General features: G+C 38.4%; 2 long non-coding RNA genes across 2 annotated transcripts; one reads left to right on the forward strand and one right to left on the reverse strand.

Moving 5' to 3' along the window:
- The first annotated feature begins 19,158 nt into the window (after positions 1-19,158).
- LOC134484351 (uncharacterized) lies at positions 19,159-30,482 on the forward strand. The gene is made up of 7 exons (XR_015647421.1): positions 19,159-19,256; positions 21,360-21,526; positions 23,330-23,439; positions 24,271-24,362; positions 27,589-27,680; positions 28,315-28,563; positions 29,753-30,482. It is a non-coding gene; the product is annotated as an uncharacterized LOC134484351 (long non-coding RNA).
- LOC134484352 (uncharacterized) lies at positions 29,080-41,494 on the reverse strand. The gene is made up of 2 exons (XR_015647422.1): positions 41,386-41,494; positions 29,080-30,980 (listed from the first exon to the last, which is right to left on the reverse strand). It is a non-coding gene; the product is annotated as an uncharacterized LOC134484352 (long non-coding RNA).
- Between the last annotated feature and the right edge of the window lie 30,595 nt (positions 41,495-72,089).

Genomic DNA, 72,089 nt, shown 5'->3' on the forward strand with positions numbered 1-72,089 from the left:
TATACAAAATATCATTCCACATATCCAGTCCTACAAAGGATAATAAATGGCAAAGCCCAACACACAGAGGCAAATAATAGCATAGAAAAAGAAAGAAATTAAAATTTTCACAACAACACAGAGAAGAGAAGCACACAAACACAAACTAACCTCAAATTATAATAATAACAGAAAGCAACCATCACTATTCCTAAATATCACTAAACATCAAAGAACATAATTTCCCACTAAAAAGAAACAAATTAACAAACTGGATATGGAATGAGGACCCAGCATTTTCCACTACAGGGAACAGAGCTCAGAGAAAAAGACAGATATTATCGCAGAATGAAAGGCTGGAAAACAACTTTCCAAGAAAATCATCTGAAGAAGCAAAGTGAAATATTCTTTCTAATATCAGGTAAAATCGACTTTCAGTCCAAAGTCATCTAAAAAGAAAAGGAAGGGCATCTCATATTCATCAAAGGAAAAATTCACCAAGATGAACTCTAAATCATAAATATCTATGCTCTAAATAAAAGGGCATTTACATACATAAAAGAAACCTTTCTAAATCTCAAAGCACACATTGCAACTGACACAATAAGAGTAGGAGATTTCAACTCCCCACTCTCATCAATGGACAGGTCATGGAAACAGAAATTAAACATAGACAAACTAAGAGGAGTCATGAACCAAATGAACTTAACAGATAATTATAGAAGATTCTACCCAAAAGCAAAAGGATATACATTCTTCTCACCACCTCATGGCACTTTCTCCAAAATTGACCATAATTGGTCATAAAACAGGCCTCAAAAGATACTGAAAGATAGAAATAATCTCATGTATCATATCACACCACCATGGGCTAAAGCTGGTCTTCAATGACAATAAGGAAAGAGCGCACACATATACGTGGAATTTAAACAATATTCTACTCAATGATAACTTGGCCAAGCAAGAAATGAAGAAAGAAATTAAACACTTTTTAGAATTTAATGAAAATGAAGATACAACATACCCAACTTATAGGACACATGAAACCTGTGCTAAGAGGAAAACACATAGCTCTGAGTGCCTGCTGAAAGAGACAGGAGAGAGCATATATCAGCATCTTCATAGCACACCTAAAAGGTCTAGAACAAAAAGAAGGAAATACACCCAGGAAGAGTAAAAGGCAAGAAATAATCAAACTCAGAGCTGAAATCAGCCAAGTAGAATCAAAGACGACCATAGAAAGAATCAACAGAACCAAAAGTTGGTTCTTTGAAAAATCAACAAGATAGATAAACACTTGGCCAGACTAACGAGAGGAGACAGAGAGTGTGTCCAAATTAACAAAGTCAGAAATTAAAAGGGAGACATAACTACAGATTCAGAGAAAATTCAAAAAAACTATCAAATCCTACTACAAAAGCCTACATTCAACAAAACTTAAAAATCTGCAGGAAATGGACAATTTCCTAGACAGATACTAGGTGCCAAAGTTAAATCAGAAACAGATAAACCATTTAAACAACCCCATAACTCCTAAAGAAATAGAAGCAGTCATTAAAGGGCTCCCAACCAAAAAGAGTCCAGATCAAGATGTGTTTAGTGCAGAATTCCTTATTTGTAATAGCCAGAAGCTGGAAAGAACCCAAATGCCCTTCAACATAGGAGTGGATGCAGAAAATGTGGTACATCTACACAATGGAATATTACTCAGCTATCAAAAACAATGACTTTATGAAGTTCATAAGCAAATGGATGGACTGGAAAATATCATGAGTGAGGTAAACCAATCACAGAAAAAACACACATGGTATGCACTCATTGGTAAGTGGCTATTAGCGGAAATGCTTGAATTACCCTAGATGCATAGAACACATGAAACTCAAGACGGATGATCAAAATGTGAATGCTTCACCCCTTCTTTAAATGGGGTACAAGATTACCCTTGGCAGGGAACAGAGAGGCAAAGATTAAAACAGTGAGAGAAGGAACACCCCTTCAGTGTCTGCCTCACATGTGGCCCATACATATTCAGGCACTAAACTAGGTAAGATGGACGAAGCAAAGAGGTGCAGGCCAACAGGAACCGGATGTAGATCTCTCCTGAGAGACACAGCCAGAGTGCAATACATACATAGGCGAATGCCAGCAGCAAACCACTGAAGGAATCAGAGAAAGTACTGTAAGGGGCTCTGGACCCCATATGAACAATAACATCAACCAACCAGAGCTTCCAGGGACTAAGCCACTACCCAAAGATTATACATGTACTTACCCTGGGCTCCAACCTCATAGGTAGCAAGGAATATGCTAGTAAGAGCACCAGTGGAAGGGGAAGTCCTTGGTCCTGCAAAGGCTGAACCCCTAATCAACGTGATGGTTGGGGGGAGGGCAGTAATTGGGGAAGAATGGGGAGCGGAACACCCATATAGAAGGAGAAGGGGAGTGGTTAGAGAGATGTTGTTCTGGAAACCGGGAAAGGGAATAACATTCGAAATATAAATAAGAAATACTCAAGTTAATAAAGATAAATAAACGAATGTGAACAGATAAACACATACCAGTTTTCACTTCTTCATAATTTCAAGAAGAACCTGAAAGAGAATATACAATGTTCCAGAGACAAATACGGGAATTTAAATTATCCAACATAAATATGTTATTAAAATTTTCTGCCTTCTGTTATTTAATAATTCTGACTATTCCTGCTATGAATGAAAAGACGGTTGTGTAATGTCTACCAATCCCGAAAGACTGAAACATTTTCAAAACTGTATTTCTCCCTAATGTGGGTCTTTGGTAACCATCCATTTCATTGCTCATCCAAATTCTTTGTATCTCAAGTAGATCAGAGGACTGACTGAGTGTGTCACTCTCATGTAGAAAACCAAGGACCTTTCAGCCCTTGAATGTATTTGCTCTTGTGAGGATGTAAATAAAACTTTCAGTTCCAAGAACAAATCATGACTGCCCAATGGACCCCCCGTGAACCAAAATTTTTCTTTCTGCCATCAGTGAACTTTAGCACACTGGTAACAACGCAACAATAATAAAAAGGAATAATATAATAATAATATTATTAGTAATAATAGTAATAATAATAATAATAATAATAATAATAATAATAATGGAATAATGCCCTCGAGGGATCACAGACTAAGGAAAGTACATGTTGAGCCCTGTTTTTCAAGGGATATTGTATCCATGAAATCAAATTACCTCACACACAAAAATCACTCACCCTGTCACGGCTTCACAGAGAGAGTTGAGAACCGGAGTGGTCTTTTCTTAGGAGAAGAGAAAGATACATCAACCTTCCAAAAAGAAAAGAAATCCAGACAGTCTGTGTAAGGATGGTTAGCTTATGTGTGACTAACACACACACATACACCACACATGCACACACATGCACACACATACATGCACAAACACACACAGACCAAACACATCTCTGATGTCTGCTTCTTAGAGTGTCCAGGTGCACACCAGTCGGTCAGCAGAATCTTGGTCTGCCTACAAGTGAGTCCGGGGTTCCTCCAAGGAATTGTGTCACAGCTCTTTTAGAAGGTAATCGGGGATGGCTGTGTGCATATATTTTACTCAGGGTGAACAAGGGCTACACAAACCTTTGAGAGCAGGAAGGGGTTTTCGCGTGCATTTACATTGATGGAGACCTCTTTTGGTTGAGTTTCTTTAATCTCTGTCCCAGCCTCGGAATGTTGTTCAGGGATCTCCATTTGACCTCCTCAGAAACCGACTCCACTGAAAGTGCCCCATCCCCACCCCTGAGTTCTTGCTTGCTCGATTTCAAATGATTGCAGGTTCGGACTCTGCATTCTCCATCAGATTAAATCCTTAGGAAGGTCGCCCTCTAGATGCCATGAATTAACCAGTGCATCGAGTTTGTACATTAACCTGTATGTCCCCTAATTCTGGCCGGTTCTCTTTGCACCGTGCTATCCCTCCATCTTCCCCACCGACCCTCTGCTCCTGTCCTCAGTCGCCCTCATTCACCCACAGAATCTGTTCCAGTTTTCCTTTCAGAGAGGTCGATTCTTTCCCCCTCACGGGCCTTCTCCTTTCCTGTGTCCTCTCTATATTTGTAGATTGTAGATAGAATATGATTTGACTCAAAGCTGATACCATGCATAAATAAACGCCCGCCATGTTTGCGTCTCTAGGTCTCAGTTCCCTCTCGGGCGTTTTTTTTTTTTCTAGTTTCATCTATTTTGTCTTAAGCTTCATGATGTCATGCCCCACCCAATGATGTCATACACCGCCCCCATGTTGTGATATCCCCACCCCCATGATGTTATGCCCCAGCCCATGATGTCATGCCTCACCCCAATGATGTCACCCCCGTCCCGTGATGTCATGTCCCCGGCCCCGGCCTTGCCAGAATGGTTGTTATCTATTCACCATTTAACATTCTGAATGCTGCCCTGGCACCACACTCCTCCAGGCAACCACCATTTACAGTCCCTCTTTCTATCCAGTCCCCTTCTTCTCTGAGAGAGTGGAGTACCCTCTCCCCTGGTACATCAAGTCTCTGCAGAACTAGATTCATTATGTCCCACCAGGTCCTGAAAACGCAGCCCGGGTAAGAGAACAAAATCCACAGACAGGTGTCAGGTTTAGTGCCCTACGTGAAGCTCATTGTGCTCCTCTGCTTCTCCAGCCCTTCCCTCAGCTCTTCAGTGGGACTCACTGGACTCCATCCAATGTTTGGCCGTGCGTCTGTGCAGCTGTGTCAGTCGGCTGCTCCGTTGCGCCTTCCAGAGGAAAATAATGCTACACTCCGGTCTGCAAACAGAAAAAAGGACCATTAATAATGTAAGGGTTTGCCATCTGCCCATAGCGTAAGTCTCACATCCGGTCACTTATCCTTTGGCCATTTCCTCATTTCCTCTTCCATCTCTCCCTGTGTGTCTCTTATAGAGGGGGCAATTTCTGGGACAAAATTTTGGGGGTGGTTTGTGTCCTTAACCTTCCACCTTAGGTCCACCGTGGCTATGGAAAGTGACCATTTCAGTATCTGTATCCCCACTGCTACTAGTCTCAGCGAAAGTAACCCTAATCGACGCCAGGGTAGCCTCACCCATCCCAGATTGCAGGCAAATCATAGAGATAGCACCCACCCTGGACCGTCAATGATTTCAGTTTATTCTCTTAGCCCTCTGTCCCTCTTGCACGTATCTCCCAAGAAATGATTATCCAACCCCATTTCCCTTCCCATCCCCTCAGCCACCCAATCCTTTCCTTCCATCTGCCTCCTCTCATTATTTAATTCTTCCTTCTGAGTGAAATTCAAGCATGTTTCTTGGGTCTTTCTTCATGTTTAGCCTCATTGGTTCTGTAGATCGCACTGTGTGAATTCTCTACTTTATGGATAATACCCTCTTTTAAATGAGTATGTACATGTTATTTTGGATCTCAGTTACCTCATTCAGAACAATACTTTCCCATTCTATCTACTTGACCGCATATTCACAATGTCCTTATTTTTCTTAGTTGCACAGTATTCCATAGTGTAAATGAACCACATTTTCTGTAGCCATTCTTTGGTTGAGGGGCATCTCGGTTATTTCTATTTTCTACTCATTATGAAGAACAAAGCTAGGAACATAATGGAGCACATGTCTTTGCAGTATTGCAAATTTCTTTTCAGATACAAGGCCAGGAGTAGTATAGCTAGGTCTATAGGAAGAATATTCCTCGTTTTCTCAGAATCCACTGGATAGATATTCAAAGTCATTATTCGGATTTGATCTTCCCCCAGCATATGGTATTTGTATCCTGATATTTACCTGCTTCCTCAAAGTAGGTTGCCCCTAACTAGACCTCTATCATGGATTAAGGAGATCGCATATGATCCTTCTGTCCATGTTTACTGTTCAGTAAATGCTAGAGTCTATGACAGGGAGCCAGAGAGGAATTTGATAATGGAGGGTTGAGGGTGGGGTTAGGTAGAGAGTCAGAAGCGGGTAAGAGAGGTATAGTACTATTACTATATAATAATTTAATATACTAACATCATATATAAATATTAATTATATTGTATCATGATACTAATATTTTATAATTTAATATATTATTATAATATAGCTATATTTATTATTTATTATAATATAATTCAATATATTAATATAGTATAGTAGTATTATTATATATTATCATAATGTATATATAACAATTTCATATGTTAATATACTATATTAATATTACTTATATTATTATAATGTTGGTATATAATAATTTAATATATTAATTTATTATATAATATTTATATATGTATATACACACACACACACATGTAAATATACTGCATGGTATCCATCATCCACAAAGTTAACTCCCAGTGGAGCTCGCATGTTAATGGGAAATGCTGAGGGTAGAATATTTTTTTTTCATTTCAGTTAGCTTATATGGTGGATCACTTTGATGGGTTTTCATAGATTGATCCACTCCTGCAACCTCAGGAGGAAGCCTGCATGATGGCACTGAATGACGGTTTTGATATGCCCTTGGATATTATTTTCGAACATATTACCTAGTATTTTTTCCGCCAATGTTCGTAAGGGAAATTGGTCTGAAATTCTTCCTTTGTTGAGTCGTTTCTGATTTAGGTATCAGGGCGACAGTGGTGTCATGGTATCAGTTTGGCGATTTTCTTCCTGTTTCTGTTTTTTGGAGTAAGTTGAGAATTCTTTGAAAATCTGGTAAGAGTCTGTGGTCAAACAATCTGGCCCTGGGGCTCTTTCAGTGGGGAAACTTAATTAGTGTTTGTGTCTCTTTAGGTGTTGTAGAGCTATTTACATAGTGTATCCTACCTGAATTTACCTGTGGTCAGTGTAATCAGTCTACACAATCATTCACTTTGTTCAGAGCTTCTAATTTTTGAGACAGCAGGTATTTGAAGTGAGACCTAACAATTCTGTTACTTTCAACAGTATGGCTCCCTGGTTAATTTCTGATTTTGTTATTTGGATGCTGTCTCTCCACCTATTACATTATCTGTCTGAGGGTTTGTCTGTCTGGTTAATGTTCCCAAAGAACCAACTCATTAAATTCCAGGAACCCTTTTTGATTTTCATGTCTACTCTGAATTGGTGGTTTTTCAGTTGTGGGCTATTGAATTTCAATGAGTTCATACACTTTTTCTTATTGTTGAAGTCCAGTTTTAATCCATGGTGATCTGAAAAGGTCCAATGGTTAGTGCAGTCTTTCTGTATCTGTTGTGACTTGTTTAGAGTGGGAGAACATGGTCAGTTTAGGATAAGGTTCCATGAGGTACTGAAAAGAAGGAGTGTACTTTTGTGTTCGTGTAAACCATTCTGTTTATATCATTGAGGTCAATTTAATTGAACCCCATGTTAGTTACATCATTTATTTTTATTTTAGTTTATGTCACAATGACCTGCCCTTGGTGAGAGTGGGACATTGATGTTCCAAACTATTAATATTTGAGGTTTGATGTGATATTGAAGCTTCAGCAATATTTCTCTCACCAATGTTGCTGCTTTTGTCTTTGACATATAGACATCCATAATTGAGATGCCATTTTGGTTGATATTTCCTCTGATTCTTCCACGTCTCTTTGATTACTTTGGTAGAAAGTCTGATTTGCTGGATGTTAGAAAGGCTACACCATATTGTTTCTTGTGTCCATTTGCTTGGAAAAATTTTCCAACCCCTTGATCTGAGGTTGTGTCTATCTCGGTTGCTGGATTGTGCTTCTTGAGTGCAACAACAGGATGGATCCTGTTTTTAAATCCATTGTGTTATCATGTGTCCTTTTACTGTTGAGTAGAGGCCAGTAATGCTTAAAGGTATTAATGAGATGTTGCTGGAGCAGGGTTTTTTTGCTTGCATATTTTTTGGTTTTTGTTTTTTCCATTGGGATGTTTGAGTATGTATGTGAGTATTATATCTGTTCAGTAGGGTTCATGATTTTTTGTTTGTTTGTTTTTATTTTTATGTTATTTTGGGGGGAACTGTTAGAGTATGCATTTGAATGGGAGATCATTTCTGTAGGTTATGCTGTGTAATTATTAATTTCTAGTGGGAGGCAGGGATGGTTCAATTTCTGAAAATCCATTAATATAATCCACTATATAATGAAACTGAAAGAGAAAAATCACATGATAATCTCATTAGATGCTGAATAAGCTTGCAAAAATATTTCAACCCCCCTTTATGTTAAAAACATGAGAGCAATCAGGGATACCAGTCCTATGCAGAAACATAATAGAGGCAATGGACAGCAAGCCAGTACCCAACATCAACCTAAATGGAAAGAAATGTAAAGCAATTCCATTAAAGTAAAGTACAATGTAAGGCTGTCTTCTCTCCCTATACATTATAGTATTTGAAGTTCTATCCAGGGTAAAAGCATGGTTCAAATTTGGTTCTGACATGGAGTATGGCCAAGGCCTGTGAAGGAGGAATGGCACAGAGCTTTAGAACTCCTGGGGTATGGCCCAGTCTTCAGCACAGTCTCGTTGTACCTTGGTGATTCATGAACCCCACAAGGACTTCATGCAGAGTGTCGCTCGGTTATTGCACTCATATCTCTCTTAATCTAAGAAATGCATGAAAATTCTCATGGAGCTTCCCACCACTCAGAGGGCAGCACCGTTGGCATTTGCAGTAAGAGTGATTGAGGTCTTTTAGGGATTGCTTCTGGGGCAGATCAGTGCTTCCATCATTTCCTGAGAAAGGGTGAATGGTCAGTGATGACCCCCACCCTTAAAAAGCATTTGGAAAAATAAGATTGTTCGTGAAGCTGGCTAAGATATTTTCACTACTGAATCTGATGTAAAAAACATTTATGGAACAATTTGAAGTTCAGACAGGCTGGAACCTTTTAAGGTCAGGGATCAAGAATAATGGCATCACAGGCTAATGGTGTGACTGTCACAAAGGTTGGACTGTTGGTGACTGATTTATGACCAAGTTTTACCCTCAGTTTCCTGATAGGATTTAATAAGGATTGCCAATCACAGATGTTCATTCTGATCATAAAGCAGATACGACATTTTTATACAGATGTTTAGATTTCTGTTTTTTTAAAGATTCTTATGAGGGTACTTTTAAAGATAAATAATACAATACTTAACCATTGCTCTGTAAATTCATATTGCTGCCTACAGTGAAGGGAAACCAACTGAAATAAGTACTTTAGTTACTATTTGTTACTCTATAACAAATTGCTTACTTATGAAGTTACATTTACCTTGGGAGTAATTTGTTTTCTCTATGTATATTATGTAATATTTGTTCTCATACAGTATTGGGTATCACTGTTTCCAGCATCAAGCAAGTGAAGAAAACTAGTACATGATCACATTTGCAATTTTTCATGGCTTGAAAGATTTCACTAGGATATCAAAGCTACTTGTTGTGATTTGCCCTGAATTTATCCTTATTTTGATGCTAATTCCACTGACCCAAGGACAGCTGCCTAGTCCTGTACTCAAAACTCAGGTGCCTTCACCAGAACCAACTCCTCATTGAGTTTGTAAAGTAGAGTTGAGGGGCATGAACAGGATAGAAGGAAACCAGTCATTAGAGGAGAAGGAAGGATGGGCATGAGAGATGTTTGAAGGGAGAGGACGAGACTAGAGGAAAAAGGAGAGACAGGAAGAGGAGAGGGTGCGAAGCCATGGAAGGTGAAGTCAAGATTCTGCTCTGTGTATTTACAGGTTGTTATTAATGTTCAGAAGGGATGAATGGTAAAGTGTTTGTATGCTTAAGTGAGCAATTATATCTTATCAATTGGGTCAAAATTATTGTGTTGTGTGTTCTTTACTTAGGGTTTGAGGATAGGAATGTGGGTGGCAGCAGGAGACACTGGGCAGCCAAGGAGTGGGGATGTGTTTTCGCAAAGATATCTTCCAGATATCATGGGACAATATGGTGCCAGTGCTAGCAGGGTAAAAGACATCTTTACTTTTTTCTTTTCTCTTTTTACAACAGATGGTGAACCAAGGTGATGATCAAGAATCTACTAGCAATCCTAACAGTTGAGTGAAAGTTTTATTTTCTAAGAAAGAGAACAACAGCGCCTTGTTAAGGCATGTGGTAACTTAAGGGCAGAAAATCATACAAAGAAATGGAGAAACAGCCTGGGCTGACAGGCTGTCAGTCCCCTGCTGTGTGATAAGTAAGAGCAGCTCAGAGAGTTAAGGGATTAAAGCTGCTTTTTAAAGAAAGTTGTTTAGGAAGTCTTTCAGGATACTCATATTCTTTTTAACATGGGCTCCAAGTGAATTTTGGGTTGAAATACTAGCTACACAAGTACTTCTTTATTGCAGGTATTATTAAAAAGAGATAAAAGTTGGTTTTAGAAAGAAGAGTGTAGAGACATTTCCTGAATCAGGAGGGGATATTCATCCACTGTTTGAAACTTAGATAAGGAAAAATTAGTCACTACCTCCAAGTTGAGAGTTGTGATAAATGTCTGTAACACCAGGAAGAGTGATTGCAGGAATATATTGTAGAAGTGATTAAGGTTAAAGAAAAATCTGTGGCTCCAGGTAGAGAGCTTAACAGATGGTTGTATTCTGGGCTGAAGCCTTGAGTTTTAAATTGCATTTTGATTTTAGAATTTATAGAAGGCGTTTAAGTTTGTTTTAAGGAGAGTAAGAGACTACCTGAATCACGTGGTGATTTTCATCTATGATTTGAAACTTAGATAGGGAAAAATTGGTCACTAGCTTCAAGTAGCGAGTTGTGGTAAATGTCTGTAACACTGGGAAGTGAATGCAGACATATATTGTAGAAGTTATTAAGGGTAAAGAAAAATCTGTAACTCCAGGTAGAATGCTTAAACAGAGTGAGATATTTTCGGCAAATTTCTTATTAGATGTGTTTCTTATTGAAAATAGAATTGATAGAAGGTATTTAGTTTGTTTTATGAATTACCCCATTAAAGGCCATATGGCTCGTTGATTCCAGCTAGCTAGGTTTTGTGGTTACTATTGTTATTTACAACAATAGGAAGCTCATATTCTCTTAATGTTGGCTCCACGGGAACTTTGGGTTAATTTCCTGATATCACAGAGTACAAAAGCCTTTATGGCTCATTGTTTAACTTACTTACTTTTTTTTTCTTTTTTCTTTTTTTCGGAGCTGGGGACCGAACCCAGGACCTTCCGCTTGCTAGGCAAGCGCTCTACCACTGAGCTAAATCCCCAACCACCTTACTTACTTTTTTAAATATTATTTCATCTTCATGATGGGTGTGACTTTGAGTTCTTTGATTATTTTATTACTTTGGAAGAGAGTGCAAGATACAAGCTTTTCTGGTTTCAGACTAAGGAACACAGTATTTTGGGAGAAATATTTTGTCTTTGTCTTCATAAAAATTGTGATTAGGCTCTGGACACCTCACAGAGTCATACTGATCTGATTTGATAGAAGTAGACTGCATGAAAAATTTATTCTGGAGAATCAATAAAAAAGATATCTTTATTCTAAACCTTTGTTTTGAGAGTTGTATTTTGCAGACTGTGCCTACTTGGAATCCTGGTCTGAAGGACTTTTAGCTGGGTCCAGTCAGGACTCATCAGCTACAGCATTTGCTTCATTCTTCTTACCCCCTACCCCCAAGGATATATCAATGCCCATGTCCAGCGTAAAGAACTTATGGAGGAGTCAGCCTCCCAATTCCCTGGACATTGGAAGGTCTAAAAGTGGTTATTCTAAAGTTGTTTTCTTTAGGAATTTAGAAATGGTTATAATTTAACAGGGAGGAATTAGCTAGAATGAATTGTGAAGTCATAAACTCATTTGGTTACTAAGATTAAATCATTGTTTTGGTATAGAATTTATTTGTCAAAAATGTTTAAGAGTATAAGGTTTAGAGCCAGTCCTTCTGTTGTTGTCATTACAAATTTCTAAGTTGATTACAACTGTGAGTTAAGGGTCAAATAAAGCCATGGCTCTGAGTTTGTAAGAGTATTTTCAAGAAAAAATGTAGGAAATAGAGACAAAGTACAGATTGTCCTATATAGATAGATTGGGTTCGAAAATATCAGAAATCCACAAAATTTGAGAATTAAAGTTAAATATCTTTCGTTGAGACATATATGCTCCTAACAGTTCCCCTTGATGGATTTAATAAAGAATTTGAACATCTCTACCTCCAGATGAGGCAATGCTTTGTGGCTTGGAAGTCTCTGGCCAAAACTGCCTGTTTCATCTGCAGACTAAGACTGTCCAGGAAAGGACAAATTGTGCAGAATAGTTGACTGATAATCCCTGACAAGACAGGGTGATCAGCCCTGCAATATCTGCATTTCTATAGTCTCTAAATTGATTTTGGGCCAGAAGGCTGAAGACTTGCACTCACATGTTGCAAACAGGGGACTGTGCTAGTGGAAATTTGTCTCCACAACCTGTCAGTTCTAGATGCCCTTTTAGGCTTCTTATGTATATAGATATATTATTGTTCTGAGATTTCTGATGGGGTTGAAGACTTAGCTTCATACATAGTCTCATAGCTTACCTGGCTGTATAACTCTGAATATACATATTTTATTGTATAGTTATCAGATGGTAAACAAGCTAGCCTAGATATAATGTAGATTTTAAGCCTTTCTTAAGCAATAATGAAGAACTATATGTTCTGTCTAAATGATATGGTGATGGACTTGGTTTTGAGTATATCATATGCTTTATAAATTGGAGAATGGTAATAATTGCACTCAATTTATGTATAAGTGATAAGGCTTTTTAACTGGACAAAAGTGGGAAATGTTGTGGTTTGCCATGAAGTTATCTGTATTTTGGTGCTAATTCCACTGCCCCAAGGACAGCTGCCTAGTCATATACTCAGTACACAGGTGACTTTACCAGGACCAACTACTCTCTGAATTTGTAATGTAAAGATGAGGGACAGGTACAGGATAGATGGAGGCCTATCATTGGAGGAGAAGGGAGGATGGCAGGAGAGAAGTTTGAAGGAAGAGGAGGAGTTAGAGGAAAAAGTAGAGACAGGAAGAGGAGAGGGTGAGAACCCATGGCAGGTGACCTTGAGATTCTGCTCTTTGTATTTACAGGTTGTTATTAATTTTCATAAGGGATGGATGATACCGGGCTTTGTATGTTTAAGTGGGCAATTATATCTTATCAATTTGTTCAAATATTAATGTGTTGTGTGTTCTATTATGAGGGGGTTTGAGTGTAGGAATGGGTGTGAAAGAAAGAGAAACTGGGCTGCTGAGGAGTGGGGATGGGTATCACCCAAGTTATCTAGCATATAATGTGACACACCATGTTGCCAGAGCTAGCAGCTAAAAAGCAACTTTACTTTATCATTTTTATATTTTTACAAAAACACATTCACTTCTATATTTGACATGTTGTAGCTGTGTCTCTCAAGAAAGATCTATGTCCTGTTCCTGGCAATATACACTTCTTAGCTTCATCAATCTTATGTCGTTTTGGTGGCTGTGATATCTATATCTATATCTGTATCTGTATCTGTATCTGTATCTGTATCATCTATATCTATATCTTTCTATATACATACATACATATATATGTATATATATGTGTGTGTGTGTGTGTGTGTGTGTGTGTGTGTGTCTCCTACATATATGAGTTTATGTGGAATTTTAACATGGATTCTGTTCAACGAGGTCAAGAATGTAGAATCCACAAATGACAATGCCAAATAGACTTCCTCCTGTTCTTATAAAACTATTGAAGTTGAGGTTTCCCTGGACCTCAAGTCATTCCTCTCAATGCACATCCTCTTGAATTTTATGTTTTCCTGAAGAAAGAATTACTACAAAACATCCAAAACCCACAACTCTGGACCTGGGAACACAGAAATTTTGATATTAGAGGTCTGATATATTATGCGACTACAGAACCACATTTTATATTCCATGTTGTCATTTGCTTTACTGATGTCTGGTAATAGTTCGATTAAATGAGGATTTGGGGGTTTATCATATGAAGTGCATACACAATATTTACACTGTTATACTCATTCTATAGTTTGGCCCACTTTGTCGCCAAAATCATTTCAAAAAATTAAATGGAAAACAGACTTTTGCATATACATTCAGGAATATATATATATATATATATATATATATATATATATATATATATATATTCTCCTATTAAGGAATGTACAATAAGAAAATATAATAAAATATTCACTCAATTAAAGGTCTGTAGGGAGAATGCTACTGGTTTTTGGGAAACAGAGAACAGCTAGATAATTCAACTGAGTGTCACAGGAGTGGTTCAGGGAATAAAATTATTAACCAGAATAATTTCCTCAACTCCATGTTACTAGATGTTTTCTCCCCATGCCAAGCCTCTGAATAACTTTTTCCATTCAGATCATGTAAACACTAATGAAGCCAAGAGAATCCTGTAGCTTTAGAGAGATGTAGCATGTAAAGGTTTCCACTGTGTCACAGGAGACACTCTTAGAAATGGCACCCTTGAATCTGGTCAATGTAAGGAAAGCTGTTCAGCAGGTAGGCCATGGCAGGTCTCAGTGACATCATCATTAGACCCTCCCTGAAAAATATCTTGTAACCTGGAGATCCCTATCTTCTTCTGTGATGTCACAAGTGGTATGCTGACAGCAACTGATTCTTGGATATTCCTTCAGTGCCTCTAGGGTTTACTAATGGGACTTCAATTCAGAATAAAGAGGAATTAGGGAGGGAGAAAAAAGAGGATGAAGAGATTAGAGATGGGGAGAAGGAAATTGGCCTTCTGTCTTGATTTAAAAAAAGGGAAGTAATACTTGGTCCCCGGGAAAGCTCCATGATTCCTGGGTAGGGTTTGGGTGGGTTCGTTGAAGAAATAGCCTTGATCTGGGCCTTCCACATATGGGTATCAGGAGCTGGGAGCCTCTCAGAAGTATCTGGATTCCTGCTTGCTATGGTTCCTAGAAGTCAGAGAGTCTATATCATTAATTTCTTTATCCCAAACCCAAGTTTTGGGAAGGACACAGTTGTTTTCCTGAGAGCTCATGGCTTTTATTCTTTTTTCCCAGAAAAAAAAAGGTCTCAGCAGAGAAGGGTAAACCAAGTACTTTGTCAGACTCCTCAATGCTTTGGATTCTTAAAATGCAGTTTGTGTCTGAAACTGATATCTGGCAGATAGAATTGCTTCTAGTTTAGAGTTCATCATCACAGTCTTTTCACTAGTAGTAATCTGAGTACCATTCCCTGACAGTGACCCTTTAGATTTCTGAGTCAATAGGTGTGATTAGGTGGCAGGTTTCTTTTCATTAATTTCTTTTTTTTTTATTTTTTAGCAAATTTTATTCCTTTTTTCAATTGGATATTGCTATATTTACAATTCAAATCTTAGTTCCTTTCCCAATATCCTGCCCATAAGATCACTAACCTGTCCCTCTCCCCATTTCTACAACATCTCTTACTGCTCCTTGACATTCCCTTGAAATGGGAGTCAAACCCAGGGAGGATGAAGGGTTTCTCCTTCCGTTGATGCACAATAAGACCATCCTTTGCTACTTATGCATTTGAGCCCTAGGTCTGTCCATTTACACTCTTTGAATATTGGTTTAGACCCAGAAAGCTATGATTCATTGGCATTTTTGTTCTTATGATGTTGAAAACCCCTTCAGCTCATGCAAACCTTTCTCAAAATATACAAACAAGAGGTCTGTTTTCAGTTCACTGGTTTGCCGGTAGTGTTCACTTCTCTACTTGGCAGATTCTTCCTGTGTCTTTCAGGGAAGATCTATATCACCTTCCTCGCAGAATGCACTGCTTCACTTTATCAACCTTATCTAGTTTTTGTGGCTGCTAAGTATAAATTTGGTGGCTCGTACAGCTGGTTAGGTGCAATAATTACATGAATTCTGCACAACTAGGTTAAGTTTGTAGAATCCACAAATGACAATGCCCAATAGACTCCCCCCTGTTAATATGAACCTATTGGTTTTGATGTTTTACTGGACGTGAAGCCATTCCACTCAGGGCCCATCCTCCTAAATCTTATGTTTGGCCTAAAGAAATAATCATGGTAGAACATCAAAAACCTCAAGTCAGGGACTGGGAACACAGGAAGGTAAATATTTGAGAATTGATAACTAATGGGCCTACAGAACCGCATTCTATACTCCATGGTGTCCTTTGCATTACTGATGTCTGGTAATTTGATGGTAAAATAAGGATTAGGGAGTTTATCCTTTGAAGTGGTACATAATATTTAAACTATTATACACTAAAGCTGAGCCCGCTTTGTTGCAAAAATCATTTCAAAAATTGGAATTGGAAAACAGAAGTTTTGAGTACACATTCAGGAATATATAAAGTCCCCTAGCAAGGAATGTAAAATAAGAAATTGTAATATGAAATTCATTCAATTTAAGGTCTGTAGGGAAAATACTGGCCTGTGGAAAACAGAGAAAACCTAAGAAATTGAACTGTAAGTTAGAGAAATGGAATTGGTAATAAAATGATTATCCAGAAGAATCTCCTTCACCCCGTGTTCCTAGATCTTTTCTCTGTATGCCAAGTGCCTGAGTTTCTACATTTATAGCATGTATACACTAATGAAGCAAGAAGTAGTCTCTACATTTAGGGAGATGTAGTACGTAAAAGTGTCCATTGTATAACCAATTCTATATGGGTGATTCCCTTCCCATCTTCTCGCCCCCCAATAATCACTTTCACTAGGGATTCAATCTTAGCAGGACCAAGGGCTTCCCCTTTCACTGGTGCACTTATTAGGCTATTCATTGCTAACTATGCGGTTGGAGCCCAGGGTCAGTCCATGTATAGTCTTTGGGTAGTGGCTTAGTCCTTGGAAGCATTGGTTGGTTGGATTTGTTATACATATGGGGTCTCGAGCCCCTTCAATCTTTTCCAATCCTTTTTCTGATTCTTACAATGCAGGTCCCATTCTTAGATCAGTTGTTTCCTGGTGGCATTCGCCTATGTATTTGCTGTATTCTGACTTTGCCTCTCAGTAGATATTTACATATTTTAACTGTCAGCCTGTGCTTCTTTGCTTCATCGATCTTTTCTAATTGGATGGCTGTATATGTAGGGGCCCCATTTGGGGCAGCCTCTGAATGGGTGTTCATTATGCTTCTCATTTCATCTTTCCCTCCCTATTCCCTGCAAAGGGTATTCTTGTTCCCCTTTTAAAGAAGGAGTGAAGCATTCACATTTTGATCATCCTTCTTGAGATTCATGTATTCTGTGCATCTAGGATAATTCAAGCATTTGAGTTAATAGCCAAATATCAGTGAGTGCATACCATGTATGTTTTTCTGTGATTGAGTTATCTCTCTCAGGATGATATTTTCCAGTTCGATCAATTAACCTATGAATTTCGTAAAGTCATTGTTTTTGATAGCTGAGTAATATTCCATTGTGTAGATGTACCACAATTTTTGTATCTATTCCTCTGTTAAAGGATATCTGGGTTGTTTCCAGCTTCTGGCAAGTATAAATAAGACCACTATGAACATAGTAGAACACTTGTCTTTTTTATGTGTTTGGGCATCTTTTGAGTATATGCCCATGAGAGGTATAGCTGGTTCCTCAGGTAGTTCAGTGTTCATTTTTCTGAGGAACCTCCAGACTGATTTTCAGAATGGTTGTACCAGTCTGCAATCCCACCAACAATGGAAGAGTTTTCCTCTTTCTCCACATCCTTGTCAACATTGCCGTCACCTGAGATTTTTATCTTACCCATTCTCACTGGTGTGAGGTGAAATCTCAGGGTTGTTTTGATTTGCATTTCCCTTATGTCTAAAGATGTTGAACATTTCTTTAAGTGTTTTTCAGCCATTCGGCATTCTTCAGCTGTAAATTCTTTGTTTGGCTCTGAACCTGATTTTATAATAGGGCTATTTGTCTCCCTGCAGTCTAACTTCTTGAATTCTTTGTATATTTTGGATATAAGGCCTCTATTTGTTGTAGGATTGGTAAAGATCTTTTCCCAATCTGTTGGTTTTGTTTTGTCCTAACCACAGTATCCTTTGCCTTACAGAAGCTTTTCAGTTTTATGAGCTCCCATGTTAGAGGAATTTTTCTCCAGTGCCCTTGTTTTCCAGAGAGCATGCACTTCTTAGCATCAATCTTATCTAGTTTAGGTGTCTGAAATATATATAGAAAATGTATACACACACATTTTGGTGGCTCCTACAGCTGAGATGTTAAGTGGAATTTTAACATGGTTTCTGGGAAACTGGGTCAAGAATGTAGAATCCACAAATGACAATGCCAAATAGAATACCACCTGTTATAATGAAACTATTGAAGTTGAGGTTTATGTTGCTCTCAAGTGATTTCTCTCCCTGCCCATCCTCCTAAATCTTATGTTTAGCCTGAAGAAAGAATCAGGATAATATATTTAAAACCTCAAGTCTGTCCCTGGGAACTCAGGAATTTAGATATTAGAGTACTGATATCTAATGGGACTACAGGAAACATAATCTGTAGTTCATGTTGTCCTTTGCTTTAATGATGTCTGGCATTTTTGGGATAAAATAAGGATTTGGGAGTTTATCATTTGAAGTAGGTGCACAATATTTAAAGGCTTAGATTTACTGTATAGCTGGGACCTCTTTGTTGCAAAAATCAGTTCAAAAAATGAATTGGAAAATAAAATTTTATAAAATATATATACAAAGGAATATATACAAAGTCCCCTATAAAAGAAAGTACAATAAGAAAATGTAATACAATATTCAGTCAAAGTTCTATAGGGCAAATTCTGTCCTTTAGGAAACAGAGAAAACCTAGGAAGTACATTGTATGTCACAGGAATTGAACTGGGAGTAAAATTACTATCCAGAAGTATCTCCTATACTCTATGTGTCTAGATCATTTCTACCCCTGCCAAGTCCCTGTCTAACTTTCTCCATTCAGAGCATGTAACCACTAATGAAAAAAAGAGAAGTCTCTAGGTTTAGAGAGATGTAGTAAGTGAAGGATTCCACTGTGTCACAGGGGAAGATCCTGTAAATCGCACCTTGTATCTGGTAAATGTAAGGAAAGCTGTTCAGCAGGTAGGCCATGGCAGTTCTCAGTGACATCATCAGTAGGCCCTCCCTGAAAAATCTCTTGTATCCTCGAGGGCCCTAGCGTCTTCTGTGATGTCACAAGTGTTGTCTTGACTGCAACTGCCTCTCAGATATTACTTCAGTACCTCTAGGGTTTGCAAATGGGACCCTAATTCAGAGTAAACACACATTTGAGGTAGAACAAAGAAGATGAAGAGATCAGAGATGGGGAAAAAGAAGCTGGCCTTCTGTCTTGGTATAAAAAAAAGGGAGAAATACATGATCCTTGGTTAATCTAAATGAGTGGTTGGTAGTGGTTGAGTGTGATCTCTGAAGAGATAGCCTTGATTGAGCCTTCCACATATGGGAATCAGGAGATGGGAGCCTCTCAGAAGCATCCGGACTTCCCTGTTCTTATGGTTCCTGGAAGTCAGAGAGTTTATATCATTTATTTCTTTATTCCAAAAGCCAAGTGTTGGAAAGGGCACAGTTGTTTTCCTGAGAGCTCATGGCCTTAACTGTTTTGGTCCAAAAGAAAAAGGTCGTAAGGAAGTTAGGATGGACATTATTGTGTCCTCAGCTCAGAGTAAACTTGTCCATGATGTGTATTCCTATAGTGCAGTTTGTGTTTGACTCTGATATCTGGGAGAGAGAAGTGCTTCTAGTTGAGACTTCATCATCTCTGTCTTTCCACTAGTATTACTCTGAATACCATTTTAGATTTCCAAGTCAATAGGTGTTATTAGTTTGCAGTTTTCTTTTCTTTCATATCTTTCTCTTTTTTTAAAGTGTTTAGCAAATTTTAGTGCTTTTTTAAACTGGGTGTTTCTATATTTACATTTAAAATATTATTTCCTTTCTCAGTTTCCTGCCCATAAGATCGCTACCTATACACCATCCCTACTCTAACCACACTATCTGCCCTTTGACATTCCCTTGAACAAGGAGACAAACCTAGATACGACAAAGGTCTTCTCCTTCCATTGGTGCCCAACAAGGCCATCTTCTGCCACAGATGCAGATGGAGCCATAGGTCTGTCCATATACAGTCTTTGAATATTGGTTTAGTACCAGAGAGCTCTGTTTGTTTGTCATTGTTGTTTTTATGTGGTTGAAAGCCCCTCCAGCTCTTGTAACCTTTTTCAAAATCTACCAAGAAGAGGTCCATTTTCAGTTCACTGGTTTGCTGATAGCATTCACCTCTGTATTTGACATGGTCTAGCTGTGTCGCTCAGGATAGATCCATATCTGGTTCCTGTCAAAATGCTCTTCTTAGTTTCATCAATCATATCTAATTTGGTGGTTGATATACATATATACATATATGCATCTTGGGTAATTTGAGCTTTTGGGCCAATATTCACATTTGGTGATTGCATACCATGTTTGTTTTTCTGTAATTGGGTTGCCTCACTCAGGATTACATTTTCCAGTTCATTCCATTTGTCTATGAATTACTTGAAATAATTCTTTTTGATAGCTTGAGTAGTAAACAATTCTATAGATGAATTTTATGAATCCATTCCACAGAAATGTCATCTGGGTTCTTTGCAGCTTATGGGTATTATACATAAGGCTGCTATGAACATAGTTGAGCATGTGTCTTTGTTGTATGTTGGAGCATCTTTTCCGAATATGCTCAGGAGAGGTATGACTGAGTCCTTGGTTAGTGCAATGTCCAATTTTATGAGGAACCTACAGATTGATTTCCAGAGTGATTGTACCAGTTTGTAATCCCACCAAAAAAGAAGGACTGTTCCTCTTTCTCCACATCCTCATCATCATCTGCTCTCTCCTCAGTTTTTTTCTTTTGATTTCAGCCATTCTGACTTGTGTGAGGTGTAATCTCAGGGTTGTTTTCATTTACATTTCCTTGATGACTAAGTATGTTGAACATTTCGTTAGGTGCTTCTCAGATACTTGATTTTCCTCAGTTGAGAAATCTTTTTTTAATTTCTGGACCACAATTTTAATAGGGTTATTTGTGTCTCTGAACTCTAACTTCTTGAGTTGTTTGTATGTATTGGATTAAAGCACTCTATCAGGAGTAGGATTGATACAGACCTTTTCCCAATCTGTTGGTTGCTGTTTTGTTCTAATGACAGGGTTCTTTGGCAGGCAGTTTTCTACTACATTGGAGAACTCACAGTTAGTGAACTAGAATTTGGACTGGCTCTTCCTGACTTCCCTACATGGCCTGAACAGTAATTGGGGAAACTAAAAACCATGTTCTACTCCTACAAGTCATGTGTACATACAGTCATGGATCTAGAGAGGTCTAGCATTGATTCTGGGCATCAGCCCAGTAAATGTATGCTGATCGAGTTTGAATTTTTCATCCTTGCTTCTGTTACTACAGGCTGCGGTGTTCTGAAGCCAAGATACACACTGTGCAGCTGTGAATATGCCTGAGGAGGCTGTCTTCTTGGATTTATGAACCATTCCTAAGGGATCCAGAGGATATCACACCCCTGCCTCAACAGAGCTCTAGAAATCCTGACCCTCTTGCTTCATCTCTATAGGAAGGTAGGTCAAAAGATCACCTGTCAGGTATGTTCTTGAATATCCTTCAGTGTACTAGCATTGGAGTGCAATGAAATATTATGCAGGAGAGGTGTGGGAAATAATTGAACTCTTCCATTAGAGATCAGAGAGATGAGCTATTTGCATTCAATTGACTGTGTATGTTCCTGGTCTTTGGCTTTGATCATGTCCATCTATTGTGTCATACTTCATTGTTCATGTGGCCAACTTGTTGGGAAAAGTACTACTCACAATTGTTTCCGATCCTCCTTCATAGGGTAATAGCTTTTAGTGCAACACTTTGTTCTAGATTAACTGATGTAAATTTTCTTCAATAAGGACATCTCGATTATGCCAAACCATGTGTGTGTATGTGATGTGTGTGTGTGTGTGTTTCTGTGTGTGTGTGTGTGTTTCTGTTTGTGTGCTTAATTGTTAGTTTGCATGCAAGTTTTCATAAATCTTTTCATGGAAAAGTGTCTTTGTTAGAAATCTGCAAACTGTGGATGGTGCAGAATCCAAATGTTCTACCAAAAAATGGCCTTCTAGGAAGAGTAGCATAATCTACTATAAGAGAATACACTTGACAGTAAAACTTGGAGGAAATGCCCTGGCATGTCTATATTATCACTGTGAACTGTGATATTGTTCTCTTGGCTTCCATGGCCAGAAATGCGGGCACTGAAGTAAAGTTGCATCCTGTGGAGCTGTGTATTAGCTTGAGGAGGCTGTCAACTTGGTCACATGACACATGAGAAAGGAATGAGAAGTCAGTAGATGGACATTGTGACACTACCCTCCCAATAGAAACATGGAAGTGTTGACAATCACAGAGTGGGAGTCTCATGTCTGAACTTTTACACCCAGCTAAGGAAAGTCTAACCTCTCTGTTCAATTCCTGAGTACCATCCACAAGGATGGGTAGGCTCAGATGACGCAATTTTGAAAATAAGTCCTGTCCCTTGTGTGCTGGACCTTGTGTCCAGGATATGTGGAAACCATTCAGCCTCTTGATACATTGGAGTTCAGAGTAATGAGAGGCAGACAGAGGGGACAATTCTGTGTTTGATTTACTTGGCCACCATAACTTCATTTTCCATGTAAGGATTTGCTCATAGAAATCTAATGTCTCACACAGGTAAAGACCAAGCTGTATGAAGCCTCAATAACACAACTGGCTCCAGGCTTCTTTCTTAGTTACTAGTATTTACAGTCAGTCCTTCATACCTTGCTTCTGGATTCAAAAATTATTTTTTAGCTTCATATACAAAGGAATATTATTTCATGCTCTCTCTGGGTATGTGTCTTTCTCTACCAATAATAGCCAAAGGGATAAAAGCTTTGACTCTCAGGGTAGAGTATTGAATTTTATATTCAGAGGATTCCTTGATATGCCATTAGAATTTTATTACAAGGGCTACTCCCCTGAACATGCATCAAGGTCTCTGACTCTTTGTCATTAACATACATGATTAAGGGTTGGTGGTCCTAAACACTATGGACTCCAGGACTTACCTGCATCCCATCAGATACGAACTGAAAATGTCCTCCATTTCTTCATGTCTTGGCCAGATTTTGTTGTTAAGGGCCAGGGGGACTGCAGAAGGGATTGAGTCATATGTCTAGCAATCATGGTTGGGAGAAAGAAAATAGCAAATAGGTCCAGCTTGAAGAGAGCTTTCCTCCTCTTTCAGTGCTTCCAAGTGTCTGTAGATTTCCACTTTCATCATGCTTCATTGGGAGACTAGCATTTTCTCTCCTGTGTCTGGGCCATTACTATGCATGTTCCCTTGTGTTTATCTACAGGGTCTGCTGGGAAAGCATCATCCTGACCTTCCACCATCAGTGAGCTCGTAGAGTGATTTAGAAGTTAAAGAAACTGACTATTGAGCTCCAGAAGATGACCTCTGAGTTTGGTAAACTCTCAGGAATACTGACCCCTTGCACCAACACGATTTGAACAAAAGTTAGCCATTATGCGCAGTTCTTTGTTGACTGTCTTGACCCCGCTCTGCTAACCCTAGTTTTCTCACATCACAAGAAACAGCATCTACAATGTCCCCATGCAAAATTGAATTTTATCATGTGCCTCTCACTGGTAGAACATGAAGAGAGGATAGTAGTGTGATGGGAAGCTATTTCATTTCTCAGAATAGCAGAAGCTGTGATTTGAGTAGCTGTCTTGAGATAATGGCAAGTAGTTTGTGAGCTCTCATCATGAATTTAAATAGGCATAGAATGCTATGCCTTTCCCCCGAGGAACAAAGAAAGCTGGTAAGCAACAGTAGCACAGTACTTTAGACTTAGATAGGTAAAGTTTTATTTATTTATTTTAAAGATTTATTTTATTTGCTTAATCTGAGAATATTGTAGCTGTCAAAGACACCAGAAGAGGGCATCAGATGCCTTTAAAGATGGGTGTATGTCACAATGTGTTTACTGAGAATTTCACTCAGGACTTCTGGAAAAACTCTCAGTGCTCTTAAATTTTGAATCACCTTACCAGCCTAAAGTACACTTGATTATAATAATAATAATAACATTAATAATAATAATAATAATAATAATAATAATAATAATAATAAACCTAAATAGTTCAAGACTTATCCTCCTCCAATGCTCTTCCCCCTCCCATGTTTCAAGAAGTACTTACAATAAAAAATCACCATCACAGCTGCCCTTCACTCAGCACTTAAAGAGAGAAATGTTTACTTTGTCTTGGTTATGAAGATTTTTCTTGTTCATAGCTTGAGACCTGAAGCCAGGTAGACTATGGAAATGGGAACTCCTTTTGGAGGAATCTGCTTACGTTGGAGTAACTGGGAAACTGTGACCAAGGGTAAGATGTGGGTCCATTTCTTTATCCCTTGTTGAGAACAAAGTCTCCTCTTCACAGCCTGGGAACAAGGTAAGTGGGGTAAATAGGCATGGCTACAAGTGAATCCAGGTGGGTAAACGTTTGTCCATTAGGTATACAGGGGGAGCATTTCATTGACTAAGCTGAATGTATCTCCTCTCCACTATGCTCTAAATCCGTGCAAGGAAAGTTATGTGGATTTTGTCTATCCTGTGGCCCAACAAGTGTGTTTCACATTCTGTGTGCAGTTTCTTCACTGATATGAACCTTGAGAGAATGGTCAAAGCTAAGGAAAGCCACAGACAACATCATTCTACATTCTAGAAAATCAAGGACTTCTCATAAAAAAAAAAAATCCTTGTAACCGTGAATTCAGCAGTGAGGTAAATTGCAACCAACCTCTGTTCATGATGCTGCTGTCTGGTACACAGGCCTGTTGACTAACTATTCCGCTGGGGAAAGAAAGCATCAAAAATTAGCATGAGATTAAAAAAACTTAAAAATGAGTCAGAACTCTGTCACCTAGCAGTAAGTGGTATCGGTGAGGTGACAAATAACAGAAAGGGTATTTTGTTGAGCAAGAGTTACTCTGCTGGAGTACTCAGATGTTCATATGTCTTCACTTCAGAACCTGTCTCGTGAGACTCTATTGATATCATACTCTAGTCCAGAAAGACCATAACCAAAAGTATATTATTCCTTCTGCAATACAGTGTTGAAACTACTTCACATCACACATTTTCATGTGAGGCTGAAATTAATGTTCTACAGAGATGAAAGCATTGCCTCAATTCTTGTCTTAGTAATTTTTTTTTATTTTGGAAAATGTTTGTTTATTCTTCAGTTCCACACCTGAACTGAAGTAACTGTTCCTCAGAATTATACATAGAAGACATCTGAGTAGTAGTTGACATTTTAGACACGGTCTGCTTGGGTCTGAATGAGCATGCATAGACATATTTTAGCTAAGGGAATCAGGTAGTAGCCAAAGCATTACAGAATCAAACCACTGTAATTATTTTTCTTTTACACAGTTCAAAAACTGTCTATCAACGTCTGTGTATTAAAGGTTGTAGATATTATATCATCCATAGATGATAATATATAAAGAAGATTCCCTTTATTACGCAGATTGATCAAGGAATTCCTACACAATTCTAAGCCAGGAGGGACAAGAAATCACTTTGCTTGGAAACTTGCAATAATATGATGCTGTGGAGCTGTGAGGAGTGTTAATAGATAATGGGAAACCACCTAAAAAGCACAAGCTTTTTTACAAGATGCTATTCAAAAATTATCCAGTGGCAGTTTGGCAACCTACATTAAGCACAAAGAGATGTATTCCCCTCTCACAGATTCTGATCAGAACTATTGAGTATTATGAAAACTACATGAGAACTCACTTGTGAATCACATGTCTGTATAGCTAGGGAGTCACAGCATACATGATATTCAGGAAGCATAGCCTGAACTTGTCAACAGTGGAGGGAGTGCATATAGTGGATGAAGTTTAGGCATGAAACTCAAAAGCCCAAAATACCAGTTATATTTGAGTTTAGAGGACAATAAATACTTAATTGAGTTTTTGGATAAACATATGAATCTAAAGACGCCAAAAATTATGTGTCATACAAATCTGAATTACTATGGAGATATTAATGGTTCATATTATGAGTTTATTTTGTGACCCAGAGGTATAAGTAAATGGTGCAATTTGAAGTGATTAGATATGTTAAAGAGGCATGCAAAACAAAGGAGGCCATGGTATCTTTGAACAAGTGTGCTTCTACAATATGTAGCATGAGTTACTGTGGAGTGACCTACAAACACACACACACACACACACACACACACACACACACACACACACATCCTACAAACAATTGACTTGCTCTGTTCTGTGTGTGGTATGCTGGATTTATCCAAAATATAAAGTGTATACTGCACAAGTAAGTTACACCAAATGCCAATGAAAGAATTCAGAATTCCTCTTCTTTCTTGAGAAAGCATTCTGTGCATGAGCAATGCTTACATTTTAAATTTAATAGGGATGACTTGAAAACAGTAACAAGTGAATCCCACTTTTAAAACAGCATTTGCAAGATGTCTAGTGACTCAATTTTGATTTTATGGACCTGTGGTTGCTCATTTCTCATGATTTTAGGATTGAACCAGGTCATTACTAGACATAACTGTGTAGGGACAGTAAGAGCTTTGACAATTCTTCAAGTTGAAAAACCTATGTAACTGTACTGGCAACAGCTTAATGCAAAATGGAGAAACTTGTGCTTGGGTAAAGTCCAGTACCTAAGACTGAGCAGCTGGTTCAAAGCCATGGGGAAACATTGTATGTTAAAAAGCACTACTGGGTACAGAACATGTTACTAAGATGAAGAAAGCTAAAGGCTTCAGGAAATATGCCTGAGGACGACTTTGAATGGTCAAAATTACATGCTATAAATTTAGTGGTACATATGAGAGGATGAATTTTCAAAATGATTTTCTCCTTAGGAGTGTGAATATTCGAGCTGAGTAAATGCTGCAGCCCACATAGAAAAGGGAAGTGAGTTTCCATTCAGATATTGGAATTCCCTTCATGCTTAGCATGAACATGGGAGGGATTCAAAGAAGTGTTGAAGGACACCAAGAGCTGCTTTCCATCCAGGAGTAGTCTTAGAATATTAATTTGTTCTTGTTATGAGGGATTTCCAAGTTTCTTTTGGAAATAACTCAAGAGAACTACAAAGCCTTCAAACCAAATTCTGTACATGTCTCATCTTAGCTTTGCAAGACCTTGACCTGTAAATGCCCCCAAAGAGGCATATCTTGATTCATATTAAATCTGTATTACACTTGGTGACTGTCTGCCTTCCCGCTATGTTGGCAAGGTCAGCCACAGGGTAAGACTGTTTTGCTAAACTTTCAGCAACAGAATGCTGAGTAGCTTAATTACTGTGTTCTCTTTCTGTTTTGAGTTTTGTTTTCTTCAAGCAGTAGCTTGGTTCAGTTTGGTTGCAACTTTTCTTATTCATTCTTTATTAATTTTTGTTCTTGTGGTGGATTTTCAGTATGGTAAAGGTCATCCACTTTATATTATGATTGTATCATTTAAGCACTTTTTCAAACAAGTTAATGTATATGTTTAAGAATAAATTGTGTTTTTCACCTCTTAAGAAACTTGTTTTTTTTTTTTTAATGTGTGCTGTAGTCATCCAGTCATCCCAGAAACCATATGCTGAGATAGAGCACTGAAACTTGCAGGGGCCTTGGGATTGATCATTTGTTCACAGAAAGCCAAAGGTAAACATGTGGATTCAACTTTCAATGTGCCTAATGTGGCCTAATGTGGATACCAAGTTCATGATTGGAAAGGTATTCATGATGCATCCTTGTGGTCATATATTTAGGTACTCCAAAATGTAGTACTCAAGGGATGATCATATAGAAAAAACTAGTGAGAAACTCAATAGTTTTGCTCTAAAGATTTTTAGAAAATGAAAACCTTCACCAATGGAGTAAAAATAAAAATCAGGAAAATCAGACCTAATCTGTCTCTTGTTTGAAATATAGTCTCAGTGGGAACCACACAGAAGAGATAATGTATTCCACATTTTAAAAAACCTTTTTTATACTCAGTTTTTATGTTGTTGGCCTTGAATATGTGTTTGGTGCCTATTTTGGATAGTTGTTTGTTTCATTTTATTATCATTATCATTATTATTGCTATTATTTCTTTTATACATAAGTGTTTTGCATGATGTATGAATTATGCACCACATACATGCAATTCCCACAGAATCCAGTCAAGGTCAGTGAATTCCACTTGGAACTGTGTTACCCTTTTGGTTCTATGTTAAGCAAATGAGATGAAATAGATGAGCTATCTCATCAGCACCTGCCCATGACTTTTATCCTTCCTTTCCTACTGTATTAGCTGAACTGGAGCAAACTCAACAAAGAAAGAAGTTTTGTGAGAACTACAGAAATACATATATTGGATAGGAATGCTTCTTGTCTAAACTGCCAGTCATCCACGAGGGCATTAGCGGATACAGCATCATACCTCAGCATATCTTATTGTAAAGGTTGGAGCAGAACTGTCAAATCTCATCCTGTGTTATGATGTATATTAGCCTCATCAGATTAAATTAAGAATTGAAAAACTACCCCGGGATTGAAAGTGGTAAGAAAATCATGCTAATGTATCATAAATGCAGTGGTAAGAGAAGGATTCAAACTAGTCTTGGGGATGCAGCGTGCAGCAGAGACCACAGATGTTTGGTGGAGAATGATTCAGTTCAAAACTGGGAAGGGAGAAGGATGGATGATATTGTTCTAGAAGATCTCCCAACATTTAAAAAGTGTTTCTTTCAGATCAGTGAATGATTCTTGTAAAGCAACTCCTGGAATGAACTTCTGAGAACAACCATCAGCCAGAAAATTAATGTGTGAAAGAAGAAATTCTGTGTCTCTCCAGATTGTTGCTTTCAAAGCAACAGCCAAAAGTGCCCATCCTATGAATGATACATAGATACATACACATTATAGCAGGATGGATACAGAAAATTTTCGCGCCCATGAATGAGGTATTCAGCAGTAGACCTGGCTCAGCAATTAAGGAAATTTGTGCCAAGTCTTGAAACCTGAGCTCTTTCCCTATGAGCCCTGTGATTGAAGAAAATAACAAACTTCAGTCAACTTTTCTCAGATTTTTATGTAGTTGTGGTTTCCTGGTCTTGGTCCACAGAAGGATGGAAATCTAGTTTTCCAATTCTTGTTTATCCTATAATACTTCCTGATGCACTCATGCAAATATATTACTGTGCATTTCATTGATAGGTTACTTTTGCTACTTGAATTCTTTTGCCAATAACAATAGGAAATAAGAAGCACTGTATCAAAGCATCACATGAAAATCATGCTAAGGGAATAGGGCCACTGAGCTAAAACTCTTACTAGAAACAAACTGCTTCAAAGGTCTTCTCTAGATTCCTGGTGTAGAAGCTGGTGTTCCGTAACAGAGAGTGGATGATGAATCTCTCTGTACAGAGAAAATGGATTGAGCACAAGGATCAGAGGCTGTGGACTACATAATTTAACAATGGATGGATATTTGGAAAGTCCAAGAATCCAATAGATGATGAGTCCACAAGCCTACATGACTCATCTGGTAATTATTATATTGTTAAATCTTCAGTAAGCAGATTCTATTGTCTGTGAGGGTTTGGTAGCAATGGGAGTGCAAGCTAGAAAAAGTAAAAGCTTCTTTCTTCCACATATTCTATGGACTTCAAGTATAATTCATTGTTAAGGGTACATCGAGATTGCCATTTTTCAATAGACCAGTACCTTAAACTGAACCTTCTTTTCAGGGAAGCTGCAGCCTGACATCACGGCTCAGGAGTATAGGCATGGGAAGACCCAGTCTGGGAAGATGTTACTGTTCATAGAACCCACCTTCCACTATTGCGGAAATACTGAAGACGTCCTCAATCAACTCCCTTTCAAGCATGGTCTTCTGGGATTTGTAGACATCAGAGCCACTAACAACACCAATTCAATTCAAGATTACTTACAATACCTCACTGGACTTAGAACAGTCCCTTGGGTCTTTATAGGTAATCAAAGACTTCATAGGCAGACACAGTGATCTAATCTCCCTATAACAGAATGGGTAGCTGATGACGTGGCCGAAAGAGATTGGAGCTCTGCTGTTATGAAAAGGGTGGCAGTAAATCCCATGTTGACAGCTGTCATTCAGGCATGTTGAAGGCCAGTGCACCTGGGAGTTAATGGGCATCATGGAGGAGGACAGTATTTTCTTGTGACTTGGATTTTCAGAAAATTGGCTTTTATTCTATTCCTCAGTGCTTAATTATGATGCTGTCTGCATGAAACCATGAAGTATGGAATCTTAACAGATCACACAGAATGGATTATCCATACTTCATGTGCTGACATGTCTCTAACTCTAAGCCCATGTTTCACAATCCAGTGCATCTAAATCTCCAGTGAATCAATTACTGATTTTCTACCATGCTGTTCTGCTGATATCATTTTGCAGAAGTCCACTTCCTAATGATTATTAAAGCAATGAATATTGTGAAGTTGTGTATGATCTACACACAGGCCTTTCCCAATTCTGCATTTCCAATTCTCAAATGGTGTTCTCAAACTTTCCTTCCCACAAGCACAGAAGTCCACAATGGTATGAGGATGCTGTTTGAAAAATCAGATGAAGAGTTTTAGCATACATTTTCCTCTCTGTAGCAATATTAATGTAGATGGCAGAGCATGTGATGAATTCAGCTCTGTTCACAAACTGGTTAATTGCTAAGAAAATCCCAAACAGTTGTGAGTTGATTCTAGTCAGAATCCCAAAAATGTCAAATATGAAATTCAAAATTTCAGACCTCTCCTTCAAAGTCCGTCTATGAAAGAAGTTGCTTGCATAACACTGTCCTAAAATATTTATTCCATTCACACGTTTACATTTTGTTTTGATATCTTGCAATGATGTTTATTAATCATGGAACTGCAGATCTCTTCTGGTCTCCAATGAGAAGGATTCATTCTTTAGAAAGATGTATCTGCAGGTGACTAAAGAAATAAGAATAGATCTTGATTAAAGTTCTGGGTTAAAGATGCAACATCCTACCACAAGGATCACATTAGAAGTAGATTTGACATACATACATATATATATATATATATATATATGTATATATATATATATGTATATATATACATATATATACATATATATATGTGTGTGTGTGTGTGTGTGTGTGTGTGTGTGTGTGTGTGTGTTAAATCAGACTTGTATGTCTGGTATTTTAAAAAAGCTTACCTGGTTGAAGATTATTTTTAATGTCGGCTTGAATTTGTTCACAAGGGATTTATTGATAATATGTGTGTATCGGTGTACATTAGGCTATAATACTCAGTCTTCCTCTCTTTCTGTCAGTCGTCTGTTATTCTTTCTCCCTCTCTCTGTATCTTTCTGTTTACCTCATCTTCCCCCTGCCTCACTCTCTCTCTTTTGTTCTCTGTCAATTTTTGGATAATACCATATTCAAAATAGAATTTTAATGTATTCAATCTTTTTGTCTACTTCATGGAATAGTCTAAGAAACTTTCACTGCTCTTTAAATGTATAATCAAAATTTTAAACTGAATACATGTTGTCCAATGATATTTTAGGAGGGAGATATTAAATGACCATCTCTGTGTCATTGTTCAGTATATTGCTGTTTTAATTATGCATATTGATGTGATTTAATATCGGTATATCCAATACATCCAGTAAATCATTAATGGCTTAAAAATTATTCTATATTTGGGACTGTAAATACAAAAAGTGTTTTCTGCACCTCTCCTGCCTTCTCTTTAATTTTGTTAATTCTATCCTTTCTTTAACTAACTTACCTAGAGGTTATGACAATCTTGTTAATACTTTCTACGAATGAACACTTCCTTTCATTCATTATATTGTTGTCCTCATTTTATTGATTTCTGCCATGATGAGTTGTATATACATGTTATACCCCTTCCACAAGGTTCAAAGGTCACCCTAAAACAAGGTGCAAAGAGACTGCAGTTGGCCAAAATGTGGGGGTGATCATAGGAAAATAGTGTCTTATGGATACACAGAGTGCTCACCTCATGACATAGCAGCTGTGGTTCCCTGCACAGCTTCAAGCCAGTCAACCGTCCAGAATGCAGTGTAAATGCCTGAAAGCTGTTACTCCTAACTGACACACTGTGGACAGTTAGTGTCTTCTGTTGGACGGTTGAACGATTTTTGTATGGGATTACCATGCAGTTATTAAACAGTATTTTAATGTAGAAGATATACAAACGTAGGATTCAAAATATATAGTGATGTAGGTAAAATAAATGGGAAAATTATCATTAAAATATTTGGTGGAAATTCTCAAAAGATAGAAGAATTAAAGTATATTCCTCAATATTATGTTCATAGAGAATGTTTTATTGTATATGGATATTTCATAAAGTGACCTTAATGAATTCTGTTAGTTACAACAGATCAGCCAATTCTGTGAGTTTAGTGATAGCACATTATATGATTTGACCTTAGTAAATTTAAAGTGACTATTTTCAAATATAGTAACCTTTTTTTCCCATGTACACGTTCAACAATGGGCTTCTATAAATAATAATGAAAAAACTAAAACAATGTATATACAGAAAAATAAATAATTTTGTTCACATCTAAACAAAATATTCACAATTGAAGAAACTGAAATGACCAAATATCTAATGCAAAAATATATATCATCCTTATACATTACAAAAATGAAATCAAAATTATTCTGACATTTTTTCATCCCTTTCAGAAACCTTAGTTTAATAACACATGAGCCAACTTATCTTTACTGTGTTATGGAGAGAGGAGAACATTGCTATTCTCCTGGTGAAAATGCAAACTTCTACAGCAACTTTAGAAATCAGTTTGATGTTTCTTCATGAATGTAGAAATGGATACACCTATAGATATAACTCAAGGATATATATCCAAATATTGATTTATTCTAGTATAGAGACCCTTGATAATTTGTAAATATTCAAGTGGTTCTTTAACAAATGGATGCATAAGGAAAATATGGTGCATTGACAGACTAGAAAAAGGAAAGCATGTAATTTTCAGGACAGTGAATGAATTTTGTGAAAGTCATCATAGATGACATGACTCAGATCAAAAAAGGAAAATGGGATACTTATTCACTTTAATCTGAATGTTAATTCAGCAAACTGTGTATCTGTATGATCAGTTTAGTGTACGCTGTCCTCATTTTGAAAAAGTACAAGTGTACTTATGAATTGCTGAGGGACACTGTCAGGAACAGGAATGTCAAATGTGAAGAGACAGGGAAGAGGGTGACAATGGAGGGAATATAGAGATGTACAGCTACAATAGAGTGAAATTTCAGTCATAGAATCGAAAACGAATGGAGAAGAATCACTTTTCTTTTAATTTTCATCAAGGCTAATAAACATTTACAATAGGTACAGGGACAGAAGATAAAATATTCATTGGGGTTATCTATTTAAATTTTCAATAAGTACATCTCAAAAATTATGGATTTCAGCTTTCAGTGAACGTGTAGTACAGATAATGACTGTATAGTCCTTAAGGAGTAAGATGTGAATGTCTCTGTTGGAAACATAAATGTATTATATTATAAACATTATATGTGTACAATAATCTATTCCTTTGGTCATATTTCAAATATCATTTCCACAATTTGTCTTTCTTTCTTGAATCACCCAAGCAATTCTTATCCTCTTTGTTTCTAAGAAGGTGCTCCCCAATCTACATGCCCACTTCCACTTCAGTCCTCTACCATCCCCCTTCTCTGGCATATGACGTCTCAACAGGACCAATTGACTCCCTTCCCAGAGATGGAAGATGAGACAGTTGTCTTCTCCATATGCTCTACAATCTATGTAGCAGAAGTCATGGACTGGCCCAAGTATACACTTTTTTGTGGTAAACTTCCTGAGCCTCTGAAGGGTAAATTTAATTGATAGTGTTGTTCTTCATTTTGGGCTCCAATCCCCTTCAGATCCTTCAGGCAATCCCCTAACAATGCCTTTCTGGCTCTCAGATTCTGCCAAATGGTTATCTGTATGTGAATCTGTCACCGTCAGGTGATGGCAGAGCCCCTCAGAGGACAGACGAATTAGGGTCTTATCTGCAGGCACATCTTGACATCAGGAATAGTCTGAGGATTTGGAGTCTGTGGATGAAATTGTTTTTCTGGCTGTGTGGTCTCTGGAATGCCTTTCCTTCAGTCTCTGCTCATTTTTTTGTCTTTGCATTTTTTTAGACTTTGGACATTTATAGGTTAAGGTTTAGAACGGTGTGAGCATCACCTGCTCTTCATAGATGGGAATGTCTAGCTACAGGAGGCAGACTCCTGTGCTTCTATCTCTTTTCTGCTTAGTATTTCAACTACCACCATCCCCGTAAATTTATGGGACACTCTTGCATCCCTGGCATCTGTGAATTTTCTGGGGATACCCAAGTTCAACACTCACCACTGATGTTTATTTTTATTTATGCCAATTTTCCTCTAGATTTCTCTCTTTTCTCTTAATATTGTTTCTACTCCCCCCATTTTGTCTATCGTTCTCTACTTCTAGCAAGGTCCCTCCATCCCTCTGCCTTCCATTATCATTTTGTTCTCACTTCTAAGTGGGTTGCAAGAATCCACAGTTTGGCCTTCTAACATTTTACCCTCCATGTCATAAATGATTTGTGTATTGCGAATACTGATCTTTGGGGCTAATATCCACTTCTCATTAAGTACATCCCATGTTATGTCCTTTTTGATCTTTGTTACTTCACTAATTTCCAGGTCCATTCCTTTGTCTACTAAGTTCTTGGTTTCCTCATTTTTAATACCTGAGTAGTATTTCTTTGTTTAAATATAGCCTACTTTCTGTATTTATTCATCAGTTGAGTTGAAGTTTATCATGATTGTTTCCTGCATTTGACTAATATAAGTAAATGAAGGGAGATTTGGGGCTGTCTGCTTTGTAACTATATAGCCCCAGTTAAAATTACTGACATATAGTCATGGGACTGTTGGAAAGAGGCCTCTCCCATGTATTTATGGCACAGGAAGAAAAGACCAAGTAGTAAACACCCAGTGTCTCCACTGCATGACCCCTTCTGAGCCTGGCTGATGCATGTGGAACTGACACACCTGCACCACACCTGGGTGGTGTTCAATTTACTTCTGCTTTTTGCCTCATCACCCTTTATCCTTAAGATTTAGGCTGGTCTTCTTGGATTTCTCCCAAATTAATTCAGATCTCATAGTTGGTCTTTTGTTAAGTAAGTCATGAGCCAGGTAGTCTGAACCAGGGTTTCCCACTGTGCTTTCCAGATATTTTCTACCTGGAGACTTGGGTATATATGTGGTGAATAAAGCTACAGGAGACTCTTCCTCCTTCCTCTCTTCTCTCACTCTCTCTTCCGCTCTTCCACTCTTCTGCTCTTACTCTTTTCTGCTCTTTCTCTCTCAATCTCTCTCTCTCTTCTTCTCTTCCTCTACTGGCTTGACACGATAACCTGTGTGTGTGTGTGTGTGTGTGTGTGTGTGTGTGTGTGTGTGTGTGTGTTTCTTTCATCCCACAGGCTTTTGCCGGATTCTCGGTACCTTGTCTGTGCTGGCGCTGACAAGTAAGACTGCAATGAACATGTTCAACCACATTTCACTGCTATATGTGGATCATGTTTGAGTATTTGTGTTGAAGTGAGTGGTAAAGTTGGGTCTTCAGGCAATGCTATTTGCAATGTTCTCTGAACTTCCACATTGATATCCAAAGTGGCTTTACAGATTCCAATCCCACCAGTAGTGGAGGAAGTTTCCACTTTGTCTACATCCTAGCTTACTCTGCTGCTGCATTAGTGTTTTGTCTTAGTCACACTGATTGGTGTAATGTAGACTCGCAAGTTCATTTCAATTTGCATTTCTCTGATAACTAATGATGTTGAACATTTCTTGATGTGTTTCTCACCTATTGAGGTACCGCAGTTGAGAATTCTTGGTTTAGCTCTCTAACCCAATATAAAACTTGGGTTACTTGGTTGTGTGGGAGTTTACCTTTCTGATTTATTTCTATATTTTTTATTATGGCACTCTACCAGATATAGGATTGGTTAAAGTCTTTTCCAAATGTGTAGATTTCTGTTTTGTCCTATTGGCAGTGTACTTTGCTTTAAAGAAAGTTTTCAGATTGATGAGATTTCATATATTGACTGGTGATCTTAGAGCCTGAACCTTTTGTATTTTGTTCAGAAAATTTTCTCCTGTGGAAATGTGTTTGAGTCACTTTCTGACACTTTCCCTTCTGTTGGTTTCTGCATATATGCTTTTATATAGATTTCTGTGATGCACTTGGGCTTGAACTCTTAAGAAAGAGATAGAAATGGATCAATTGCCACTCAGCTATATCCAGACTAAGTGTTAGGGTAGCATCCTTTCTTAAAATGCTTTCTGTTATGTACTACTTATTTAGTCATCAGGTAAATGCAAATCAAAACAACCCTGAGATTCCACCTCACACCAGTCAGAATGGCTAAGATCAAAAACTCAGGTATTGCAGATGCTGGAGAGGATGTGGAGAAAGAGGAACACTCCTCCATTGTTGTTTGGATTGCAATCTAGTACAACCTCTCTGAAAATCTGTCCTGAGTTTTTTCAAAAATTGGACATTGCACTGCCTGGGGACCCAGCTATACCTCGGCATATACCCAAAAGATGATCCAACTTACAACAAACACTCATGTTACAGTATCATATCAGCCTTATTAATAATATTTAGAAGCTGGAAAGAACTCAGATGCCCTTCACCAGAGGAATAGATAGATAATGATATATATATATATATATATATATATATATATATATATATATATATATGAAGTACAACTACTCAGCTATCAAAAACAATGAGTGCAGGAAATTCAAGCCAAATGGATGGACCTAGAAAATATCATCCTGAATGATGTTTCCCATTCACAGAAAAACACAAAATATGCACTCATTGATAGGTCGATATTATTCCAAATGCTCAAATTACCAAACATACAATGCACAGACCACATGAAACTCAAGAAGGAGGGCCAAAATACAGATGATTCACTCCTTCCTTAAAATATCCATAATAGGTGTAGGGGGCATTGTTTTTAGGAGACTGAAGGAATTGCCATTCAGAGTCTGCTGGACATGTGCCGCATTGTATATATAATGTTGATAAAGCTAAGAAGTGCATGCTGGCAGGAACTGTATATAAGGAACTGTATATAGATCCCTCCTGAGAGACACAGTCAGAGCATGGGAAAACAGAGAGGAATGCCAGCAGCAAATCACTGAACTATGCATAGGACCCCTTTAGGAGGAATTAAAGGAAGGACTAAAGAAGATGAAGGAACTTGCAACCTTAAAAGAAAAAAAATTGATATTCCACGTACTAAACCACAACTCAAAGACTATACAAGATCTGACCCTGGGCTCCAATTCAATATGTAGCTGTGAATAGCCTTGTTGAGGCATCATAGTGAAGCCATTAGTCCTACTAAGGTTGGACACTTCATGTAGGGGAAAGTTCAGAGGGGTGCTTTAAGGAAGGAAATGGATGTGGAGGGGACAACCACATTATAGAAGGGGAAGGTGAGAGTTTCAGGTTGATGGACAGGTTCCCCAGAAGGAATAAAATTTGAAATGTAAAGAGTAAATACCGAATTTAATAAAAATAGGAAAAAATATGTGTAATCTTACACGTCAAAAATCTTACTCTTGAATAAATATAGCTTTTGAGATTTTAAAACATTTATTTCCCATGGAAATTAATATTGTGTACGCACATGGAATACAAGTGCTCAGCACTATATTAGTTAGTTATATGGAGCCTGAGAACTGAACTCAGATGTTCCAGAAATATCGTTCAGAATAATTTAAAAGGTTATTGAATTATTTCTACATTTATCAGACTATGTACAATTACTGTTAAAAAGATACAGAAAAGTTACTTTTTCTTTCAAAAACATTGCTAAAGAAATTCCAGCACTGGCTCAATATGAACTAGGGTGGATATTATAAGGTATTATTAACCTACTGTCTTCCTATGAAAATAAATTCTGTACCTATTTATTTATTGCATCTTTGATTTTTTATTGTATGAAATATCAAAATCTACATTGCATGCCATTATCATATACTTAAAATATTAATTTAATTGATTGTAATATGGCCCACATGTAGTGGGCCATTGGAGAAATGTAAGGATTGGTGAAAAGTGTACGTTCTCCTCTTTGTTAAGCTTGGTATGTTTCAAAATCAGAAAAGTAGAGTGACTGAGACTGAAATGTAAAAACTAAGTAATTACATATGGTGTCCTATGCTGTGAAAATGATAAGCACGCTCAATATTTAAGATTTTTATGTTTAAAGGAAACAGAGTTATGTTAGATTGCTTTTAATGGAAATCGTTCTGATGAGACAATTGGGCCTTAGTAACGAATGCCCACAAATATTATACACTGCTATGCTTACTATTTTAAATTAATAATACCTGGAGGCGGCAAATGCTGTATGAAGTTTCATCCACTATACCCCTGTTTAGAGATTGTTTATGTTAGAGATAAAAAGGGTTATCTTCGGTTCCTTATTGAATTTTATTTAATTAAATGAATGTTTTCAAAAAGAAATAATAAAGAATATAGCCATACCTGAACAGATTTTTTGTCACATGTTTTTGTTATTGTACTCACTCTGTGTGATTTGACTAAAGGGGCAAGCAATATTGTTAGTATATATGACTCATTCATCACATTAAATCATCCACTAACCTTCAGCATGTTCAAATTAACAACATCCATGTTGAAACCTGTACCAACTTTTGACTTTATTTCCTTTTCTGCCCTATTACAATTTGATGCCATTTTTCTAGTATTTACCATGGATTTGTAAATAAACCTGCTTATATAGTCCACTCAGTATCACTTGTAAATATTATTTAACAAGTTGCACTCAATATGAAAGTTCACGTCTTTTACACTTATGGTTTACAATTGCATGAAGCACTTCCCTGCATGAGGTCTTCTACAAGCTCTATTTTCTCTTCCAGAAGTGTTCTTCCTATGCTTATTATCACATGAAGCTGTCTCCCACTCTACCCTCAGTCACCCAGACCTCTCCACTTCATGGGGACTCAAGTCTCTTGACAGTTCAGTGCATCTTTTCTTGTTGTGTCCGGAACCAGCACTCCTGTCACAGTGGCCTCACATTAGCTGGTGCATGATGCCGCATTGATGGCTCAGTGTCTGATAAAAAAAAACACTGGGGTCTATATTAGTTAACACTGGTGGTCCTGCTACAGGTTTACTCCCCTCCTCAGCTTCCTCCAGCTTTTCCCTAATTTGACCACTGGGCTTAGCAGCTTCTATTCACTGACTGAGAGTAATTGTCTGCATCTGACTCTTTCAGCTGCTTGTTGGGTCTTTCAGAAGGCAGTCATGTCAGGTCAGTTTTGTGAACATGACAAAGCATGAGTAGTAGTGTCAGACCTGGGGGGCCTCTACTTAATCTGGTTCCTGGATAGGGCAGGTCACTGCAATTTCTTTTTCTCAGGCTCTTCTCTGGTTTTGCCCCTGAAGTTCTTTCAGACAGGAACAAATATGGCTCAGGGTTTTGATTTGTGGATGGTAACCTTATCCCTCACTTGATGCTCTCTCTTCCTCATGGAGGTAGTCTCTGCAATTTCCCTCTCCCCACTCCTGGACATTTCACTGAGTCCTGATAGTCTCTTACCTTTCAGGTCTCTGGAATATTCTAGAGCCATCACCCACCTCCACCATTTTAGCTCCTGATGTTGCCTGTTTCCATTCATTCTGCTGGCACTCAGGGCTTCAGTCCTTCTCCCCACCAATACCTGACCATGTTCCCCTCTTTCCCTTGCTGTCTCCTTTCTCACCCAGGTCCCTCACTCTTCCCTCCTGTGGTTCATTTCTTCTCCCTCTCAAGTGGGATTGAGATTCTTCACTTTTGCTGTTCAGCTTGTTTAACTTTTATTTTTCCTTTTATAAACATTGACTATTTTTAATTTCAAAAATTATTCACTTTCCCAGTTTTCCAGTCATAAGAGTCCTATCCCTTCCCACACCACTTCTTCTATAAAGCTCTTCCCCCACACCAACCACTCCCTTTCCCAGCACCCCCTGACATTCACCTACACAAGCGGTTCCAGCTTTGGTAGGCCTGAGAGCTTCTCCTCCCATTGTTGTCCAAAAAGGCCAATCTCTGCTACATATGCAGTTGGAGCAATAGTCCTGTCCATGTAGAATCTTTGAATATTGGTTTAGTACCAGAAAGCTATGGGTCACTGGCATTGTTGTTCTTATGGGCTTGAAAGGCCATTCAGTCCTGGTAATTCTTTCTCCAAATATACTAACCAGAGGTTTGTTTGCATTCCAGTCGTTTTCCAATAACCTTCACTTCTGCAATTGGCATGCTCTACCTGGGTCTCTCAAGAAAATCAATATCCGTTTCCTGGCAACATGTACTTCTCTGTGTCATCAAACTTATGTAGTTTTGTGCCAGATCTATATACATATATATATGGTGGCTTCTACAGCTCTGTGGTAAGGTGGAATTTTAGGATGGATTCTGTGCAAATAGGTCAAAAATGTAAAATCACCGAAGGTCAATGCCAATCAGACTCCCTCCTGTTATTAGGAACCTATTGAATTTGAGGTATCTCTGTACTTCAAGCCATTCCTCTTCCTGCCCATCCTCCCGAGTCTTGTGTTTGACCTGATGAAAGAATCATGGTAAAAACTCCAAAACCCTTAAGTCTTGCCCTGGGAACACAGGAAGGTAGATATTATAGAACGGATATCTAATGGCACTAGAGATCCTCATTCTACAATCCATGATGTTCTTTGCTTTACTGATGTCTCATAATTTTTGGATGAAATAAGGCTTTGGGTTTTTATGATTAGAATGAGTTACACAATAGTTACACTGTTATATTCACTCTATAGCTGGGCAGGCATTTTTGCTAACTCATTGCAAAAAATAAAATTACAAAACAGAATTTTTCAGTACACATTAATAAATATATATATATATATGTATATATATATATATAGTCTCCTATAAAGGAAAGTACAATAGTAAAATGAAATACAATATTCAATCAAATAAAGGTCTGTAGGGAAAACCCTGGTCTTTGGGTAACAGAGATAACCTAGGAAATTGAAGTGTATGTCACAGGAATGGACCAGGGAATAGAATTATTATCCAGAATAAACACCTCTACCTCATGTTCCTAGATCTTTTCTACCCTTGCCAAGTGCCTGACTAACTTTCTCTATTCAGAGCATGAAACCAATAATGAAGGAAAAAGAAGTCTCTAGCTTTAGAGAAAAAGAGTACATAAAGGTTTCCTCTGTGTCACAGGAAATATACCTGGTAAAGGGACTCTCAAAACTGGTCAATGTAAGGAAAGCTGTTTAGAGGGAGGCCATGGCAGTTCTCAGAGACATCATTATTAGGCCCTCCCTGAAAAATCCTTTGTAACCTGGAGATCCTTCTCCTATGATGTCACAAGTGATGTCGTGACATCAACTGCCTCTCAGATATTCCTTAAGTACCTCTAGGGTTTACTAATTGGCCTCTAGTTCAGAGTAAACATCAATTTGGGAAAGAGACCACAAAGGATGAAAAGGTCAGATATGGGGAGAACGAAGGAAGCTGGCCTTTTGTCATGGTATCAAAAAAGGAAGAAATACATGGTCATTGATACAGCTCAGTGAGTACCTGTTAGGGATTTAGTGAGATTGCTAAAGAGATAGCCTTGATTTGAGCCTCCCACCTATGGGAATCAGGAGCTGGGAGCCTCTCAGAATCATCTGGACTTCCCTTTTCTTATGGTTCCTGGAAATCAGAGAGTTTACATCATTAATTTCTTTATTACAAAAGCCAAGAGTTGGGAAGGGTACAGTTGTTTTCCTGAGAGCTCATGGCCTTTACTCTTTTTGACAATAAGAAAAATGTCCTAAGGAAAAGGGAGAGACAGGTATTTTGTCCCTAGCTCAGAGTAAACTCCTCCATGTTTTGGATAACTATAGTGCAGTCTGGGAAGAAGCAGTGCTATTAGCTGAGACTTCATCATCTCAGTCTTTCCACTAATATTTCCACTGACTACCACTTTACTTTAATGAGTCAATATTTATGATTACTGTCAGTTTTCTTTTCTTTTATTTCTTTACTTTTTTATTTTTAGCAATTTTTATTGCTTTTTTAACTTGATGTTTCTATATTTACCTTTAATGTTATTTTGTTTCTCATTTTCCTGCCCATAAGTTTCCTAACCGTATCCTTCCCCTTCTTCTCTAACTCCCCTGACTGCGCCTTCACATACCCTTGTACTGGGAGAAAAACCTACACAGGACCAATAGCTTCTGCTTCCATTCATGATGAACAAAGCCATCCTATGCCACATGCAGTTTGAGGCATAGCTCTGTCCATGTACATTCATTGAATATTGTTCTAGGACCAGAAAGCTCTGTTTCATTGATATTGTTGTTCTTATGGGACTGAAAGCTCCTTCAGCTCTTGTAATCCTTTCACAAAATCTGCCAACAAGAGGTCTGTTTCAGTTCGCTGGTTTGCCACTAACATTCACTTCTGTAGTTGAAATGATCTACCTGTGTCTCTCAGGAAAGACCTATAACCAGTTGATGGCAGAATGCAATTTTTAGCTACATCAATCTTATCTAGTTTTGCTAGCTGATGTATATTATATACTTTTGGTGGCACCTACAACTATGTGGTTAGGTGGAATGGTAACATGGATTCTGAGCAACTAGGTCAAGAATGTAGAGTTCAGAAATGACAATTCCAAATAGACAACCTCCTGTTCTTATGAACGTATTTACGTTGAGGTTTCACTTGTCCTCAAGCCATTTCTTTCTGCCAATCCTCCAGTATCTTATGTTTGGCCTTCAGAGAGAATCATGGTAAAATATCCGACCCTCAAGTCTAGCAATGGGAACACAGGAAGGTAGATAGTGTAGTACTGATATCAAATAGGACTAGAGAACTGAAATATATAGTTATTTTGTCCTTTGCTTTGCTGAAAATGGAATTGGAAACAAAATTTTTGAGAACACATACAGGAATATTAATAAAGTCTCTTATCAAGAAATGTACAATGAAAAAGTTAAATACATATTCAATCAATTAAGGTCTGTAGGGAAAATACTGGCATTTGGGAAATAGAGAAATCCTGGGATATTGAACAGTGTATCGCAGGAATGAACCTGGGAATAAAATATTATCTAGAAGAATCTCCTCCACTCTATCTTCCTAAATCATTTTTAGCCATGCCATGCCCCTGACTAACTTTGTCCATTCAGAGCATGTAACAACTAATGAAGCAAAGAGAAGTCTCTAGCTTTAGAGAGATGCACTATGTAAAGTTTTCCACTGTGTCACAGGAGACACTCCTGGAAAGGGCACCCTCAAATCTGGTCAATGTAAGGAAAGCTGTTAGCAGGTAGGCCATGGCAGTTCTCAGTGACATCATCATTAGGCCTCTCTGAAAAATCTCTAGTATCTTGGAGAGCCCTAGCTTCTTCTGTGATGTCACATGTGTTGTCCTGACTGCAACTGCCTCTCAGATATTCGTTCAGTACTTCTAGGATTTACTAATTGGCCTCTAATGCTGAGTAAACAGCCATTTGGGAGGGAGAACACAGAGGATGAAGTGATCAGACGTGGGGCGTAGGAAAGTGGCCTTCTGTCTTGGGATAAAAAAGGAAGAAATATGTGGTCAGTAGGAAAGCTCCTTGATTATTGGGTAGGGGTTGAGTACGTACACCTAAGAGATAGCCTTGATCTGAGCCTTCCACACATGGGAATCAGGAGCTGGGAGCCTCTCAAAAGCATCTGGACTTCCCTGCTTGTTATTTTTCTTGGAAGTCAGATAGTTTACGTAATTCAATTCTGTATCCCAAAAGCCAGGTGTTTGGAAGGGCACTATAGTTTTTCCTGAGAGCTCATAGTTTTTTTTTTCCTTTTGCAAAGAAAGAAAAGGTCCTAAGGAATAAAGGGAAGACAAGTATTGTGGCCTCAGAACAGAGTAAACTCCTCCATGCATTGGATTCTAATAATGCAATTTGTGTCTGTCACTGATATCTGGGAGGTAGAAGAGCTTCTAGATGTGACTTCATCATCTCAGTCTTTCCACTAGTATTACTCTGACTACCATTCCCTGACAGTGACCCCTTAAAACTCTGAGGCAATAGGTGTGATTAGCTGGCAGATTTCTTTTATTTCTTTCATTTTTTTAAATTTTTTAAACAAATTTTATTGCTTTTTCTAATTGGATAGTTCTAAATTTATATTTAAAATATTTCCTTTCACATTTTCCTGACTATAAGATCCATTATCGTTCCCCTTACCCTTCTCATATAACCCCCCTGGACTTTCACTTGAACTGGGACTCAAACCTAGGCAGGACCAAGGGTTCTCCTTCCATTATTGCCCAACAAGGCCATCTTCTGCAACATATGCAGTTGGAGCCATAGGTCTGTTCATGTACATACTTTGAAATTTGGTCTACTACCAGAAAGCTCTGTTCAATTTGCATTGTTGTTCTTATGGGGTTGAAAGCACCTTCACCTCTTCTAATCATTTCTCAAAATCGACCAACAAGTAGTGTGTTTTCAGTTCACTGGTTTGCCACTAGGGTTCATGTTGTGATTTGCCCTGAAGTTTTCTTTGCTTGATGCTAATTCCACTGGCACAAGGTCAGCTGCATAGTCCTGTACTCAGAACTCAGGTTACTTCACCAGAACCACCTTCACATTGAATTTGTAAAGAATATGTGAGTGGCAGGAACAGTATAGAAGGAGGGTTATCATGGGAGGAGAAGGAAGAGTGGGCGGGAGAGATGTTTGAAAGAAGAGGAGGATACTAGAGGAAAAAAGAGAGAAAATAAGATGACAGAGTGAGAAGCCATGGTATGTGAATTTAAGATTCAGCTCTGAGTATTTACAGATCATTATTAATGTTCCTAAGGGATGGATGGTACCTGGCTTTTTATTTTTAAGTGGTCAATTATATCTAATCAACTGGATCAAAGGGTAATGTGTTGTGTGTTTTTTATGTGAGGGTTTGAGTATAAGAAAATGTGCGGCAGCACCAAACACTGCACATTCGAGGAGTGAGGTGTTTCTGACAAGATATCTAGCAGAGAATCTCAGACTCTTCGGTGCCAGAATTAGCAGGGTTAAAGAAAATTTATTTTTTATTTTTATATTTTTACAAGAACACTGTATATAATATACTCTAGCTGTGTCTATCAGGAAATATCAATATCTGGTTCCTGGCAGAATGCACTTCTTAGCTTCATCAATCTTATCTAGTTTTGGTGATATATATATCCTTTGGGTGGCTCCTACCGCTATGTGGTTAGGTAGAATTTTCACATGGATTCTGCACAATTAAGTCAAGAATGTAGAATCCACAAAGGACAATGCCTAATAGACTCCCTCCTGTTCTTATGAACATATTGAAGTTGAGGTTTCCCTGGACCTCAAGCCATTCCTCTCCCTGTCTTCTTCTAGTATCTTATTATTCCTGAAGAATGAATCATAGTATAACATACACAACACTCAAATCTGGCCACGGGAACACAATAAGGTAGATAATGCAGAACTGATATCAAATAGGAGTAGAGAACCAAATTCTATAATTCAAGTTGTCCTCTGCTTTATTGATGTCTGGTAATTTTGGTATTAAATAAATATTTGGGTGTTTATCATTTCAAGTAGGTACACAATATTTACACTGGTATACTCATTCTATAGCTGGGTCATATTTGTTGCCAAAATCATTGCAGAAAATGGAATTGGAAAACAGAAATTTTGAGTACATATACAGGAATATTTATAAAGTCACATATCGAGGATTGTACAATAAAAAAGTAAAATAAAATATTCATTCAATTGAAGGTCTGTAGGGAAAAACTGGCCATTGGGAAACAGAGAAAACATACAAAATTGAACTGTGTTTCACGGAATGTAACTGGGAATAAAATTATTATCCAGAAGAATCTCCTGTACTCCATGTTACAAGATCTTTTCTACCCATTCCAACCCCTTGACTAACTTTTTCCATTCAGAGCATGTAACCACTAATAAAGCAAAGAGAAGTCTCTAGCTTTAGAGAGATAGAGTACATAAGGGTTTCCAACGAATCACAGGAGTCATACCAGGAAAGGGCACCCTCAAATCTGGTCAATGTAAGGAAAGCTCTTTAGCAATTAGGCCATGGTAGTTCTCAGTGACATCATGATTAGGATCTGCCTGAAAAATCTCTTGTAACCTGGAGAGCTTTATCTTCTTCTTTGATGTCACAAGTGTTGTCCAGACTGCATCTGCCTCTCAGGTATTCTTTCAGTACCTCTAGTGTTTAGTAATTGGCATCAGAGTGTACGTTCAGAGTAAACGGCCATTTGGGAGTGAGAAAAAAGAGGATGAAGAGATCAGAAATGGGGAGAAGGAAGCTGCCCTTCTGTCTTCGTATAAAAAAAATGAAGATATAAGTGGTACTTAGGAAAGTTCAGAGAGCCCTTGGTAGGGTTTTAGTGGTATCGCTGAAGAGTTATACTTGATCTGAGCCTTACACATATGGGAATCAGGACCTGGGTTACTCTCAGAAGCATCTTGACGTCTCTGTTCTTATGGTTCCTGGAACTCAGATAGTTAATACCATTCATTTCAATATTCCAAAAGCCAAGTGATGGGAAGGACTCAGTTAAATTCCTTAGGGCACATGTACTTTTTTCTTTTTGACAAGGAGAAAAAGCACCTAAGGAAGGAAGGAAGGACAAGTTTTGAGTCCATAGATCAGAGTAAACTCCTCCATGCTTTAGATATATATTGTGCAGTTTGTGTCTGACACTGATATCTGGGAGAGAGAAATGCTTCTGTTTGAGACTTCACCATCTCAATCTTTCCACTATTATATCTCCCAAGACATGATTCTCAAATCCCATTTCCCGTCCCATCCCCTCAGCCACCCAATCCTTTCCTTCCATCTGCCTCCTCGCATTATTTTATTCATATTTCTGAGTGAAATTCACGCATTTTCTTAGGCCTTTCATCTTGTTTAGTCTCTTTGGTTCCGTAGATCGTAGTGTGTGAATTATGTACTTTATGGCTAATACCCTCTTTTAAGTGAATATGTACAAGTAATTTTGTGTCTCAGTTATCCCATTCAGAACAATACTTTCTCATTCAATCTAGTTGACTGAAGCTTCACAATGTCCTTACTTTTCATAGCTGCATTGTATTTCATTGTGTAAATGAACCAAATTTTCGGTAGCCATTTCTTGGTTGAGGAGCATCTGGGTTATTTCTATTTTCTGCTCATTATGATGAACAATGCTAGGAAAATGATGGAAGACATGTCCTATTGGTATGGCAGAACTGTTTTCCGATATAAGACCAGAAATAGCACAGCTGAGTTTTTAGGAAGAATATTCCGCATTTTGTCAGTATCCACTGGATAGATATTTAAAGTCATTATACGGATTTGATCTTCCCCCAGCAAATGTTATTTGTACCCTGATATTTATCTGTTTCCTCAAAGGAGGTTGACCTGACTAGAACTCTATGAGGGACTCAGGTGATAGCATATGATCCTTCTTCCCATTTTAACTGGTCAGTAAATGCTAGAGCCTATTACTGAGAGCCGGAGGGGAAAGTTGGTCCTGGAGAGTTGAGGGTGGGGTTGGATAGAGAGTCAGAAGAGGGTAAGAGACTGGTTGGGGATATAGCTCAGTGGTAGAGAACTTGCCTAGCAATCAGAAGGCCCAGAGTTCTGTCCTCAGTTCCGAAAAAAAAAAAAGAGTGTAAGAGAGATATAATATTATTAATACATAATAATTTAATATACTAACATATGTTAATATTAATTACATTTTATCATGACATAAATATATAATTTGCTGTGTTAATATAATATATATTAATTATATATTATCATAAAGTTTATATACCACAATTTAATGTGTTAATATAATATATTAATATTAATTTGATTATTATAATGATAGTATATGACAATTTAATATATTAATATATTATAATAATGTAATATTTTACATATGTATATATACACACATATACATATATATACTTATATATATATGTATATATGTATATATTCCATTATATGCAACTTCAACAAAGTTAATTCCAAGTGGAGCTCAGAAATTAATGTGAAATGCTGAGGGCAGAATATATTTTTACAGCTCAGTTTGCTTATATGGTGGATCACTTTGATCCATTTTCATAGACTGAACCATTCCTGCAGCCTCAGGAGGCAGCCTACTAGATGGCACTGGATGGAGGATTCATATGTCCTTGATCTTTGTTTTCTATAATTTTGCCTAGTATTTTTTTCCACCAATCTTATTAAGGGAAATTCGTCTGAAATTCCTTCTTTGTTGTGTTGTTTTGTGATTCAGGTGTCAGGGCAACTGTGCTGTTGTGGAATAATTTGGCGATTTTCCTCCTGTTTCTGTTTTTTTGGAGTAGGTTGAGTATACTTTGAAAATCTGGTAGGAGTCTGTGCTTAAGCAATCTTGCCTTGGGGCTCTTTCAGTGGGGAAACTTTTAATTAGTGTTTGTGTCTCTTTAGGCGTTGTAGAGCTATTTAAATAGTTTATCTTACCTCAGGTTACATGTGGTCAGTGTTATCCATCTACACAATCATCCATTTCATTCAGAGCTTCTAAATGTGTAGACAGCAGGTTTTTGAAATGAGACCAAAGGATTCTGTTACTTTCATCTGTGCTCTGTGCTGCATGTGCATGTTCCTCTTAGCACTGCTTTCCTTCTGTTCCTTAAGTTTGGAGATTATATGCCATCATTTCCATTGAGTTCTAGGAACACTTTATTTTTTCAAGTTTTCTCTGATCTGGTGGTTCTTCAGTTGCAAGCTTTTGAATTTCCATGAGTTTATTTGCTTTTTGTTATTGTTGAAGTCCAGTATAAATCCATGGCGTTCTGAGAAGATCCAATGGTTAGCACAGTCTTTCTGTATCTGCTGTGGCTTTTTTCTGTGGGGTAGAACATGATCAGTAAAGGAGAAAATTCCATGAGGTACTGAAAAAAAGTGTGAAATTTTGTGTTCATGTGAAATATTCTGTAGATATCAGTGAGGTAAGGTTAATTGAAGCCAGTGTCAGTTTTATCTTCTCTTTTTATTGTTTTCATTTTAATTTCGGTCTCAATGACCTGCCTTTGGTGAGAGTGGGACATTGATGTCCCCCACTATTAATGTGGGAGGTTCAATATGATATTTAAGCTTCAGCAATATTTCTCTCACCAATGTTCCTACTTTTGTTTTTGGGATATAGACATCCAGAATTGAGATGCCATTTTGGTGGATTTTTCCTCTGATGAATATAAGTGTCCTTCCTCTTCTCTTTTGATTACTTTTGGTTGAACGTCTGATTTGCTGGATGTTAGAATGGTTACACCACCTTGTTTCTTGTGTACATTTGCTTGGAAAACATTTTCCAACCCCTTAGTCTGAGGTTGTGTCTATCTCGGTTGCTGGATTATGTTTCTTGAGTGCAACAGACGGATGGATCCTGTTTTTAAATCCATTGTGTTAGCTTGTTTCCTTTTACTGCTGAGTAGAGGCCATTAATGCTTAAAGGTATTAATGAGAATTCATATATAGTTCATGCTATTTTGATGTTGCAGGAGCAGGGTTTTATTGCTTGCATGCTTTTTGGTTTTTGTTTTTTCAATTGGGATGTTTCAGTTTGTATGTGAGTATTAGATCTGTTCTGTAGGGTGAATGGTTTTTTTGTTTGCATTTTTTTTTGTATTTTTGGGGAGCAGTTAGAGTATGCATGTGAATATGAGATCCCTTCTGTAGGTTATGCTGTGCAAATATTAATCTCTAGTGAGAGACAGGGATGGTTCAATTTCTGAAAATCCATCAATATAATCCACTATATAATGAAACTGAAAGAAAAAAATCACATGATAATCTCATTAGATGCTGAAAAAGCTTGCAAAAATATTCCAACCCCCCTTCATGTTAAAAGCATGAGAGCGATCAGGGATACCAGTCCTATGCAGAAACATAATAGATGCAATGGATAGCAAGCCGGTACCCAACATCAACCTAAATGGAAAGAAATGTAAAGCAATTCCATTAAAGTCAAAGACAATGTAAGGCCGCCCACACTTCCTACTCAGTATGGTTTTTGAAATTCTATCCAGGGTGAAAGCATGGTTCAAATTTGGTTCTGACGTGGAATATTGCCAAGGCCTGTAACGGAGGAATGGCACAGAGCTTTAGAACTCATAGGTTATGCCCCAGTCTTCAGCACAGCCTTGTTGGACCTTGGTGAAACATGAACCCAACAAGGACTTCATGCAGAGTGTCGCACGGTTAATGCACTCGTATCTCTCTAAATCTAAGAAGTGCATGAAAATCCTCATGGAGCTTCCCACCACTCAGAGGGCGGCACCATTGGCATTTGCAATAACAGTGTTTGAGGTCTTTTAGGGATTGCCTCTGGGGCAGATAAGTGCTTCCATCATTGCCAGAGGAAATGTAGAATGGTAAGCGACGACCATCACCCTTAAAAAGCATTTGGAAAAGTAAAATAGTTCTTGATGCTGGCTAAGATGTTTTCACTACTGACTCTGATGTAAAAACATTTATGGAACAGTTTGAAATTCAGAAAAACTGGGACCTTTTAAGATCAGGTATCAAGAACAAGGGTGCCACAGGCTAATGGGGTGAGTGTCACAAAGGCTGGAGTGTGGAAGACTGATTTCTGACCCAGTTTTACCCTCATCTTCCTGATAGGATTTAATAAGGATTGCCAATCACAGATGTGCATTCTGACCATTTAAAGCAGATATTACATTTTTATACAGATGTTTAGATTTTGTTTTTTTTAAAGATTCTTATAAGAGTACTTTTAAAGATAAAAAATATAATACTTAACCATTTCTCTGTAAATTCAAGTTGCTTATGTATGAAGTTACATTGTCCTTGGGAGTAATTTGTTTTCTTTAGGTGAACTATGTAATATTTGTTCTAATACAGTATTGGGTATCACTTTTTTAACACTAAGCAAGAGAAGAAAACTAGAACATGATCACATTTCTGTAATACAATATTCAATAAATTAATGGTGTATAGGGAAAATACTGCCTGTTGGGAAACAGAGAAAACCTAGAAAATTGAACAATATATCACAGGAATAAACCTGGGAATAAAAGTTTTATCTAGAAGAATCTCCTATACTCTATGTTCCTAAATCTTTTCTACCCATGCCGAGCCCCTGAATAACATTCTCCATTCAGAGCATGTCAGCACTAATGAAGAAAAGAGAGGTCTGTAGATTTAGAGGGATGTAGTATATAAAGGTTTCCCCTGTGTCACAAGAGACTCTCCTGGAAAAGGTACTCTCAAAACTGGTCAATGTAAGGAAAGCTGTTCAGCAGGTAGGCCATGGCAGTTCTCAGTGACATCATCATTACGAACTCCCTGAAAAATCTCTTGTAACCTGGAGAGCCCTAGCTCCTTCTGTGATGACACAAGTGTTGTAACAGCACCTGCAGCTCAGATATTTCTTTAGTTCCTCTAGGACTTACTAATAGGCCTCTAATTCAGAGTAAACAGACAATCGGGAGGGAGAAAAAAGAAGATGAAGAAATCAGAGATGGGGAGAAGGAAGCTGCCCTTCTGTCTTGGTATAAAAAAGGAAGAAATACGAGGTTCATTGGAGAGCTCAGTCTGTCTTGGGTAGGTATTTAGTCCTTCCCTGAGGAGACAGCCTGATCTGAACCTTCCACATATGGGAATCAAGAACTGGGAGCCTCTCAGAAGCATCTGGACTTCCCTGTTCTTATGGTTCCTGGAAGTCAAAGAGCTTATATCATTCATTCCTTTATTCCAAAAGCCTAGTGTTGGGAAGGGCACAGTTGTTTCCTGAGAGCTCATGGCCTTTATCCTTTTTGTCAAGAAGAAAAAGGTCCTAAGGAAGAAGGGATGGAGAAGTATTGTGTCTGGAGCTCAGAGTAAACTCCTCCATGCTTTGGTCCCTATAATGCAGTTTGTGTCTCTCACTGATATCTGGCAGAGAGAAGTACTTTTAGTTGAGATTTCATCATCTCAGTCTTTCACTAGTATTACTCTAAGTACCATTCCCTGACAGTGACCCTTTAGATTTCTGAGTAAATAGGTAAGATTGCCTAGCAGTATCTTTTCCTTTATTTCTTCATTTTTTTTTCATTTTTTAGCAAATTTTATTGCTTATTTAAATGGATATTTCTATATTTACATTTCAAATATTATTTTCTTTGCCACTTTCCTGTCACTAAGTGCCCTAATTAATCCCCCTTCCCTTCTACTATTACCTCCCTTACTGCACCTTGACATTCCCTTGAACTGGGAGTGAAACCTGGGGAGGACCAAGGGCTTCTCCTTCATTGGTGCCCAACAGGGCCATCCTCTGTTACATATACTGTTGGAGCCATAGTTCTGTCCATGCACAGAATACTGGCTTAATACCAGAAATCTCTGGTTCTCTGGCATTGTTTTTCTTATGGAGTTGAAAGCCCCTTCAGTTCTTTTTGGAGCGACTCCCTTGACACCTCCAATGTTGATGTTATTATTATGGTTAGAATTAAATATTACTATTTTAATGGATAATACACAACCAGCTCCAAAATACTAATGGACATATGGTTGTCAAGAAAAATAATAACAGTTTAAAGTTGTAATGCTGACTAATAATATGACAAACCTGTCACATTTCTGATATTATGCCAACATCATCTGATTCCCTGACCACATCAATATTGTATCTTTGGCCTGAGCAAATGTTTCTTATTCTCCCCTACCTGTGTTACCGCTGTTATGGTATAAATTCAGCCTTGGAGGAAAGTAAAATTGTCGCCTTGATCAGACTCTTATCTTAATGTCCTTCTTTGTGACACTTGTCCCCAATTCTATTCCAGGCACCCTCAGTCCTCTCACTTACAAATGGCACCCAAGACGCTGCTCCTTGAAGGTTTCCTGGAGGAGAAAGTGAATAGGCTGTCTGTCTTCTTTGTTTGTGGAAGCCTTTTCTCCCACTTGGAGCTTTTGCTCCCACCCCCACCCCCTCTCAGAACTTTTGCTGAGTGATGGGACAAGCATTCTATAGTCATCTTTTGTGACAAGACTCAGGGAGTAACTCAGGACACAAAGAATAGGGATAATTTTTTTTTAAAAATTCTTAGATTTTGTAAAAATATTTGTCCATAGATCCCACAGAAGGGAACAATTGATTCAAAAGACAGTACAGGATTAGTTATTGTTTAATCGATGGGCTACCCTTTTACTGAAGTCTACCCTCTGTATTTAATAAAAGTTGTGTGCTTTTTCAGTACAAAGTTGACTCTTTGTGAGGATAAGCAACCCCACTTACGTGGAATAAAATCCTTATACCCTCACGCTACTGCAGCGGTCACTTCGTCAATCAGTGCTCCATTGTTGTGCTCCAAAAGTGGTCCACTATGGGTTCTTAAAATATTTTGGTGTTTCACAGGGAACTGTGCTCCCTCCAGACTGCAATTGGCGAAGGGATCGGAGGTAAGCTCAAGCAAATCTGTGTTTTGGGTTCTGTGTTACTTTCTGTTTTGTCTCTGTGTCATGTCTCATCTTTGTTTCATGTTGTGTTGTCTGCCTCTGCTGTCTGAAGGGTTTGAGTCCCCACTGGTGAGGGTTTAGAGTCCGCTTGGTGGTCGCTATTGCTCTGTAAGGTGCTTACTGCTGTGACAGCTCAACTTGCTAGTTGTCACAGGCCACAGACCCAAGAGCATGCTCTAAGAGGAGAAAGGAATCCAGAAGACATTCTAGAATCCCATTTGGAGGTAGGATAAGTTGGTTTGCCTCATCCCAGAAGCAGCTAAGGTTAAGATGCATTTTCAGCCAGGTTCTGAAAGTCACAGGTTTCAGTGAGATGGCTTGGTGAAGGGCTACTACTGCAGTCCTGGGAGGGCTGTACTTTATTAAAGATCAGTACTCCAGTGTTAGTAATCTATTTATTGATTGTAAGAGGCAGGGAACCCAACGCAATTGTGACCCCTGCCTCAGGAATGGCAGCACAAAGAGTCCTTAAAACCAATTGCCTCTAACTTTAGCTTACTGTCTCATACCTGAGGCTTTAGTCAGATAACACCACACTGGGCAAGTCCCCCTTCAATACTCAAATGCTATTTTCTCTTGGTCTTTTGGCACAAGGTCACCAGGCATGTCTGACAGCCTGGAAGAAACTTCCCCCCTAAAGCAGATGAACCATACAATTATTTTATAACCCACTTGGCATCTAGCACTCAGTTCCTAACCTCCTCTCCATCCTTTTGTTATCAATTCTTACTGGAAGCCTAGTGTTCTTCAGAGGTTGGGTCTCTTGAGAGGCAGAGCCACTGAGCTGACTCTAAGGAGCTGAGCTGAGCTGAGGAGAATCTAAGTCCAGAGAGACAGCTGGTAACAGAAGAGCTACCCCTCTGCTCTCCTTTTTGTTTCACAGGCACATGCCCCTCTGCTCTCCTTTTTGTTTCACAGGCACATGCCCCTCAGCTCTCCTTTTTGTTTCACAGGCACAAAGCTTGTGCTTGATTATGGGCTGGCCTTTTCGCCCCAAGAAATTTGGCTCATTCAGCTATACAACTGAACGTTATTTGTCACATGATCTGGTTGTTCCACCCACTCTCACCAGGGCAGCCCTTAGCATTCTTGCCTGGCCCCATACTGCTGTTCTTAAGAATTTTATCACGTAAGACACTGTGTTCTTTGACTTAAAATATATCCCATCTTGCTAATATTCACATTCCAGATTCATGTTCTGAAGGTCCTAATTCTAAAACAAGGGGATGGTGCATCCCCCTAAATATTAAATTTACCTCTATGGTCTGAACCAGGATTGATATACCTGGGGTCTTAGAATGTTTCAATCAGGTGTTGATACGGAGATCATATTTACTATAAAAATGTTAAAAGAGACATTTCATTCCTACTGCCCCGCTTTTGGGCACTGATCCAAAGAAGGAGCCCAGGGAAGCACTGAACTTGTCGCAAGGTATACACAACTTTATCTACAGCCTGCACTCCACTGAGAGGACCTGCTTCTTCAAAGAACTTCACGACTTCAAGAAGAATTAGAAGCCTACCACCCACTCCAGGACATCTAAAATATGTATTGTTCAAAAATGCAATACCTTTCGTAGGATTTGACTTTTTGGATAATGCAATTATGATTGTTGCAGGAACCCATATTGTATTATCTATTTGAATTATTTTGAGAATTTAAAAAATAGTCAACCAGCATTTTATTTTTCCTTCTATGTATCAACACATTATTTATTTTTCAGTTATTGATGCTGTACTTTAATGACACAGGGTTTGTTTATTTCTTATTTGACATACATGGGATACCTATTTATCTCTTTGACTTTTCCTTATATATTTTGGCCCTTGGACATTTAATAATTTAACCAGACTTGTTAAGTAACAGGGAAATAATATAGCAGAAAAAGCTATTCACTTATATTATCATAGGCTAACTATCGACGATGCTTTGATGAGGGTCAAGCTCACCTACATATCTCCATCCCAGTCCAGGGAAGGACATTTTTGTCCTTCAGTCAAATGAGGCCAACATTCTTTTCTGCCTACTGTCCTGATGTCTTTGCTGAAAAACCAAAAAATTGTCACCCCTGCGTGCTGAGCTGGACAGTCAATGACGGATAAGAGAGTGGTATATTCATGAAAAAGGGCCTTAGACAGGAGGACCGACTTTAGCTGCTGCCTTATCCCATTATGGGCCCTGGCTAAAAGGCCATGTGGCAAATAACACCCCAACCTAAGACAGTTGCAGTTTCCAAGGGGTTCATTCCAGGACATGCATGGCCATTGGTCACTTTTACATTTGAATATATGTAAGGGGGAGATCTTGGTTGCAATGCCCTTGAAGCACTCCATTGTAGATGTTATTATTATGGTTAGAATTAAGAATGACTAGGTTCATTGAAAATCCCCAGCCAGCTGCAGAAGACTAATACATACAAATCTGGTGGTCAAGAAAAATAATAATATGGTAATGTTGTCCTGCTGATTAATAATATGATACACCTGTGAACTCTCTGACATCCTTTCAACATCAGTTCTGTGACCAAACGAATCGTGTGTTCTTGCCCTTTGTAAATGTTTCTTAGTTCCCCCATCCCTCTCTTACCCCGTTATGGTATAAATTCAGCCTTGGAGAAAAATAAAATTGACTCCTTATTCAGACTCTTGTCTTGGCATCCTTCTTTGCGTCCTTTGACCCACATTCTCTTCCAGGTACCCACAGAATCCTCACTTAAACAGCATTTGTAATCATTTCTCAAAATGTACCAGAAACAGATCAGTTGTCAGTAAATTGGTTTGCTAGTAGCATTCACTTCAGTATTTGATATGCTCTAGCTTTGTCTCTCAGGAAAGATCTATATCTCTTACCTGGCAGCATGCATTTCTTAGCTTCGTCAATCATATCTAGTTTTGGTGGCATATACTTACTTACACACACACACACACACACACACACATATGTATATGGTGGCATATACTTACATATATATGTATATATATGTATATATATATATATATATATATATATATATATATATATACATATATATAATGTATGTATTTGGTGTCTCCTAGAGCAATGAGGTAAGGTAGCTCAATAATGTAGAATCCACAAATGACAATGCCAAATAATCTCACTCCTGTTCTTATGAACCTATTAAAGTTGAGGTTTAACTGGACCTCAAGCCATTCCTCTCACTGCCCATCCTCCTAAGTATTATGTATGGCCTGAAGAAAGAATCATGGTAAAACATCCAAAACCCTCGAGACTGACACTGGGAACACAGGTAGATAGATATGAGAGAACTGATACTTAATTGGAAACGGAACCACATTCTATAGTCCATGTTGTCCTTTCTTTTACTGATATCTGGCATTTTTTGGATAAAAAAAGCATTTGGGAGCTTATCATTTGAAGTAGGTACACAATATTTACACTGTTATATTCACTCTATTGCTTGACCCACTTTGTTGGGAAAATCACTGAAAAAAATGGAATTGGAAAAAAAATTTTTACTATCACATTCAGGAATATATATAAAGTCCCTTCTCAAGGAATGTTCAATTAGAAAATGAAATACAATATTCACTCATTTAAAAGTAGGGTAAATACTGGTCTTTGGGAAACAAAGAAAATCTAGGAAATTGAACTGTACCTCACAGGAATGAACTTCGTAATAGAATTATGATCCAGAAGAATCTCCTCCATTCTATGTTCCTAGATGTTTTCTTCCCATGCTAAGCCACTGAATAACTTTGTCCATTCAGACCATGTAAACACTAATGCAGGAAAGAGAAGACTCTAGGCTTATAGAGATGAGGTACGTAAAGGTTTCAACTGTGTCACAGGAGACACCTGGAATCTATTCAATGTAAGGAAAGCTGTTTAGCAGGTAGGCTATGGCAGTTGCAGTGACATCATCATTAGGCCCTCCTTGAACAATCTCTTGAATCTTGGAGAGCCCTAGCATCTTCTGTGATGTCACAAGTGTTGTTGTGACAGCAACTGCGTCTCCGATTTTCTTTCAGTACCTCTACGGGTTACTAATTGACCTATAATTCAGAGTAAAGAGTTATTTTTGAGGGAGAACATAGAGGATAAAGAGATCAGAGATGTGGAGAAAGAAGCTGGCATTCTGTCTTGGTATAAAAAAAGGAAAAAAATACATGGATTATGGGAAATCTTAGTGAGTCCTGGGTAGGAATTGAGTAGATTCACTTAAGACACAGACTTGACCTTAGCCGTCCACATACGGGATTCAGGTGCTGGGAGTCTCCCAGAAGCATCTGGACTTCCCTGCTTCTTATGGTTCCTGGAAGTCAGAGAGTTTATATAATTAATTACTTTATTCAAAAAGCCAGGTGTTGGGAAGGGCACCATTGTTTCAGGAGAGCTCATGGCTTTTATTCTTTTTGCCCAGAAGATAAAGGTGCAAAGGAAGAAAGGAAGACAAGTATGTATCTTCAGCTCAGGGTATACTCCTTGATGCTTTAGATTCCTATAGTCCATTGTGTGTCTGACACTGATATATATGGGATTGAGTAGTGTTTCTAGTTGAAACTTCACAGTCTCAGTCTTCCACTAGTATTACTCTGACTGCCATTCCCTAACAGTGACTCTCTAGAGTTCAGAGTCAATAGGAGTGAATAGCTGGCAGGTTTTTTTTTTTATTTCTTTTATTTTTTTTACGAAATATTATTACTTTTGAGATTGGATATTTCTACATTTACATTTCGAATATTTTTCCTTTCTCAATTTCCTGCGCAAACGTTCCCTAACTGGTCCCCCTTCCCTTCTTCTATAAACCACCTTGCTTCTCTTTGACATTCCCTTGAACTGGGTGTCAAACAAAGGGAAGACCAAGGAATTCTCTTTCCATTTGTGTCCAGCAAAGCCATCCTATGCTACATATCCAGTTTGAGCCATAGTTCTCTCAATGTACATTGTTAGAATATGAGTTTCGTACCAGATAGCTCTGGTTCATTGGCATTGTATTTCTTATGGGGTTGAAAGTCCCTCCAGCACATGTAATACTATCTCAAAATCTACCAACAAGAGACCCTTTTCAAGTTTACTGGTTTGCCAGTAGCTTTCATTTCTGTATTTTATATGCTCTAGCTGTGTCTCTCAGGAAAGATCTATATCCAGTTCCTGGCATCACGGACTTCTTAGCTTCATCAGTCTTATCTAGTTTTGGTGGCTGAATATATACTTTTGGTGGCTCCTACAGGTATGAGGTTAGGTGGAATTTAGCATGGATTCTGTGAAACTAGGTCAAGAATGTAGAATCAAGAATTGACAATGCCAAATAGACTCCATCCTGTACATATGAAACTATTGAAGTTGAGGTTTCCCTTGACTTCAAGCCATTCCTCTCTCTGCCCATCTTCCTTACTCTTATGTTTGGCCTGAAGAAAGAATCATGGTAAACATTCAAAACCCTCAACTCTGGCCCTGGGAAAACAGGAAGGTAGATATTATAGAACTGATATCTAATGGGACTACAGAACTGCATTCTATAGTCCATGTTGTCTTTTGCTTTACAGATGTCTCGTAATTTTTGGATGAAATATGGATTTCAGAGTTCATCATTTGAAGTAGGCACACAATATTTTCACTGTTCTGTTCACTCCATAGCATTGCCCCCTTTGTTGCCAAAATCATTGCAAAAATTGAACTAGAAAACAGAATTTTTGAGTGCACATTCTGGAATATAAATATAAAGTCCCCTATCACGTAATGCACAATAAGAAAATGTAGTACAATAGTCATTCAAGTAATGGTCTGTAGAAAAATACTGGCCTTTGGGAAACATATAAAACCTAGGAAATTGAATTGTATGTCACAGGAATGGACCTGGTAATAGAACTATGATCCAGAAGAATCTCCTCCACTCCATGTGCTGAGGCCATGCCAAGCCGCTGAATAACTTTCTCAATTCAGAGCATGTAACCACGAATGAAGCAAAGACAAGTCTCTATCTTTAGAGAGATGTAGCCTGTAAAGTACTTCACTGTGTCACAGGAGACACTGTTGGAAAGGGCACCCTCGAATCCAGTCATTATAAGGTAAGTTGTTTATCCGGTAGGCCATGGCAGGTCTCATTGACATGATCATTAGACCCTCCCTGAAAAATCTCTTTATCTTGCAGAGCCCTAGCTGCTTCTGCGATGTCACAAGTGTTGTTGTGAAATCATCTGCTTCTTAGATATTACTTCAGTACCTCTAGAGTATACTAATTGATCTGTAATTCAGAGTAAACAGCCATTTGGGAGGGAGAAAAAAGAGGATGAAGAGATCACAGATGGGGAGAAGGAAGCTGGCCTTTTGTCTTTGTATAAAAAAAGGAAGAAATATGTGGTCCATGGGAAAGCTCTGTGAGTCTTTTGTAAGGGGTGAGTGGGTTCGCTGAAGAGATAGACTTGATCTGAGTCTTCCACATATGGGAATCAGGAGCTGGGAACCTCTCAGAAGCATCAGGATTTCACTGCTTGTTATGGTTCCTGGAAGTCAGAGAGTTTCTATCATTAATTTCTTCATCCCAAAAGCCAAGTGTTGGGAAGGGCACAGTTTTTCTTCTGAGAGCTCATGGATATTATTCTTTTTGAGAAGAAGAAAAAGGAATTAAGGAAGAAGGGAATGACAAGTATTGTGTCCCTAGCTCAGAATAAACTCCTCTATGCTTTCTATATCTATAGTGCAGTTTGTGTCTGACCCTGATATCTGGGAGAGAGAAGTGACTATAGTTGAAACTTCACCACCTCAGTCTTTCCAATATTATTTCTCTGACTACCATTCCCTGACAGTGACCCATTAGATTTCTGTCAATAGCTGTGTTTAGCTGGCAGGTTTATTTTCTTTTATTTCTTATTCATTTTAAATTTTTTACAAATTTTATTTGTTTTTTTTAAATGTATATTTCTCTATTTGCAATTATAATATTATTTCCTTTAAGAGTTTCCTACCATAAGATCCCTAACCTGTCCCTCTCGACTTCTTCTATAACCCCCCTTACTGTCCCTTCTAATTTTCTTTAACTGAATCAAACCGAGGGAGGACCAAGAGCTTCTTCTTCCATTGGTGCCCAACAAGGCCCTTCTCTGCTACATATGCAGTTGGAGACATAGGTCTGTTCACGTTCAGTCTTTCAATATTAGTCTCATACCAGAAAATTTTGGTTCATTAACATTGTTGTTCTTATGGGGTTGAAAGTCCCTTCACCTCTCGTTAGCCTTTCTCAAAATCTACCAACAAGAGGTCCTGGTTGTTTGAAACCCAAACAAGTGGTTTCAGTTCACTGGTTAGCCATTAGCATACACTTTTTTTATTTGACATGCTCTAGCTGTGTCTTACAAAAAATATCTATATCTTTTTTCTGGCAGAATGCACTTCTTAGCTTCATCAATCTTATCTATTATTGGTGGCTGATATATATATATATATATATATATAATCACATGTATATACATACACACTTTTGGTGCCTACACTATTTTTTTAGGTGGAATGTTAACATAGATTCTGTGCAACTAGGTCAAGAATGTAGAATTTACAAATGACAATGTTAAATACTCCCTCCTACTTGAAGTTGAGGTTTCACTGTTCCTCAAGCTTTCATAACCCTGCCCATCCTCCTGTTTCTGATATTTGGCTTTAAGAAAGAAACATGGTAAAATATATAAAACCTTCAAGTTTGGCCATGGGAACACTGGAAGGAAGACAGTGTGGTACAGATATCAAATGTGACTAGAGAACTGAATTTATAGTCCATGTGGTCCTTTGTTTATTGATGTCTGGTAATTTTTGGATAAAATAAGGATTTGTGAGTTGATCATTTGAATTATGTACACAATAATTCCACTGTTATATTGACTCAATAGCTGCGCCAAGTTTGTTGCCGAATACATAGCAAAAAAAAAAGTAATTGGAAAAATGAAATTTTAAGGACACATGCAGGAATATATATAATGTCCCCTGTCAATGAATATACAATCAGAAAACGTAAAACAATATTCACTCAATAAGGGTCTGTAGGGAAAATACTGGCACATGGAAAACTGAGGAAACCTAGGGAATAGAACTGAATGTCACAGGATTGGATGTGGGAATAAAATTAATCACCAGAAGAATCTACTTCACTCCTTGTTCCTATAACTATTCTAACCTTGCCAAGCGCCTGACAAACTTCTCCATTCAGAGCATGTATCACTAATGAAGCAGAGAGAAGTCCCTAGTTTGAGAGTTGTAGCATGTAAAGGTTTCCACTGTGTCACAGGAGACTCTCCAGGAAAGGGCACCTCCAAATCTGGTCAATGTAAGGAAATCTGTTCAGCAGGTAGGGTATGGCAGTTCTCAATGACATCATCAATAGGCCCTCCCTGAAAAATCTCTTGTATCCTGGAGAGCCCTAGCTTCTTCTGTGATGTCACAGGTGTTGTGGTGACTGCAACTGCCTCTCAGATATTCCTTCAGTACCTCTAAGGTTTACTAATAGGTCTCTAATTCAGAGTAAATATCCATTTGAGAAGGAGAACAAAGAGCATGAAGAGATCAGAGATGGGCAAATGAAGCTGGCCTTCTGTCTTGTATAAAGAAAGGAAGAAAGATGTGGTGTGTGGGAAAGCTCAGTGATACATGGGTAGGCATTGAGTGGGATCATTGAAGAGAATCTTGATCAGAGCCTTCCACATATGGGAATCAGGAGCAGGGACTCCCAGAAGCATCTCGACTTCCCTGTTTGTTATTTTTCTTCGAAGTCAGATAGTTTATATCATTAATTTCCATATCCCAAATGCCAAGTGTTTGAAAAGGCAAAGTTTTTTTCCTGAGAGCTCATGGCCTTTATCCTTTTGGGCCATGAGGAAAAGTTTCTTAGGAAGAAGGGAATGACAAGTATTGTGTACTGAGCTCAGAGTAAATAACACCATGCTTTGGATTCTGATAGTGAAGTTTGTGTCTGACACTGATATCTGGGAGAGAAAAATGCTTCTCCCTGAGACTTCATCATCTCAGTCTTTCAACTAGTATTACTCTACCATTCCCTGACAATGACCCTTTAGATTTCTGCGTCAATAGTTATGATTAGCTGGCAGATTTCTCCTCTTTTATTTATTTCATTTTTTTAGCAAATTATATTGCTCTTTTAATTGGATATTTATGTATTTACATTATTTCTTTTCTCTATTTCTTGCCCATAAGATCTGTAAACAGTCCTCATCTCGTTCTTCTATAGCCCCCCTCACTGTGCCTTCACATTCCCTTTAACTGAGATCAAACCTAGTGAGAAACAAGTGCTTCTCCTTCCATTGGTGCACAACAAGACCATCTTTTGCTACATATGCATTTGGAGCCATAGGTCTGTCCACGAACAGTCTATCATTATTGTTTTAGTACCAGAATGCTCTGGTTCACTGGCATTGTTGTTCTTTTTTTTATTTATTTATTTTATTTTATTTTTTTTTATTAACTTGAGTATTTCTTATATACATTTCGAGTGTTATTCCCTTTCCCGGTTTCCGGGCAAACATCCCCCTCCCCCCTCCCCTTCCTTATGGGTGTTCCCCTCCCAACCCTCCCCCCATTGCCGCCCTCCCCCCATAGACTAGTTCACTGGGGGTTCAGTCTTAGCAGGACCCAGGGCTTCCCCTTCCACTGGTGCTCTTACTAGGATATTCATTGCTACCTATGGGGTCAGAGTCCAGGGTCAATCCATGTATAGTCTTTAGGTAGTGGCTTAGTCCCTGGAAGCTCTGGTTGCTTGGCATTGTTGTACTTTTGGGGTCTCAAGCCCCTTCAAGCTCTTTCAGTTCTTTCTCTGATTCCTTCAATAGGGGACCTATTCTCAATTCAGTGGTTTGCTGCTGGCATTCGCCTCTGTATTTGCTGTATTCTGGCTGTGTCTCTCAGGAGCGATCTACATCCGGATCCTGTCGGTCTGCACTTCTTTGCTTCATCCATCTTGTCTAATTGTTGGCTGTATATGTATGGGCCACATGTGGGGCAGGCTCTGAATGGGTGTTCCTTCAGTCTCTGTTTTAATCTTTGCCTCTCCCTTCCCTGCCAAGGGTATTCTTTTTCCTCATTTAAAGAAGGAGTGAAGCATTCACATTTTGATCATCCGTCTTGAGTTTCGTTTGTTCTAGGGATCTAGGGTAATTCAAGCATTTGGGCTAATAGCTACTTATCAATGAGTGCATACCATGTATGTCTTTCTGTGATTGGGTTAGCTCACTCAGGATGATATTTTCCAGTTCCAACCATTTGCCTACGAATTTCATAAACTCGTTGTTTTTGAAAGCTGAGTAATATTCCATTGTGTAGATGTACCACATTTTCTGTATCCATTCCTCTGTTGAAGGGCATCTGGGTTCTTTCCATTTTCTGGCTATTATAAATAAGGCTGCGATAACATAATGGAGCAGGTGTCTCGTTTATATGTTGAGGCAACTTTTGGGTATATGCCCAAGAGATGTATAGCTGGATCCTCAGGCAGTTCAATGTCCAATTTTCTGAGGAACCTCCAGACTGATTTCCAGAATGGTTTTACCAGTCTGCAATCCCACCAACAATGGAGGAGTGTTCCTCTTTCTCCACATCCTCAACAGCATCTGCTGTCACCTGAGTTTTTGATCTTAGCCAATCGCACTGGTGTGAGGTGAAATCTCAGGGTTGTTTTGATTTGCATTTCCCTTATGACTAAAGATGTTGAACATTTCTTTAGGTGTTTCTCAGCCATTCGGCATTCCTCAGCTGCGAATTCTTTGTTTAGCTCTGAACCCCATTTTTTAATAGGGTTATTTGTTTCCCTGCGGTCTAACTTCTTGTGTTCTTTGTATATTTTGGATATAAGGCCTCTATCTGTTGTAGGATTGGTAAAGATCTTTTCCCAATCTATTGGTTGCCGTTTTGTCCTAACCACAGTGTCCTTTGCCTTACAGAAGCTTTGCAGTTTTATATGATCCCATTTGTCGATTCTTGATCTTAGAGCATAAGCCATTGGTGTTTTGTTCAAGAAATTTTTTCCAGTGCCCATGTGTTCCAGATGCTTCCCTAGTTTTTCTTCTATTAGTTTGAGTGTGTCTGGTTTGATGTGGAGGTCCTTGATCCACTTGGACTTAAGCTTTGTACAGGGTGATGAGCATGGATCGATCTGCATTCTTCTACATGTTGCCCTCCAGTTGAACCAGCACCATTTGCTGAAAATGCTATCTTTTTTCCATTGGATGGTTTTGGCTCCTTTGTCAAAAATCAAGTGACCATATGTGTGTGGGTTCATTTCTGGGTCTTCAATTCTATTCCTTTGGTCTATCTGTCTGTCTCTGTACCAATACCATGCAGTTTTTATCACTATTGCTCTGTAATACTGCTTGAGTTCAGGGATAGTGATTCCCCCTGAAGTCCTTTTATTGTTGAGGATAGCTTTAGCTATCCTGGGTTTTTTGTTATTCCAGATGAATTTGCAAATTGTTCTGTCTAACTCTTTGAAGAATTAGATTGGTATTTTGATGGGGATTGCATTGAATCTGTAGATTGCTTTTGGTAAAATGGCCATTTTTACTATATTAATCCTGCCAATCCATGAGCATGGGAGATCTTTCCATCTTCTGAGGTCTTCTTCAATTTCTTTCCTCAGTGTCTTGAAGTTCTTTTTGTACAGATCTTTTACTTGCTTGGTTAAAGTCACACCGAGGTACTTTATATTATTTGGGTCTATTATGAAGGGTGTCGTTTCCCTAATTTCTTTCTCGGCTTGTTTCTCTTTTGTATAGAGGAAGGCAACTGATTTATTTGAGTTAATTTTATACCCAGCCACTTTGCTGAAGTTGTTTATCAGCTTTAGTAGTTCTCTGGTGGAACTTTTGGGATCACTTAAATATACTATCATGTCATCTGCAAATAGTGATATTTTGACCTCTTCTTTTCCGATCTGTATCCCTTTGATCTCCTTTTGTTGTCTGATTGCTCTGGCTAGAACTTCAAGAACTATATTGAATAAGTAGGGAGAGAGTGGGCAGCCTTGTCTAGTCCCTGATTTTAGTGGGATTGCTTCAAGTTTCTCTCCATTTAGTTTAATGTTAGCAACTGGTTTGCTGTATATGGCTTTTACTATGTTTAGGTATGGGCCTTGAATTCCTATTCTTTCCAGGACTTTTATCATGAAGGGGTGTTGAATTTTGTCAAATGCTTTCTCAACATCTAATGAAATGATCATGTGGTTCTGTTCTTTCAGTTTGTTTATATAATGGATCACGTTGATGGTTTTCCGTATATTAAACCATCCCTGCATGCCTGGGATGAAGCCTACTTGGTCATGGTGGATGATTGTTTTGATGTGCTCTTGAATTCGGTTTGCCAGAATTTTATTGAGTAATTTTGCGTCGATATTCATAAGGGAAATTGGTCTGAAGTTCTCTTTCTTTGTTGTGTCTTTGTGTGGTTTACGTATAAGAGTAATTGTGGCTTCGTAGAAGGAATTCGGTAGGGCTCCATCTGTTTCAAATTTGTGGAATAGTTTGGATAATATTGGTATGAGGTCTTCTATGAAGGTTTGATAGAATTCTGCACTAAACCCGTCTGGACCTGGGCTCTTTTTGTTTGGGAGACCTTTAATGATTGCTTCTATTTCCTTAGGAGTTATGGGGTTGTTTAACTGGTTTATCTGTTCCTGATTTAACTTCGATACCTGGTATCTATCTAGGAAATTGTCCATTTCCTGAAGATTTTCAAGTTTTGTTGAATATAGGTTTTTATAGTAAGATCTGATGATTTTTTGAATTTCCTCTGAATCTGTAGTTATGTCTCCCTTTTCATTTCTGATTTTGTTAATTTGGACGCACTCTCTGTGTCCTCTCGTTAGTCTGGCTAACGGTTTATCTATCTTGTTGATTTTCTCAAAGAACCAACTTTTGGTTCTGTTGATTCTTTCTATGGTCCTTTTTGTTTCTACTTGGTTGATTTCAGCTCTGAGTTTGATTATTTCCTGCCTTCTACTCCTCCTGGGTGTATTTGCTTCTTTTTGTTCTAGAGCTTTTAGGTGTGCTGTCAAGCTGCTGACATATGCTCTTTCCTGTTTCTTTCTGCAGGCACTCCGCGCTATGAGTTTTCCTCTTAGCACAGCTTTCATTGTGTCCCATAAGTTTGAGTATGTTGTATCTTCATTTTCATTAAATTCTAAAAAGTTTTTAATTTCTTTCTTTATTTCTTCCTTGACCAGGTTATCATTGAGTAGTGCATTGTTCAATTTCCACGTATATGTGGGCATTCTTCCCTTATTGTTATTGAAGGCCAGTTTTAGGCCGTGGTGGTCCGATAGCACGCATGCGATTATTTCTATCTTTCTGTACCTGTTGAGGCCCGTTTTTTGACCAATTATATGGTCAATTTTGGAGAAAGTACCATGAGGAGCTGAGAAGAAGGTATATCCTTTTGCTTTAGGATAGAATGTTCTATAAATATCCGTTAAGTCCATTTGGCTCATGACTTCTCTTAGTCTGTCGACATCGCTGTTTAATTTCTGTTTCCATGATCTGTCCATTGATGAGAGTGGGGTGTTGAAATCTCCCACTATTATTGTGTGAGGTGCAGTGTGTGTTTTGAGCTTTAGTAAGGTTTCTTTTACGTATGTAGGTGCCCTTGTATTTGGGGCATAGATATTTAGGATTGAGAGTTCATCTTGGTTGATTTTTCCTTTGTTGAATATGAAGTGTCCTTCCTTATCTTTTTTGATGACTTTTAATTGAAAATTGATTTTATTTGATATTAGAATGGCTACTCCAGCTTGCTTCTTCTGACCATTTGCTTGGAAAGTTGTTTTCCAGCCTTTCACTCTGAGGTAGTGTCTGTCTTTGTCTCTGAGGTGTGTTTCCTGTAGGCAGCAGAATGCAGGGTCCTCGTTGCGTATCCAGTTTGTTAATCTATGTCTTTTTATTGGGGAGTTGAGGCCATTGATATTGAGAAATATTAAGGAATATTGATTATTGCTTCCCGTTATATTCATATTTGGATGTGAGGTTATGTTTGTGTGCTTTCATTCTCTTTGTTTTGTTGCCAAGACGATTAGTTTCTTGCTTCTTCTAGGGTATAGCTTGCCTCCTTATGTTGGGCTTTACCATTTATTATCCTTCGTAGTGCTGGATTTGTAGAAAGATATTGTGTAAATTTGGTTTTGTCATGGAATATCTTGGTTTGTCCATCAATGTTAATTGAGAGTTTTGCTGGATACAGTAACCTGGGATGGCATTTGTGTTCTCTTAGGGTCTGTATAACATCAGTCCAGGATCTTCTGGCCTTCATAGTTTCTGGCGAGAAGTCTGGTGTGATTCTGATAGGTCTCCCTTTATATGTTACTTGACCTTTTCCCCTTACTGCTTTTAATATTCTTTCTTTATTTTGTGCGTTTGGTGTTTTGACAATTATGTGATGGGAGGTGTTTCTTTTCTGGTCCAATCTATTTGGACTTCTGTAGGCTTCTTGTATGTCTATGGGTATCTCTTTTTTTAGGTTAGGGAAGTTTTCTACTATGATTTTGTTGAAGATATTTACTGGTCCTTTGAGCTGGGAGTCTTCTCTCTCTTCTATACCTATTATCCTTAGGTTTGATCTTTTCATTGAGTCCTGGATTTCCTATATGTTTTGGACCAGTAGCTTTTTCCGCTTTACATTATCTTTGACAGTTGAGTCAATGATTTCTATGGAATCTTCTGCTCCTGAGATTCTCTCTTCCATCTCTTGTATTCTGTTGGTGAAGCTTGTATCTACAGCTCATTGTCTCTTCTTTTGGTTTTCTATATCCACGGTTGTTTCCATGTGTCTTTTCTCGATTGCTTCTATTTCCATTTTTAATTCCTTCAACTGTTTGATTGAGTTTTCCTGGAATTCTTTCAGGGATTTTTGCGATTCCTCTCTGTAGGCTTCTACTTGTTTATTAATGTTTTCCTGTGTTTCCCTAAGTGTGTTCATGTCTTTCTTGAAGTCCTCCAGCATCATGATCAAATATGATTTTGAAACTAGATCTTGCTTTTCTGGTGTGTTTGGATATTCCATGTTTGTTTTGGTGGGAGAATTGGGCTCCGATGATGGCATGTAGTCTTGGTTTCTGTTGCTTGGGTTCCTGTGCTTGCCTCTCGCCATCAGATTATCTCTAGTGTTACTTTGTTCTGCTATTTCTGACAGTGGCTAGACTGTCCTATAAGCCTGTGTGTCAGGAGTGCTGTAGACCTGTTTTCCTCTCTTTCAGTCAGTTATGGGGACAGAGTGTTCTGCTTTCAGGCGTGTAGTTTTTCCTCTCTACATGTCTTCAGCTGTTCCTGTGGGCCTGTGTCTTGAGTTCACCAGGCAGCTTTCTTGCAGCAGAAAATTTGGTCTTACCTGTGGTCCCGAGGCTCAGGTTCGCTCGTGGGGTGCTGCCCAGGGGCTCTCTGAAGCGGCAGCAACCAGGAAGACCTGTGCCGCCCCTTCCGGGAGCTTCAGTGCACCAGGGTTCCAGGGTCTTTGGCTTTTTCCTCTGGCGTCCGAGATGTGTGTGCAGGGAGCAGTCTCTTCTGGTTTCCCAGGCTTGTCTGCCTCTCTGAAGGTTTAGCTCTCCCTCCCACAGGATTTGGGCGCAGAGAACTGTTTATCCGGTCTGTTTCCTTCAGGGTCCGGAGGTGTCTCTGGCAGGGGTCCTGCCGCTCCTGGGCCCTCCCCCACGGGAGCCCAGAGGCCTTATACAGTTTCCTCTTGGGCCAGGGATGTGGGCAGGGGTGAGCAGTGTTGGTGGTCTCTTCCGCTCTGCAGCCTCAGGAGTGCCCACCTGACCAGGCGGATGGGTCTCTCTCTCACCGGGTCTGGGAGCAGAGAGCTGCTGTGGGCCGGGATCCGCGGGTGTCGGCATTGTTGTTCTGATTGGGTTGAATGCACATCAGTTCTTGTAATCCTTTCTCAAAATCTACCAACAAAAGGTCCATTTTCAGTTCACTGGTTTGCCACTAGCCTTCACTTTTCTATTTGACATGCTCTAGCTGTGTCTGCGAGGAAAATCTATATCTGGTTCCTGGCTGCATGCACTCCTTAGCTTCATCAATCTTATCTTGTTTTGTGGTGCATATATTTTCTCTTGTACTGCTCTGACTATCATTCCCTGACAATGACCCTTTAGATTTCTGAGTCAATTGATATGATTAGCTGCCAGTTTTCTATTCAGGTATATCATCATAGTCTAGCTATGGAAGAGGCTTTGATGAGGGACAAGCTCAATTACACATCTCCTCCCCGCCCAGGTAAGGATATTTTTGTCCATCAGTCAAATGAGGCCAACATTCTTTTCTGCCTACTGTCTTGAAGCTTTTGTTGAAAAATCAAGAAATTGTCACACCTGTGTGCTAAGCTGGACAGTCAATGACGGGTAAGAGAGTGATATATTCATGAATAAAGGGCCAAAGACAAGGTGCCGGGGTGTGCCATTAGTTCCTGCATTATCCCATGATGGACCCTGGCTAAAAGATTCTCTTGACCATGTGACAAATATCACTCCAACCTAAGACAGACAGAGTTCTCATGGGGTTCATTCCAGGACAAGCACGGCCATTTGACACATATTCATATGACTATAAGGAAAGGGGTGATGTCGGGAGTGATGCCATTGAAGCCCTATGTTGTTGATATTATTATTAAGGTTAGGATTAAGTATGAGTGGGTTCATGGAAAATCCCCAGCTAGGTGCAGAAGCCTATTACATATCTGGTGGTCAAGAAAAATAATAATATGATAAAGTAGTCCTGATGACTAATAATATGACAAATCTGTGGATTTTCTGACATCCTGTCAATATCGGCCGATGTTCTGACCACATGAATATTGTGTCCTTGGCCTGGATAAATGTTTCTTACTCCCCCCCTCCCTGTGTTACCCCTGTTTTGGTATAAATTCAGCCAAGGAGACAAAATAAAATTGATGCGTGGTTCAGACTCTTGTCTTAGCGACCTTTTTCGCGTTGCTTGTCCCCAATTCTCTTCCAGGTACCCTCAGACTCTTCACTTACACAGATCATGTAATTCTTTCTCAAAATCTACCAACAAGAGGTGCATTTAAAAGTCACTGGTGTGCCACTATCACTCATTTCTGTATTTGACATGCTCTAGCTGTGTCTCTCAGGGAAGATCTATATAAAGTTCCAGGCAGGATGCACTTCTTAACTTCATCAGTCATACCTAGTTTTGGTGGGATATATATATATATATATATATATATATATATATATATATATATATATATATACACACACACACACACACACACACTGGTAGGCTTCTACAGCTTTGAGATTAGGTGTAATTTTAACAAGGATCCTGAGAAACTAGGTCAGGAATGTAGAATCCACAAATGACAGTGTCAAATAAACTTCCTCCTTTTCTGATAAAACTATTGATGTTGAGTTCTCCCTGGACCTCAAGCCATTCCTCTACCTGACCTCTTCCTATATCTTATATTTGGCCAAAAATAAGAATTATGGTAAAACATCTAAAACCCTCAAGTCTGGCCATGGGAACACATGAAGGTAGATATTAGAGAACTGATATCTAATGGGACTACAGAACCGCACTCTGTAATCCATGTTATTCATATCTTAACTGATGTCTGGTAATTGTTGGATAAAATAAGGTTTTGGGAGTTTATCATTTGTAGGATGTACACAATATTTACACTGTTATTTTAACTCTTTAGCTGAGCTCACTTTGTTGCCACAATCATTGCAAAAATTTGAATTGGAAAACAATTTTTGAATACACATTCAGAAATATATATAAAGTCCCATATAAAGGAATGTAGAATAAGAAAATGTAAAAAAAAAATATTCACCCAATTAAAAGGCTGTAGTGAAAACACTAGCCTTTGGGAAACACTGAAAACCTAAGAAGTTGAATCATATGTCACAGGAATAGTCCATTGAATAAAATTATTATCCAGAAGATCTCCTCCACTTCACATTCCTAGAACATATCTACTCATGCCAAGCCCCTTACTAACTTTCTCCATTCAGAGCATGAAACCACTAATGAAGGAAAAATAAGTCTCTAGCTTTAGAGAGATGGAGAACATAAATGTTTCCCATGTGTTACAAGAGACATACATGGAAAAGGCACCCTCAAAACTGGTCAGTGTAAGGAAACCTGTTCAGAGTTAGACCATGGCAGTTCTCAGAGACATCATCATTGGGACCTCTCTGAAAAATCTCTAGTAACCTGAAGATCCCTATCTTCTTCTTTGATGTCATAAGTGTTGTGACATCAACTGCCTCTCATATATTCCTTCAGTACCTCTAGGTTTTACTAATTGGCCTCTAATACATAGTAAACTGCCATTTGGGAAGGAGAACAGAGGATGAAGATATCAGAGATGGAAAGAAGGAAGCTGGCCTTCTGCCTTGGTATAAAAAAAGAAGAAATATGTGGCCCTTGGGAATACT

The sequence above is a fragment of the Rattus norvegicus genome, chromosome Y (assembly GCF_021556685.1).
Source record: "Rattus norvegicus strain SHRSP/BbbUtx chromosome Y, alternate assembly SHRSP_T2T, whole genome shotgun sequence".
NCBI lineage: Eukaryota > Metazoa > Chordata > Mammalia > Rodentia > Muridae > Rattus > Rattus norvegicus.